Source organism: Pristiophorus japonicus, chromosome 3, assembly GCF_044704955.1.
Source record: "Pristiophorus japonicus isolate sPriJap1 chromosome 3, sPriJap1.hap1, whole genome shotgun sequence".
Classification (NCBI taxonomy): domain Eukaryota; kingdom Metazoa; phylum Chordata; class Chondrichthyes; family Pristiophoridae; genus Pristiophorus; species Pristiophorus japonicus.
Window position 1 is genome coordinate 41,476,336 of NC_091979.1, and position 72,089 is coordinate 41,548,424.

Genomic DNA, 72,089 nt, shown 5'->3' on the forward strand with positions numbered 1-72,089 from the left:
TGGCCAGGGGATCTTGCACTTTATCAAGGAGGCTTTGAGGGTGTCCTTGAAACGTTTCCTCTGCCCACCTGGGGCTCACTTGCCGTGTATGAGTTCCGAGTAGAGTGCTTGCTTTGGGAGTCCTGTGTCCGGCATGCAATGTGGCCTGCCCAATGGAGCTGGATGAGTGTGGTCAGTACTTTGATGCTGGGGATGTTGGCCTGATCGAGAACACTGACGTTGGTGCGTCTGTCCTCCCAGGTGATTTGCAGGATCTTGCGGAGACATGGAGTCAGAGCCAGACGGCAAGGAAGAACATAGCCTGGAGGGTACATGCAGAGTGCTGGATTATAGAGAAACATAGTGCTTGCGCTCCTGTGGACAGAGCTGGGCGATAAAGAGCAGAAACAGGGAGATCCTAGGTTTGATCCCCGTCTTATGCTGAATTATTTGATTTTAGCAAGGGAGGGGAAAAGGGGAGGGATTTGGTTTCAGTACTATAATTGTTCTTATATCTCTGAGATAGAGAAGGGAAAATCAGCCATAGTCCCCATTGCTGGTGATAGCTAGCCAACTACTTCAGCTGGAATTGTGTGTTTGTGGATGGCAAGTGAGGACTAAATAGCTTTTGAATGCTGAGACATGAGCAATGTAGTGGAGGGAGCCTGATGTTCATGAAACCCCACGACTGCAAGAGGTCAATGTGTTCAGGAGAGGAAGGGGGACAAGAAAATTGTTGGGAAAGAAAAGGGCAGAGTGTTTGGAGATTGTGGGCACAGAACTCGGTGATGTTATTATCAGCTCAGCTCAGATGGTAGCACTCTCACCTCAAAATCAGAAGCTTGTGGACTGAAGTCCTGCTCCAGGACTTGAGCACGTAATCTAGTACTGAGAATGCAAGATTTTCAGAAATGCTGCCTTTCAGATGAAACATGGACAGAAGAGTGAGCATAGGATCAGGATTAGTTGCAAACGCTTGTGGAAGCATATCCCAGCATGAATCAGAGCCTTCAGAAGAGATGGGAAGAAAAATTAAAAATTGAAAAAAATTAAATTATTTTATTTATATTCATTCACAGGATGTGGGTGTTACTGGCATTTATTGCCCATCCCTAATTGCCCTTAACTGAGTGGCTTTCTAGGCCGTTTCAGAGGGCTGTGAAGAGTCAACCATGTTGCTGTGAGTCTGGAGTCACATATAGGACAGCAGATTTCCTTCCCTAAAATAAATTAGTGTACCAGATGGGTTCTTGCAACAATCTGACAACCATGACTGATACTAGCATTTTATTCCAGATTTATTCATTAACTGAATTAAAATTTCCCAGCTGCTGAACTCACATCTCTGGATCATTAGTCCAATAACATAACCATTAAGCTACCATTCCTTTGCAGAAATGAGAAATAGTATTCAAATACAGTCCTTGTAGCTTCTACAGAGGTGCCCGAAGATGTAGGAGTGAACAGCTCAGCTATGCCGACCAAGAAGATCCCACATTTAATACCATTAATAGCAGATTAGGAAAAGGGGAGATGCAATGAGACCTGGGTGTCATGGTACATCAGTCAATGAAAGTTGGCATGCAGGTAAAGGAGGCGGCGAAGAAAGCAAATGGCATGTTGGCCTTCATAGCGAGAGGATTTGAGTATAAAAGCAGGGAGGTCTTACTGCAGTTGTACAGGGCCTTGGTGAGGTCACACCTTGAATATTGTGTACAGTTTTGGTCTCCTAATCTGAGGAAGGACATTCTTGCTATTGAGGGAGTGCAGCGAAGGTTCACCAGACTGATTCCCGGGATGGCAGGACTGACATATGAAGAAAGACTGGATCGACTAGGCTTATATTCACTGGTATTTAGAAGAATGAGAGGGGATCTCTTAGAAACATATAAAATTCTGATGGGATTGGACAGGTTAGATGCAGGAAGAATGTTCCCGATGTTGGGGAAGTCCAGAACCAGGGGTCACAGTCTAAAGGTAAGGGGTAAGCCATTTAGGACCGAGATGAGGAGAAACTTCTTCAGTCAGAGAATTGTGAACCTGTGGAATTCTCTACCACAGAAAGTTGTTGAGGCCAGTTTGTTAGATATATTCAAAAGGGAGTTAGATGTGACCCTTATGGCTAAAGGGATCAAGGGGTATGGAGAGAAAGCAGGAATGGGGTACTAAAGTTGCAAAAATGATCAGCCATAATCATATTGAATGGTGGTGCAGGCTCGAAGGGCCGAATGGCCTACTCCTGCACCTATTTTCTATGTTTCTAGCATTGAGTGAAGACTGGATTGGATGTGGCTCTAACTTTCCCAACCAGTTAGGCTCAAGGCTATCAAGACTCAGACAAGAATGGTTGATTGAACAAGGTATTGAACAATGCCTGGTGCCAACATGGCCATACACTTTCAGGGAGACGTAGGTATCGGAATAAAATTGGTTAAAAGGAGGAAAAATAAACATATTCCTTGTCTGAACTTGCAGTAGTCTATTATTAATATAAATAATTTTGTTTGAGTCTTAGTATTTAAAAAAAATCAAACTTTTAAGTTTCTTGCCTGTTATTAAATAAGAAATGTTTCTGAGATAGATGGATTACATCAAGTACTATGGGAGTGGTCACTCTCTGCTTTGAGTAAGCTTTCCTCACTCCCAACACAATAATTCAGCAAGTCACCTCCACACTGGTAGCAGGACCATCTTGGCACTGTTTTATCTGCTGAGGCACACTATCGAAAAGAGACAGAGGGCAGCTTTGCATTGCGATTTCATCACACAATGATTGGATTCAGGATATAAATGGATACTGTTCACTTTGGACATTTAGATTAACGTGCAGCATAAAATTACTTTGTTGCAAACGGCTGATTGAAACCTTCACAAAGCATCAGGTTGGGCTCCTTGATGATCATCCTTTTATTTCATTTTTACTTTTACCTAAATCCATCTTTGGGTAATAGTTAAATTATCTGTTATGAACCAGATGAGTACTGATAGTTTCTTAGTTAGCTAAGCTTAGTCAGAAACACAGTAGGGGCATTACAATTGGTTTCAGCATCCCTTTGCTACCGAGAACAAAGTACAAGATTGGGTATTTGCTCCTGATTGCTATCCAATGGCCTCTGCTGGAAAGTGCATGTGTGGGAATCAGGTAAACACAGAATTGGGCCAGCTGTGATGCTCTCCATGATTCACACTCTAACCTTACCTATGAAGAAAAACAGCTTGGGTGAGGTAGCAGATGACAGCATCTGTGAAACGGTTTCCCAGCAAAGGTTTGCTCCTTCATTAAAGAGTAATTGAAACAAGCAGAATGCTTGTGTGTAGTATACTATAGATAATGCACTTTTCTATTTAACACCAAAAATATTCTCAGGGTTTTCTAGTTTGGAAACACCGATGAAAATTGTAGACTAATGCTCTTTGAGGAACAGCAAAGGTGGAAAATCCTGATGGACAGGATAAATCTTCATTTGGAAAGACATGGATTAATCAAGGTCAGCATGGATTTGTTAAGGGAAGGTCGTGTCTGACTAACTTGATTGAATTTTTCGAGGAGGTAACCAGGAGGGTTGATGAGGGCAGTGTGTATGATGTAGTGTATATGGATTTTAGCAAAGCTTTTGATAAGGTCCCACATGGCAGACTGTTCACAAAAGTAATAGCCCATGAGATCCAGGACAAAATGGCAAGTTGGATCCAAAATTGGCCCAGAGGCAGGAAGCAAAAGGTATTCTATGTTCTTATGTTCTTATGTAATGATTGATGGGTGTTTTTGTGACTGGAAGGCTATATCCAGTGGGGTTCCGCAGGGCTCAGTGCTGGGTACCTTGCTTTTTGTGGTATATGTCAATGACTTGGACTTAAATGTTGGGAGTATGATTAAGAAGTTTACAGATGACACTAAAATAGGCTGTGTGGTTGATAAGAAGAAAGCTGAAGACTGCAGGAAGATATCAATGTACACGTCAGGTGGGTAGAACAGTGGCAAATGTAATTCAATCCAGATAAGTGTGAGGTAATGCATTTGGGGAGGTCTAACAAGGCAAGGGAATAAACATTAAATGGTACGACACTGAAAAATGTAGAGGAACAAAGGGACCTTGGATGGAGTAGATCCCTGAAGGTAGCAGGAATCTACTCAAATCCCTGAAGGTAGCAGGCCAGGTGGATAAGGTGGTTAAGAAGGCATATGGAATACTTACCTTTATTAGTTGACGCATGGAATACAAGAGCAAGGAGGTTATGCTTGAACTGTATAAAACACTGGTTAGGCTGCTCTGTGGGCAGTTCTGGTCACCACATTACAGGAAAATGTGATTGCACTGGAAAGAGTGCAGAGGAAATTTACAAGAATGTTGTCTGCACTGGAGAATTTTGGCTATGAGGAAAGATTGGAGATGCTGGATCTGTTTTCTTTGGAACAGAGGAGGCTAAGGTGATTGAGGTGTATACAATTATGAGGGGCCTGGATCGAGTGGCTAGGAAGGACCCGTTTCCCTTGGCAGAAAGGTCAACAACCCGGGGGCATAGATTTAAAGTAATTGGGGGGTTTAGAGAAGATATGAGGGGAAATGTCTTCACCGAGAGGGTAGTGGGGGTCTGGAACTCACTGCCTGAAAGGGTGGTTGAGGCAGGAAACCTGACCATATTTAAAAGTACTTGGATGTGCACTTAAAAGTACCTTTACCTACAGGGCTACGGACCAAGAGCTGGAAAGTGGGATTAGGCTGGATAGCTTTTGGTTGACCAGCGCGAACATGATGGGCCGAAATGGCCTCCTTCTGTGCTGTAAATTTCTATGATTCTATGAATAGCAAAAATGATGAAAGACGACGTCCACCATAATTCAACAATAATTTGCATTTGTATAGCACCTTTAACATAGATAAACATCTGAAGGTGCTTCAGGAAGTTGTGATCAGAAAAAAATAGCTGAGTCAAAGAAGCTATTAGGAGGCATGACCTTGATCAAATGGATGGGTTTTATGGAGCATTTTATTCATGCATTAAACATTATCCTGAATGGATTAAAAAACATGGCCTTCTCATAAACATGCCCATGTCATAAGCGATCCACTGGCACAGTAGAGGCATACCAACGTGTTGTGGAGCAGTACGAAGTTGGTTCACGATGTTGATTCCCCCACATTAGGTTCAAAATCTCAATGATTGGATTCAGGATCTAACAGAAATTATTAACTTTGGGCCAACTGGAAAGAGATGCTTCCTAAAGAGAGAGAAAGTCAATGGGCAAGTAACACGAAGATTCTCATACATATCCTAATACTCAATAGTCAACACCCGTTAACAAGTCACTTCCCCAACTTTCATCCATGGAATAATATATGAAAATCTCAAGAGGGAGGAAAATACTAAAAAAAAAGAGAACATTTAAAAATGCTTGTTAAGTGTAGCAGTTTAGGAAGACTTCATACATGTCATACAACAAACATTGTTGGCTTCCACTATGCGTAAGAACTTATAGCATGTGCATGTACTTGCTAAGTCTCTGAATTGACAGCACTTGGTTCTGATGTTTGATGCTTATTTTATATTCCTCCATGCCAACACTCTTTGGTGAGAAGGGTGAAAAGCAACCTGCTTTTTGTGGTTTATCTATGCCACTCTGTAAATGACTGAGAAGCTAAATGAATGACCCAGGATGCCTAACTTGCCAACCATTTGTGCCATGTAGCTCATATAAGCTTGCAGAAGTAGCCATTAGTAATGGTAGCAGTCCCTTCTGAAGTGATCAAATGTTACACATACTGTATAAAAAGATAAGCCAATTTGCAACTCGATACTCATGATAGTACTCCCCCTCCCAACAAATAGAAAAAAATGTTGGTTTAGGTCGAGATAAAAATAAAAGGCAAGTTGCAGCTTTTACATTTCTGGCATGCACAGAAAACAGAACGTACACGTGTTGTAATGTACGTTCTGTGCAAATCCAAACCACTCCTGTTGCATTTTTACATCGTTAAAAAAAATTGCAAGTACAGTACTTATAGGCAATTTGAATATAACTAACATTCATTTTCTACTGGTTTGCTGGGAAAGGTGTGTGATTAGTATTGTCAGTCACAAAGCACACACTGCTGAAGACCCCTGGAGCAGGGTATGTTCAGTGACTAATGACTAAGTGAACCAATCTGCCATTTAGAAAATGTTGAAATGGCAATTCTAATCTGGCAGTGGGAGCCTTAAAGCAGATCCGGCCCACGTCCAATATTGTTGTGTTTAACACAATTTATGCTCATCAGGCATAATTTTAAAACACTTTTGTTTGGGATAATCTTGAGGTTTTATTAAAGGAACTGTAATCCTCAATAATATTGTTTCTCATTTCACATTTGCTTTCAGTTTTATACAAGATTATCCTACTGAAATAAATGAAAATAAAATTAACAATGGAAACCTTATGGATTGCTCTATTTTAAATAATCATACTTGCAAATATTATTTAACAGCAACCCACAACCAGCTTTATCTGTCCTCTGCTTGGTAGTGTCATGGGCCTTCGTGGTCCTCTGTTACCTCACGTAAGAGGCTATTCTTCCTCTATGAATCTAGATAGTAAGCGTTGGATGACTTTTATCCATGAAAGTATTACAGTTCAGTACAACCCTGTCCTCACTTGATCGCCACACGTTTTCCCGCACAGGACACTGGATAACAATTAGGAGAGAGTGAACCCTGCGTACAGTTTTGGTCTCCGTATTTAAAGAAGGATATACTTGCATTGGAGGCTGTTCAGAGGTTCACTAGGTTGATTCCGGAGATGAGGGGGTTGACATTTGAAGATTGGTTGAGTAGGTTGGGCCTATACTCATTGGAGTTCAGAAGAATGAGAGGTGATCTCATCAGAACATAACAATGAGGGGGGGCTCAACAAGGTGGATGCAGAGAGAATATTTCCACTCATAGGGGAAACTAAATATAGGACGCATAATCTCAGAATAAGGGGCCGCCCATTTAAAACTGAGATGAGGAGGAATTTCTTCTGAGGGTTGTAAATCTATGGAATTCTCTGCCTATAGAGCTGTGGAGGCTGGGTCATTGAATATATTTAAGGTGGAGACAGATTTTTGAGCGATAAGAGAATAAAGGATTATGGGGAGCGGCCAGGGATGTGGAGCCGAGTTCATGATCTTATTAAATGGAGCCAGATGGCCTACTCCTGCTCCCATTTCTTATGTTCATATGATTTTAGGCTGGAAGTACAGTGGTGGTCTGTCCCTGATGCACTGTCTCTGAAAGTTTTTGTTCCATCTGCCAGGCATCACTTGGTGTTAACCTTGATCTTGAAGTTGCCAAAGCCACTCTGACTGGGCTGTCCTCTCAGACGAACCATGCTGCTTCTACTTAACTGGCACTTCCTTGAGCTCCAGCAAACCTCGGTAGCACTTTTGTAGAATGTCACCATTACATACACAATCACACTGAAAACATACATATAACAAAAATAAGCATGTATGTACGTGCGTACATGCGGGTGGTAAGTGAATGATTGTTTCAGTGGAGGGAAACAAAATCTTACTTGTGTAGTTTACTTTCACAAAGAACTACCACTAGCTTCTAATGCATCAGCTTTTAGTGTATAGAGCAGCATAAGATGTAGCAGCTTACCCTGTGAGAATAGTGGCTGAGTGACTGTTTACGCAGCAAACAAGGAGCACAGTGAGTCTTTTTATAACAGGATCTGCCAACACTAACTACCTGTGATTCTTTGCATTGTACTATACTAAATACAATACCAAAATGCTGTCATCTAGTGTGGATATTTGCATTCTCCATTGCTATTTATATTTAACTCGTACTCCTTGAACATATTATCCCAAGACGATGCAATTTGTCTAACAAGATAAGTAAAAAACTACACAACCCAAATAAAAAAAAGTTGTAAGACAGTGACATGTCAAGTATTTATATAAAAAAATGATACACCAAGTAAAAGACAGCCCCTCAATTAAACAGCAACTGAAAGCTAAAATACAGTGGGAAAAAAAAAGAGAGAGGACAAAATAGTAACTAGAGGTTATAAACTGTTTGACTATTCCAATGCTCTCCTGGCTGGCCTCCCACCTTTCACCCTCCGTAAACTTGAGTTCATCCAAAACTCAGCGGCCTGTATCCTAACTCGCACCAAGTCCTGTTCACCCATTACCCCAGTGCTTGCTGATCTACATTGGCTTCCAGTCCGGCAATGCCCCGATTTTAACTTTCTCATTCTTATTTACAAGTCCCTGTGCCTTACACTGCTTAGGCCCTAAAATTCTGCCTCTCATCCTCTCTCTTCTCCTTTTGGAAGCTCCTTAAACCCCACCTCTTCGACCAAGCTTTTAGTCATCTATGCTAATATCTCCTTATGTGGTGTGGTGTCAAATTGTGTTTGATAAATCGCTCTCGTGAAGCCTTGGGGATGTTTTACTGCATTAAAAGATGCTATATAAATGTAAGTTGCTGTTGCTATCCATGCTTTATGGCAACATATGTTGTATAAACTTGCTAGAAAAAATTTACTAGTTAAACAAGAGCGGGTAAATGGTTGCCCCTCCATTCCATATTGAGATTTCCTTAACTTTGTCTCTGTGCAGTATTCTCTATCCTCTGGTCTAGATTGGATCATCGGACATAATTTCCCTATTGTCAACACACTGGAAGTCTAAAAGAATGAAGATTTAGAGATTAACAACTTGTATTTATAGAGCACCTTTAACGTAGTTAAACATCCCAAGACGCTTCACAGGAGCAATGAACAAATTTTGCACCATGCCACATAACAACTTACATTTATATAGTGCATTTAACGTAGTAAAACGTCTCAAGGCGCTTAAACAAAAGTGGTATAATTACAATTAAAAAGAGAGATATTAGGACAGGTGACCAAAAGCTTGGTCAAAGAGTTAGGTTTTAAGTAGTGTCTTAAAGGAGAGGGAGCGAGACAGAGAGCTTTAGTGATGCAATTCCAGAGTTCTAAAGGCACAGATAATTTCATATCTAACTAGCATAAAACTAGTACAAAGTGTCACGGAAGTCCACCAGAGTAGCATTACGTTTCACTTGCATCGACAACATCTCAGATCCTCCGTTTTTATAGGCACTGTACACAGGACATTCCTAAAAGCAGACATGCCCCAAACAATTAATTTTCATGTGTCTGTAAAGCACAATTATAACTTGTTCTGCAAAGGCAGTACAGGAGCCGACTGGAATAACCAGTTTGGAATGTCTGTCCTCGGGTCTGCCCAGAACCAGGAATTTCTGGGCAATCTCACAGCATTAGGTCAGAACCATCATGAAAGCCCCAAATTAAGGCAAGGTTGTCAGATAAATTTAACGTGACTATTCCAAATTAAAAGGCTTAAAAATCAAGTTGCGCATTCTGATTAGTTTGAAAAATGCAGGAAAATTGAAGCCAGCTGGCAGGCTGTGTGAAGCAAAAGGAAATTAAGCTGAAAATCAACATCATCTCATTAAATACTAATTGGTGCTTCAGCAGCAATCCCAACCTTTTCTCTTCCTCAAGTAGACAATGAGCATTTTATCCAGGAAAGTACAAGAAAATCAGTTTAGATATACACAATTAAAATGACATATCCCTACAATATCTATCTACATCATAAACGTCTTTTGCATTCAGCACACACATCCTTAGAGTTGCCTACTTTCTGTCACACTTTGTTGGTTGTTTCACAGCAGAAAAGCAGCAAATCAGAACTGAAGGGGTAAAAAACATACGACTCACAAGCGAGAAGTGGCTAAAAAGTGCCAGTAAGAAGCCACTAAAAATTTATGAAAACAAACAATCCCAATTGTCCAATCAGTAGAAACAACCAATAAAATGAGGTGAACCAATGAAATCATTCAAAAAGCTTATTAGTAAAAAAAAATGTGTGGCTAATTTTTTTCCCTCAGTAACTGAAATTTATGACAAGGCTTTGAACAAAATCAAAATAAGGTTTCTGAAAAATAAAATCAAAAAAGTACAAAGTTCACAGGAACAATTAAACGTATTCATTGAATTGTTCTGTGTCCAATCAATAGAGGCCTGTCCAGATTCAAAATGCATAATGACCAGCATCAATGTTAAGTTACCATTTCCACAGTATCGTGCTGGGAAAGCCTATTCTACACCTGGGGATTGAAGGGAATTAATTCTTATTTGTACCCAGCCCCATCTTTTCCTCCCCACACTGCTTGTAGCAATCCTCCAGTCCTGTTCACCAATGACTTTCCTTCTCCTGCCCTTTCCCCATGCCCAACACTCGTGTTGTCCGAACTCTCCACTGCCAACCATCACCGTGCTTTGGTCAGCGGCACCTTGCAAATCCCTCCCTAAACTCTGCCACCACCATTACCATGGTGCTGCCACAATCCAGGACTCCACCCCGCACCCCCAAAACACCATGACCATTTCTACCAGATTCTGGAATTCTCTCCTAGTGCTGCCAAATATCAGGACTATTCATCCCAAATGAATCCCTCTTTCATAAGAATATAAGCAGGAGTAGGCCATTTGGCCCCTCGAGCCTGCTCCGGCATTCACTAAGATCATGGCTGATCTGATCTTGACCTCAAGTCCACTTCGCTGCCCGCTCCCCATAACCCTCGACTCCATTATCGTTGAAAGATCTGTCTATCTCCACCTTAAATATATTAAATGACCCAGCCTCCGCAGCACTCTGGGGTAGAGAATTCCAAAGATTCATGACCATCAGAGAAGAAATTCCGCCTCATTTCTATTTTAAAATGGGTGACCCCCCCTTAATCTGAACCTATGCCCCAGAGTTCTAGATTCCTGCACGAGGGGAAACATCCTCTCTGCATCTACCCTGTCAAACCCTCTCAAAATCTTTTGTTTCAATAACTTCAATGAGTATAGGCCCAACCTTTCTTCACAAGACAACCCCTTCATCTCAGGAATCAACCACGTGAATCTTACACAAGAACACAAGAAATAGGAGCAGGAGTAGGCCATACAGCCCCTCGAGCCTGCTCCGCCATTTAATACGATCATGGCTGATCCGATCATGGACTCAGGTCCACTTCCCTGCCTGTTCTCCATAACCCTTTATTCCCTTATCGTTTGAATAAATTTAAGACAGAAATACAGTTTCTTAATGTCCCAGCTTCCACAGCTCTCTGAGGCAGCAAATTCCACAGATCCACACCCTCAAAGAAATTTCTTCTCATCTCAATTTTAAATGGGCAGCCCCTTATTCTAAGATTATGTCCTCTAGTTCTAGTCTCCCCCATCAGTGGAAACAACCTCTCTGCATCCACCCTGTCAAGTCCCCTCATAATCTTATATGTTTCGATAAGATCACCTCTCATTCTTCTGAATTCCAATCAGTATAGGCCCAACCTACTCAACCTTTCCACATAAGTCAATCCCCTCATCTCTGGAACCAACCTAGTGAACCTTCTCTGAACTGCCTCCAAAGCAAGTATATCCTTTCGTAAATATGGAAACCAAAACTGCACACAGTATTCCAGGTGTGGCCTCACCAATACCCTGTACAACTGTAACAAGACTTCCCTGCTTTTATACTCCATCCCCTTTGCAATAAAGGCCAAGATTCCATTGGCCTTCCTGATCACTTCCTGTACCTGCATACTAACCTTTTTGTGTTTCATGCACAAGTACCCCCAGGTCCCGCTGTACTGCAACACTTTGCAATCTTTCGCCATTTAAATAATAATTTGCACTTTGATTTTTTCTGCCAAAGTGCATGACCTCACACTTTCCAACATTATACTCCATCTGCCAAATCTTTGCCCACTCACTTAGCCTGTCTATGTCCTTTTGCAGATTTTTTGTGCCCTCCTCATCCATTGCTTTTCCTCCCATCTTTGTATCGTCAGCAAACTTGGCTACGTTACACTCAGTCCCTTCTTCCAAGTCGTTTATAGATTGTAAATAGTTGGGGTCCCAATACTGATCCCTGCAGCACCCCACTGGTTACTGATTGGTTAATTCTCGGGTTGGCATTTATTCCTACTCTGAGTTTTCTGTTAGTTAGCCAATCCTCTATCCATGCTAATATATTACCCCCAACCCAGTGAACTTTTATCTTGTGCAGTAACCTTTTATGTGGCACCTTGTCAAATGCCTTCTGGAAGTCCAAATATACCACATCCACTGGTTCCCCTATATCCACCCTGTTCGTTACATCCTCAAAGAATTCCAGCAAATTTGACAAACATGACTTCCCCTTCATAAATCCATGCTGACTCTGCCTGACTGAATTATGTTTTTCCAAATGTTCTGCTACTGCTTCTTTAATAATGGACTCCAATATCTTCTCAGCCACAGATGTTAGGCTAACTGGTCTATAGTTTCCTGCTTTTTGTCTGCCACCTTTTTTTAAATAGGGATGTTACATTTGCAGTTTTCCAATCCAGAATCCAGAGAATTTTGGTAAATTACAACCAATTCATCCACAATCCCTGCCGCTACTTCTCTTAAGACCCTAGGATGCAAGCCATCAGATCCAGGGGATTTATCTGCCTTTAGTCCCATTATCTTACTGAGTTCCTTAGTGATTGTGATTGTGTTAAGTTCCTCCCCCACTATAGCCCCTTGACTATCCACTGTTGGAATATTGTTAGTGTCCTCTACCGTAAAGACTGGTACAAAATATTTGTTTCAGAATTTCTGCCATCTCCATGTTCCCCATTACTAATTCCCCAGTCTCGTCCTCTAAGGGACCAACATTTCCTCTAGCCACTCTTTTCGTTTTTATATACCTATAGAAACTCTTGCTATCTGTTTTTATATTTCGTGCTGGTTTACATTTGTAGTCTATCTTCTCTTTCTTAATTTTTTTTAGTCATTCTTTGTTGGCTTTTAAACGCTTCCCAATCTTCTGTCCTCCCACTAGTTTTGGCCACATTGTATGCCCTTGACTTTAAATTGAATACCGTCCTTTTATTTCTTTAGATAGCCACGGATGGCTATCTTTTCTCTTACGCCCTTTCCTCCTCACTGGAATATATTTTTCTTCAGTTGTGAAATATCTCCTTCAATGTACATCACTGTTTATCAACCGTCCTACACTTTAATCTATTTTTCCAGTCCACTTTAGCCAACTCAGCCCCAATACCTTCATAGTCTCCTTTATTTAAGCTTTGTACACTGGTTAGAGATCCAACTTTCTCACCTGCCATCTGAATTTGAAATTCAATCATGCTATGATCACTCATTCCAAGGAAATTCTTTACTAGGAGATTGCTTATTAATCCTGTCTCATTACACGAAACCAGATCTAAGATAGCCTGCTTCCTGGTTGGTTCCGTTACATACTGCTCAAGGAACCTGTCCCTTATGCACTCTATGAACTCGTCCTCAAGGATACCCTGACCAATTTGACCAACCTTCTCTGAACTGCCTCCAATGCAAGTATATCCTTCCTCAAAAGGAGGCCAAAACTGCACGCAGTTCTCCAGGTGTGGTCTCACCAACGCCCTGTACAATTGTAGCAGGAATTCCTTACTTTTATACTCCATCCTTCTTGCAATAAAGGCTAACATTCCATTTGTCTTCCTAATTACTTGCGGTACCTGCATGGTAACTTTTGGTGTTTCATGTACAAGGACCCCCTGGTCCCTCTGTGCTGCAGTATTTTGTAATCTCTCCCCATTTAAATAATAATTTGCTTTTTAAATTTTTCCTACCAGTGGATAACCTCACATTTTCCCACATTATAGTCCATCTGCCAAATGTTTGCTCACTCACTTAGCATATCTATATTCCTTTGCAGATTATTTGCGTCCTCCTCACAACTTGCTTTCTGTTCTCCCACACCCTTGTACCCTCTCCAAAATGTCCACTCTATAAACTCTGGTTTCAGAACCATCTTCCCTACCAGCCCACAAAGCTCTCCCCGTCCCCAGTAATGCTATGCACAGTTCCAGCAACCTATCTCCCATCTAAATGTAACTGGGAACATCCCCTCTCTCATTTTCCACATATCCTGGGGCTTTATAAAAGTGATATATAAAATGAATTACAATTAAACATTGAATAAATCAAGGTCAAGCAAATGTACACAAGTAGGGAATTTCAACCAGAAAATATCACTGACATCCGATACGATTCTCTGCAATAAAAACCCAATTGGTTTATTCAACCACTAAAATCAGTAGCCCTGGCAATATATTGTATGTTACGTAGCACGAAAGAGTTTATTTTTGATACACGGTATTGGTATATTAACATACAGAAACACAACCTTGAACACCTTTATGTTGCATTTATCACTGCACGAGTAGTTTGCTGTAATGTGTCATTGAATACTTTGACCCACTTTCTTTGGAAAAACTCAGTTTATAGTAATATCTTAAAACTTACTAGGGGTACAGTAGCATAGTGGTTATGTTACTCGAGCAGGCGCCAATGTTTGGAGCGAGGGCGTTGGCACGATGCCTTGGATTTGTTCCTCTGGCGGATTAAGGTGTTGGTGACGACGAGTTCATGTTCTAGACATTTTGTCAATAGGGTGCCGCTGGAGTTGGCTTTCCCTACCCCCTCTCTGCCAATCACACCTCCCCAGAGGTCTGTGTCCTTGCCGACCCTGGCGTTGAAGTCACCGAGGAGGATCAGTTTGTTGCCCGCGGGGACGCAGGACAAGGATTTTGAGGTTGGATTAAAAACCCTCTTTGGACTCATCTGTTGCAGTGAGTGTTGGGGCATATACACTGATGACTGGTGCATTGATTCCGGGACAGGGCAAGTCAAAGAGTCATGAGGCATTCGTTAACCCTGCAGGGGGACTCTGAGGCGGTTTGATGGTGAAGCAGACTCCCTGGACAGAGTTTGTCCTCTGGTTTCCCTTTCCAGAAGGTGGTGTAACCTCCACCTTGTTCCTTGAGCTGGCCTTCCCCTGCCCACCGTGTCTCGCTTAGGACGACAATGTTGATATCAAAGCATCTTAAGTTCCCGGTCAATCACTTCACAGTCGACAAGCTCCCCGCTGGAGTGGAGCTAAATACAGAACCAATGGGAACCTGTTCAACCTTCGCCGTCTCCAGGCCAGGTCCAAAACCACCCCAATCTCTGTCGTCGAGCTACAGTACGCGGACACGCCTGCATCTGTGCACATACTGAGGCTGAACTCCAGGACATAGTCGATGTATTTACTGAGGTGTACTAAAGCATGGGCCTTAGACTAAACATCAGCAAGACAAAGGTCCTCCACCAGCCTGTCCTCGCCACACAGCACTGCCCCCCAGTTATCAAGATCCACGGCGTGGCACTGGACAACGTGGACCACTTATCTTATCTCGGGAGCTTCCCATCAACAAGAGCAGGCATGGCTGACGAGATCCAACATTGCCTCCAGCGCAGCCTTCGGCCACCTGAGGAAAAGACTGTTTGAAGACCAGGCCCTCAAAACTGCCACCAAGCTCATGGTCTACAGAGCTGCAGTAATACTCGCCGTCCTGTATGGCTCAAACATGGACCATGTACAGTAGACACCTCAAGTCGCTGGAGAAATACCACCAACGATGTCTCCGCAAGATCCTACAAATCCCCTGGGAGGGCAGACGCACTAGCGTTAGCGTCCTCGTCCAGGCCAACATCCCCAGCATTGAAGCACTGACCACACGATCAGCTCTGCTGGGCAGGCCACACAGTTCGCATGCCAGACACGAGACTCCCAAAGCAAGCATTCTACTCGGAACTCCTTCACGACAAACGAGCCAAAGGAGGGCAGTGAAAACGTTACAAGGACACCCTCAAAGCCTCCCTCATAAAGTGCAACATCCCCACTGACACCTGGGAGTCCCTGGCCAAAGACCCCTCTAAGTGGAGGAAGTACACCCAGGAGGGCGCTGAGCACTTAGAGTCTTGTTGTCGAGAGCCTGCAGAAATCAAGCGCAGGTAGCGGAAAGAGCGTGTGGCAAACCAGTCCCACCCACCCCTTCCCTCGCGACTGTTTGTCTCACCTGTGATTCTCATATTGGACTGTACAGTCACCTAAGAATTTATGCTAAGAGTGGAACCAAGTCTTCCTAGATTCCGAGGAACTGCCTATGATGATGATGGTTATATTACTGGACTAGTAACCCAGACGCTGGACTAATAATCTGGAGACGCGAGTTCAAATCCTACCACAGCAGCGGGGGAATTTAAATTCAGTGAATTAAATAAAAAGATAGTATTAGTAATGGTGACCATGAACCTACAGCAATGTGGTTGACTCTTAAGTGCCCCTCTGAAATGGCCAAGCAAGCCACCCAGTTGTACCAAACCACTGCAACAAAGTCAGCATTGTGACATTCACCACATGGACTGCAGCGGTTCAAGGTGGCGGACCACCTTCAAGGGCAATTCGGTATGGGCAATAAACGTGATCTTGCCAGCAACACCCACATCCTGTCAACGAATAAAATATAAAATGAGACGTCAATATTTTGATTCAAATCAAAAGAACCAAAAAAACTTTACAGACTAATCTTCTGCCTATAATGCTGAATCTTGCACACATAAATTCAATTCTCTAGTTAAATATTAATTGTGCATCATTATTAAAATACTTTGTGTTTTAGAAATACTGAAAAGGAGGTAGTAGATTAAAAGGTAAATTCCACTAATGCCACTGAAACGGTGAGCAGGACAGAAACAACATTAAAGGCAGACAGTCATGTTTTACTCTGTCCTGAACCCAACCTCTTTGCAGAGTAATAAATGCCTGAATGAAGCTCAGCATAAAAATAGAATTTGTTCCAGGCCAGTTGGATTTTTCTCCCAGCCCTCATCACTTGCATACACTATAGTACCTGCAATTCGCTTTTAAAGTACATTAAACTCCAAAAGTAATCAGGCCATTTCCATATCAAAGTATGACGGGTACAGCTGTTAAATGTAGGCTGTTACGAAAATAGTGTGAAACATGGGTGCACACTCGGGTGCTGGAAAGTCTGACGAATGCATTAGTCATAGGGTTGTTAATAGAGTTTTGATTTTGAGCAGGTACTCAGAATTTCAAAAGATCCAAAATATAAAGTGGTGTCCAATGACCAAATTCTGCTGCACATGCCAATTATTGCATTGAGATTTTTGCAATACCAACATTTTCTTCTGATATTGAGGCTGAGAAAGGGAAGCCAGATTGATCTTTTTCCATCTTTCCACAAATCCTCTCTACTTTAATCACAGCCTTGACTTCCTGCCTTTTCCTTTATTCTGATTAAGGGCTACATCCGAAATGTTTGCCTATCTTTTCATTCATATGCTGACTGACTTGCTGCAAACTTGCAGCATCTTTGTATTTCATGCCTGTTACTGACATCATTCAGTATTCTTCACGCAAGTATGTAAATTAAACAAACGAGTTTATAACTTTCAAATGCCTATTTTAGGCAAAAATGTTTTATTCAAAACTGTTGAAATTAACTTGATTAAAATAATTTTTGAATGGCTAGAATACCATATTTTTTAAACTGACATTTTTTGAAATTATCACTATACAAAAGTAGTTAAGCTGAATTTTTGGGGGTAGACATGTTTAAACAACAACAAAACTATCAGTTGAACTTTTCACTTTTAAAACACATCAACAGACAGGTCATCAGGGCACCTTAAGAATTTTTTTTTTATAATTCATGTAAAAATTTGCCCCAACAAATCAACACAAACTGTACATTTCAGTACCACTCTCCACAAAAGAGGGCATCAATGATTGGCAATTACCAATATGCTGCAATGGCAACTAAATGTCTTTTTGGATTCCTCATTTACAAATTCTTCAAGTTTCATTTGCCCGGAATTTTTCTTTTAGTTTTCTTCAATTTGTTTGATTTTTTCACTTTTTCACCTAAAGACTTGGTTTTCTTTTCGGCAGTCTTTTCAGAGGGCGGTACCTTGAATGTGATTTCATCATCTGTATCACTGAGGACCTTTAAAGACTTGCGTCGTTTTAGAACGGTAGGTGTGCAGACAGGAGTTTGATCCTAAGGAAAATGGTTACAGTTACAGTTACAACTGGAATATATACTTTAGCATCAGATTAAAAAATACTTTGCATCCAACACACCAAGCTGAGGCGTTCAAATGCAAACATAATTCTGCTGTATACTTAGAACGATAAGACTTGGAAAGACGAGAGAATCTGAGATTGTTGCCCTGAGAGAAGATAAGGATAAGGAGGTGATGTGTTGGTAACCAGTAAACACAGATTTAAGATAATTGTCAAGAGGAGAGATGAGTCAACTTTTGGGGTGTGGGGGGGGGGGCGGTGGAAATCAGAGGTACAAATAGAAATCAGTTAAGAATCACACATTGTGTAACTAAACTACCTCTATTTTGTTATTTTTATACAATTAGCCGCATTTTGCTGCGCTGCAGGCAGCGGGTCCTATATCCTTATATCCTTCTGGGGATTTGCCAGGCCCCAGCTGTTGCACCTGAAATTTGGCAGATGGGCTTGCAGGATATACTATTTTTGGGGAGGAGCAGGAAGGAAGAGGAAACGACCAGAGTTTGTGGTTTACAAAAGCAATGGTGGGGGGTGCTCTGTTTTCAGTTTGGTGACCGAGTGAACCTCAAATATAAGGAAGAACATACTGCCATTGGAAGCTGTTCAGAGAAGGTTCACTAGGTTGATTCCAGAGATGAGGAGGTTGACTTGAGGATAGGTTGAGCCTCTACTCATTGGAGTTCAGAAGAATGAGAGGTGATCTTATTGAAACATAAAAGAGAATGAGGGGGCTCAACAAGATGGATGCAGAGAGAATATTTCCTGTCATAGAGGAAACTAAAACTAGGACACAGTCTCAGAATAAGGGGTCGCCCATTTAAAACTGAGATGAGGAGGAATTTCTTTGAGGGTTGTAAATCTGTGGAATTATCTGCCCCATAGAGCTGTGGAGGCTGGGTTATTGAATATATTTAAGGCTGAGATAGATAGATTTTTGAGATATAAGGGAATAAAGGGTTGTAGGGAGCAGGGAAGTGGAGCTGAGCCCATGATCAGATCAGTCATGATCTTATTGAATGGCGCAGCAGGCTCGAGGGGCCAAATGGCCTACTCCTGCTCCTATTTCTTATGTTCTCATGTAAAAGGGTGCCGATGAGGGATACTGTTCCAGAGAACAAGCTCAGCAATGTTATTGGTGTTCCAGCTGGGTCCTGGTATAAGGAAAGATGATGGAAGTCAGGTGCTGCCATTGCATTTTAGGAGCTGCTTTTTCTTGCTGTCGGCCTGTCTGAGCCTTTTCTGGTGACACATGGACTGAATGTTCCCAGTTGGCTTTTGAGAACCAAGCGTTTCTTTTTGAAAGAGTCGGTTGGAATTTGTGTGGAGAATGGTCAACCGAGGGCATGGACTCCAGATTTGTCAACTGGGTAGACAGAGGAGGGATCGCTAGCCTTTATATATTCACCACATTGTTCTGCAGGCCTTAAGGGAGCTTGGAGAAAGAGGATCCATGCCACTTAGTGGGCATCAAGTACTGGAATCTTCTGTGATTTTTTTTTTTTTCGAACAAAAAAAAACTATCACTACACCTGTGACTTCCATGACAATGGCATCTTTAATATGATATAATCCAACTAATCCCATCCATTACAAAGAAACAACCTCTTACTTCAAAGTTATACAAAAGTGTGCTATAGAATTATAGAGACACCAATTCCAGCAACTAGCTATATAGTTTTTGGATGAGCATTTCAGCTTACCTGACTGTTTACCGTATCATTCATTTTTGTAGACACTCGTTTTTTCTTTTGAGGCAACACTGCAGCCTGAAACACAAGAAATAGTGAAACCTTTCACACTCAATCTTCAATCTCCTGAACTAAATATTGCCCAGTAGATCAACAAGCACTGCAGTTTGAAGTTGCAATGCTGCTGACTATTTCTTTTTAAAATCATATTTCTCCATTGATGAGAGATCTTGGAAATTGGAAAATCATAATTATATATGCTATATAGATGATCACAACTGCAAACATTTTATGCTCAGATTATATATTCGAAGTCTGTACAAAAAACATCTTCCTTTCCTCCCCTCTAAAAAGTCACACAAAAATCCTCATTTTCTTAAGCAAACCACCACCAAAGACATTAGGTGCTTGAACCTCCACTTTTGTGCTTAGCACCCAAAAATGGGCGTTAAAAAAAAAAGGGTTTTCAGATCGCTGGCTTCTCGCCCACTCTCAAATCACCTAGTCTCCATTTTTGAAGATGGACATTACCGCGAGCGATATGAAATGGGCGGTAGCGTTAAATTTCTTTGACCTTCTGTCGTAAAGTGTGGCCGTCCTTAGCAACGCTCGATTCCCGCGATTCAAAAAGTCAAAGGGTCATCAGGACATGCGCAGGAGAGAGAGAGAGAGAGAGAGAGAGAGAGAGAGAGAGAGAGAGAGAGAGAGAGAGAGAGAGAGAGACTGAAGGCGTGTCTAGGTGTGGTGTGGCTGCTTTGGAGGAAGGAGGGAGACTTTAGAGCGTCACAGCAAGTAGGCAAACAAAAATTAGCTGTTACCAACCACATATTTGGCCAATTTTGGCCTATAAAATGGAGAGGAGGAGGAGGCGGCATCACAGCACGCTGTGGAGACTGACGCTGGAGAGAGCAGTGAGGTGGGAGAGGAGCACATTGGAGGGCGCAAAAGAGCCAGGAGGTTCTCAGACGAGGCAAATGCCTCCCTTCTGCAGATCATCAAGTCAGGCTGGGGTGATTTGACAGAGGGCGTGGGAAGCCCACCCCAAAGGCATACTAGAAGATATGGACCAAGGTAGCAGAGGTGGTCTCGTTGGCGACCAACAAGGTTCGAGAGGGCAACCAATGCCTCAAACGATGGAATGACCTTGTGGGATCTCCAAGAGCAAGTATTGCATTGATTTACATGTACTTATGTATTTATATAATTTGATTTGTAATAGTCATGAGTGACTGTCATCAGATGTGAGGTGTTTCACTTTTACCGGGAATGTTTTACTCAAAGCCTGCGGTCACAGTGTACATCTTTAGGTAAAGAATGATAGATGTAATCATGATTATGATGAAAATTTTCAGTTATGTGTTGCATCAGTGTCTGTGACAGTACCGAGCAATAATATCACACAATGATCTCATGCCATGTCATCCTGTCACCTTTTACAGAAGAAGCTATCGATGATGAGGTCCGTGCAGAGAAGAGCGAGTGAGGGGGGGGTACCAGTCCCCAGCAACATCACCGAGCTGGAGGAGCGGGTGCTCACATTCTTGGGGAAGCACCCCCGGACAGTGGACAGCCATGGACGCATCTGCAGACCCTGAAGTGATGCCACGTGAGCAAAGCTTACGTGACGTGAAGCAAAGCTTGATGTGAAGTCGATAGATGCCATACCCATTCATATGATATTGTCCTAATTGTCCTATAAATACTGAAGGGGAGGGGGAAGGAAAGTGAGGCAGGGGAAGGAAAGTGAGGTGCATGTCCACAGGTGATGTGTTATATCTCCATCTGGGTGTATGCAATTTGTTGTAATGGGGGCAGGGGACCATCCTCCTGCTTTGCCTTTGTATTCTGTGTTGTTGGACATGTTAAAACATTTGACTGATGTTAATGGTGGAAAAAGTGGGGTGTGGGCAGGGGTTGGGTGTTGTTACCTGTGATACTTATGATTTCAGACCAATGTTGGTATAACATTTTTGTTATTGAACATAACCTTGTTGCACACTGGCAATTCCTTAACATGAAAAGGGTTAAATACAACTTATCAATGTAAACTTTAACTGGCACCAAGGTGATGGGCACCACTGATTTCGGAGCTGTGCACACACAGCAGTGTGCCAGCGTTGTCACTCACATTAACGCTCTTTCAGACAAATCGTTCAGATGTCAGCTCCTCACGTAAGAGTCTTGCAGCTATGTAGCTACCATGGGCCCTTTCCTGTGATCTGGGGGGGGGGGGGGTCGTGTGCATGGTTGCATAGCCAGCCTGATTGTCTGGCCCTAGGTCAGCATCTAGCCCCTCGTCCTTCTCTTCCTCTCTCTCATGAGGTGGAGCATCAGTGCCTTCTGGAAATTCTTGGCCCCTCCTGATAGCCAGGTTGCGCAGCATCGAGCACGCGACCACGAATTTAGCTACTTGCTCAGGGTTGTATTGTAGCTCCCACTCTGAGTGGTCAAAACATCTGAAGCGCTGCTTAAGCACAGTTATTGTTTGGTGGCCCCATTGCATTGAAAGTATAATAGCGATTGATCAGAAGCAATGATTTCCTCACTAAAATACACCTGGAGTAAACCCCCAATAGTCCAGAGTCTGAAAATATGTCTGTTGAGATGTTCACTTCACCAGAGAACTCCAGAGTCAATGCAAACTCCCCCGAAGGTGAGGCAGCCTTTTGAATGAAGCGACCTGCGATTTTAAAAATGACAGCCACACCGCTGGCATTCGTTCAGATCAGTTCCACTTTTACTGGGTGGTTTTTTTGAGCGAACGATATTGTGGACGATGTGGTGAAAGTGACTTGGGCGATCTCCTGGGCTTTAGTTTCGCCAAATGTGCTCTTTACGACAAAAAAAGTTGCCGGGCGGTATTATTGAATCTTGCCGTTAATTCCATGAGGAAAGTAACGGTGGGCAATATTATGGGCGTTGATTTCGCCCATTCTGATGATCCCGCCCAAAAAAAGTGGCCGGGCGGTAATATTTTTTCCCGGCGTTAAGCACATGCGGAAAGTAACGCTTGCCGATAAGTTTCCTAAAAACGCCCGTCAGTTTCCATTTTGAGCCAAAATGGGTGATATATGGGGACGGAGTATAAAAGCAGGGAAGTCTTGCTACAGCTATACAAGGTTTTGGTGAGGCCACACCTGGAATACTGCGTGCAGTTTTGGTTTTCATATTTCCGAAAGGATACACTTGCTTTGGAGGCAGTTCAGAGAAGGTTCACTAGGTTGATTCCAGAGATGAGGGGGCTGACTTATGAGGAAAGGTTGAGTAAGTTGGGTCTCTACTCATTGGAATTCAGAAGAATGAGAGGTGATCTTATCGAAACATACAAGATTATGAGGGGGCTTGACAAGGTGGATGCAGAGAGGATGGTTCCACTGATGGGGGTGACTACAACTAGAGGGCACGATCTTAGAATAAGGGGCTGCCCATTTAAAACAGAGATGAGGAGAAATTTCTTCTCTCAGAGGGTTGTAAGTCTGTGGAATTCGCTGCCTCAGAGAGCTGTGGAAGCTGGGACATGGAATAAATTTAAGACCGAAAGAGACAGTTTCTTAAACATTAAGGGGATAAGGGGTTATGGGGAGCAGGCGGGGAAGTGGAGCTGAGTCCATGATCAGATCAGCCATGATCTTATTGAATGGCGGAGCAGGCTCGAGGGGCCGTATGGCTTCCTCCTGTTCCTATTTCTCATGTTCTTATATGGGCGTTATAAGTCATTCCAGCGGTAAAATGGGCGTTAAGCATGCAAAAAAAAGTGACGGTTCTAGCCAGATATCTTCTAAAAGGACATGCCATCACAGCCATACAGATAAATGAAATCCACTGAAAATCCTCAGCCTACAATAGGTTTATAAGTGATGGATAACATTATAATGAGAAGCTGCCAGACCAGGGACTTGTTCATTCCCAAATCGATCAAATTTAATGGATAAGTGAATAACAAATCAGATAAAAGATACTAGTATTCAGTGAATGGGAGCGGGGGAACCAGTTCTCTCATACCAAAGTTATAGGATTGGATTAAAATAAAATAAAACACAACGGACAAATCTGGCAGCTAACAATTTGTCTATTGCAATCCAATAATACAAAAATCAATAATCACATGGATGACCAACTACATTAAGAAAACTTACAAAACCAGGAAAGTCATAATCAATTCCTTTCTCAGCAAGCCTTTTTCGCAATCGCCCTTCTTTCTCGAGAAGTCTCTTTGACATTATACTCTGCTGTTTCAGGTTTCGTTTCTTGTTGTAACGGGCAACAGCTGGGTGGGTAGGCTTCTTAAACGTTGTGGCACTACCTTTAAAAAGCTGTGCGTGTACTTTTTCTGGTGGAAAAACCTGACCTAAACAGGGGGGAGGAAAAAAAAAAAGGACTAAATGTATTCACTGTATCCGTGGGTATGCAAATCTTCACATTTATATTACATTTTATGTAGACAAATGTCCCAAAGCAACACAAGTCATAATCAGAAATAAATATACTTTAATAACCTCTTTCAGGTTTCTACACACTACTGCTCAGCTGTAAGCAAAGACATGTGGCCTGATTCAGAGACACTTAACCCCGAGTGAAGGCAAGGTTAAAGACCAAAAACCACCACTTTCCTCAAGACCATAAATTCATTGTATGAGGAAATGGCAGATACAGGCATGCATCCTTCCCTTCAACAGCAAAATAATGGTGCTTTGATAAATCAAATATTTCAATATATCTACCTTTTGGTATGGTCTTGGTTATGTAGGCAAAACTTTTACCCAATCTATTCCACATGTGTACAGTTGCCAACTGCTCCTCAGGCAAAGACAGCATTGAGGTAAGGAACAATAAAAGTCTGCACCACTGAAGTGAACATGATTTTTCAGTCACTAGCAGCAACACAATTATTTTGATATCGGATGAATCAAAGTTCTTGCGGTGACTGATGGGGCAACTCTCCAGAACCCAGGAAAATTGAATCACACGATTTTAATATGTGCATGCTGCTGCTAACTCATCTTCCAGTCTGCCCACCTCCACCCTCTCTGCGGAAAATTGCTTTCAGTAGCCGAGCAGCAGGGAGCAAATCAGCTGGATCCTCAGCAGGTCCTCCCCAAATTTGCATCTCAACTCCAAAGGAATACAGCGGATTCAACCTGATCTGAGTTTACAGGCATAGCAAAGTAGGAATGGGATCAATGCTGCACTGATTTTAGAAGTTGGTTACATTATACTCCTGTACAATATATTGTCACGACAAATTTTGCATTTTAACACTCAGTGCCTACCTTTAAGGATTTCACCAAATGCAAATTCATTCAATCACATTTAATCAAAATTTAATTGAAGTTAATACATCAAAACTTCACTTTCTATAAAATTTAGCATTAAAACTTTAAAGATTTATGACTGAATCATACAACATGCATTTATATAGTACCTTTAACGTAGTAAAACATCCCAAAGCACTTCATTGGAGCGTTATCGAACAAAGTTTAACATCGAACCACATAAGGAGATGTTAACACAGATGACCAAAAGCATGATCAAAGAGGTAGGTTTTAAGGAGTGTCTTAAAAGGATGAGAGGTGGAGAGGTTTAGGGAGGGAATTCCAGAGCTTGGGCTCAGGCAGCTGAAGGCACAGCCACCAATAGTATGACAATGAAAACCGGGGATAATCAAGAGGCCAGAATTGGAGGAGCACAGAGATCTTGGAAGGTTGTAGGGGTGGAGGAGATTTCAGAGTTAGGGAAGTGTGAGGTCATGGAGGGTTTTGAAAACAAGAATGAGAATTTTGAAATTGAGGACCAAGAGTCAATGTAGGTCAAAGAGCACAAGCATGATACGTGAACGGGATTTGGTGAGAATTAGGATAGGGGCAGCAGAATTTTGGATGAGCTCAAGTTTACAGATGGGAGGCTGGCAAGGAGAGAATTGGAACAGTGAAGTCCAGAGGTAACAAAGGCATGGATGCGGGTTTCAGCACAATTCTCTGGGTGAAAATGTTTCTCCTCATCTCAGTCTTAGATGGTTACCCCTTATCCTTAGACTGTGACCCCTGGTTCTGGACTTCCCCAACATCGGGAACATACTTCCTGCATCTAACCTGTCCAATCCCGCCAGAATTTTATATTTTCTGAGATCCCCTCTCATCCTTCTAAATTCCAGTGAAAACAGGCCCAGTCAGTGCAGTCTCTCCTCATAGGTCAGTCCTGCCATTCTGGGAATCAGTCTGTTGAACCTTCGCTGCACTCCCTCAATAGCAAGAACATCCTTCCTCTGATTAGGAGACCAAAACTGAACACAATATTCCAGGTGAGGTCTCACCAAGGCCCTGTACATCTGCAGTAAGACCTCCCTGCTCCTATACTCAAATCCCCTAGCTATGAAGGCCAACATGCCATTTGCCTTCTTCACCACCTCCTGTACCTGCATGCCAACTTTCACTGACTGATGTACCATGACACCCAGGTCTTGTTGCATCTCCCCTTTTCCTAATCTGTCGTCATTCAGATAATATTCTGCCTTCACGTTTTTGCCACCAAAGTGAATAACCTCATTTTTATCCGCATTATATTGCATCTGCCATGCATTTGCCCACTCACCTAACCTGTCCAAGTCAGCTTGCAACCTCTTAGCATCCTCCTCACAGCTCACACAGCCACCCAGCTTAGTGTCATCTGCAAATTTGGAGGTATTACACTCAATTCCTTTATCTAAAATCATGGATGTATATTGTAAATAGCTGGGGCCCCAGCACTGAACCCTGCGGCACTCCACTAGTCACTGCCTGCCATTCTGAAAAGGACCAGTTTATCCAGACACTCTGCTTCCTGTCTGCCAACCAGTTCTCTATCCACATCAGTAGATTACCCCCAATACCATGTGCTTTGATTTTGCACACCAATCTCTTGTGTGGGACCTTGTCAAAAGCCTTTTGAAAGTCCAAATACACCACATCCACTGGTACTCCCTTGTCCACTCTATTAGTTACATCCTCAAAAAATTCTAGAAAATTTGTCAAGCAGGATTTCCCCTTCATAAATCCATGCTGACTTGGACCGATCCTGTCACTGCTTTCCAAATGCGCTGCTATTTCATCCTTAATGATTGATTCCAACATTTTTCCCCACTACTGATGTCAGGCTAACCGGTCTATAATTCTCCGTTTTCTCTCTCCCTCCTTTTTAAAAAAGTGGTGTTACATTAGCTACCCTCCAGTCCATAGGAACTGATCCAGAGTCAATAGACTGTTGGAAATAGATCACCAATGCATCCACTATTTCTAGGGCCACTTCCTTAAGTACGCTGGGATGCAGGCCATCGGCCTTCAATCCCATCAATTTCCCGAACACAATTTCCTGACTAATAAGGATATCCTTCAGTTCCTCCTTCTCGCTGGACCCTTGGCCCCCTAGTATTTCCGGAAGTTTTTGTGTCTTCCTTCGTGAAGACAAAACCAAAAGTATTTGTTCAATTGGTCTGCCATTTCTTTGTTCCCCATTACAAATTCACCTGATGCTGACTGCAAGGGACCTACGTTTGTCTTGACTAATCTTTTTCTCTTCACATATCTATAGGAGCTTTTGCAGGCAGTTTTTATGTTCCCTGCAAGCTTAATCTCATACTCTATTTTCCCCTTCCTAATTAAACCCTTAGTCCTTCTCTGCTGAATTCTAAATTTCTCCCAGTGCTCAGGTTTGCTGCTTTTTCTGGCCACTTTATATGCCTCTTCTTTGGATTTAACACTATCTCTAATTTCCCTTGTTAGCTACAGTTGAGTCACCTTCCCAGTTTTATTTTTATGCCAGACAGGGATGTACAATTGTTGTATAGTCCATCCATGTGATCTTTAAATGTCTGCCTTTGCCTATCCGCGACACCGTCTCAATAAGCCACTGGCAGGGGCCAGTTTGCAGGATGTGTACACAACTTCATGTTGAATTCTTTAGTGGCAAATACTCACATTTTAAGAGCCTTTCACCAAATAAGTAGTTGTTCATAGTTTCTGCAACAATTTTGGCAACTTCTTCACACTCGAACTCCACAAAAGCATATCCTTTGCTGCGTCCTGTCTAAAACACAGCACATTCAAATGGTAGCAGAACCACAAATTAAACACAGGCATATCATCTGTGGTAAGAATTAGAGCATCAGACGTTACCGTAAAATGATCCGATAGCATGTCAACAGCAAGGTTATAAATTAACAGATTACATTTCTCTTGCATTCAGAAAATTCCTAACCATAAATAATTTTAAAAGGGTTTTCTTTCTTAAAAAGGAAATCCCTTGTAAATCCTTACGTCAACCAATCCCAGGCAGCAAGCTTTAAAACCCAACTGAACTGAAATGACCATTTCCCAGATCTCCGTCACTGCCATTCCATAAATGGAAGATGCAACCCAAGTTGACTTTTGTGTTGAGAGCTAAGGATCTTATGCAAGTGATCCAGTAATTACTAAAAAACACAAAGAAATTTGATTCTAATGCCTGACAAGTTACAGTAGTGATATAAATAAATTAAAAAAACTGAGCACAATAAAAACAATGATCATTTTCTCCTGAATCCTGTATTGGCATCAACAATTGTAGAATATTTGTTTTAGACCTTCCAAATTAAATCATTGACATAAACAATACTCTCGTTTTCAGACTTCATATAGTTTGAATCCTAAAAGACAGAATATTGAAGTGCATTTACATGGATAAAAAAATGCTGCCACCTGCTGTTTTATTCAAACTTCTGCATGTACATAGAAACATAGAAAATAGGTGCAGGAGTAGGCCATTCGGCATTTCGAGCCTGCACCATCATTCTATAAGATCATGGCTGATCATTCCCTCAGTACCCCTTTCCTGCTTTCTCTCCATACTCCTTGATCCCTTTAGCCATAAGGGCCATATCTAACTCCCTCTTGAATATATCCAATGAACTGGAATCAAAATCTCTGCGGCAGGGAATTCCACAGATTAACAACTCTGAGTGAAGAAGTTTCTCCTCATCTCAGTCCTAAAAGGCCTACCCCTTATCCTAAGACTGTGTCCCCTGATTCTGGACTTCCCCAACATCGGGAACATTCTTCCCGCATCTAACCTGTCCAGTCCCGTCAGAATCTTATACATTTCTATGAGATCCCCTCTCATCCTTCTAAACTCCAGTGTATAAAGGCCCAGTTGATCTAGTCCCTCCTAAATATTCCAGGCGAGGCCTCACCAAGGCTCTGTACAACTGCAGTAAGACCTCCCTGCTGTTATATTCAAATCCCCGAGCTATGAAGGCCAACATGCCATTTGCCTTCTTCACCACCTGCTGTACCTGCATGCCAACTTTCAATGACTGATGAACCATGACACCCAGGTCTCGTTGCACCTCCCCTTTTCCGAATCTGCCGTCATTCAGATAATATTCTGCCTTCGTGTTTTTGCCACCAAAGTGGATAACCTCACATTTATCCACATTATACTGCATCTGCCATGCATTTGCCCACTCACCTAACCTGTCCAAATCACCGAGCAGCCTCTTAGCGTCCTCCTCACAGCTCACCTCGCCACCCAATTTAGTGTCATCCGCAAACTTGGAGATATTACATTCAATTCCTTCATCCAAATAATTGATGTATATTGTAAAGAGCTGGGGTCCCAGCCCTGAAGCACTCCACTAGTCACTGCCTCCTATTCCGAAAAGGACCAGTTTATCCAGACTCTCTGCTTCCTATCTGCCAATCAATTCTCTATCCACGCCAGTACATTACCCCCAATACCATGGGCTTTGATTTTGATTTTGCACATCAATCTCTTATGTGGGACCTTGTCAAAAGCCTTTTGAAAGTCCAAATACACCACATCCACTGGTTCTCCCTTGTCCACTCTACTAGTTACATCCTCAAAAAATTCTAGAAGATTTGTCAAGCATGATTTCCCTTTCATAAATCCATGCTGACTTGGACTGATCTGGTCACTGCTTTCCAAATGTGCTGGTATTTCATCCTTAATAATTGATTCCAACATTTTCCCCACTACTGATGTCAGGCTAACCGGTCTATAATTACCTGCTTTCTCTCTCCCTCCCTTTTTAAAAAGTAGTGTTACATTAGCTACCCTCCAGTCCATAGGAACTGATCCAGAGTCGATAGACTGTTGGAAAATGATCACCAATGTATCCACTATTTCTAGGGCCACTTCCTCAAGTACTCTGGGATGCAGACAATCAGGCCCCGGCGATTTATCGGCCTTCAATCCCATCAATTTCCACAACACCATTTCCTGCCTAATAAGGATATCCTTCAGTTCCTCCTTCTCACTAGACCCTCTGTCCCCTAGTACATCGGAAGGTTATTTGTGTCTTCCTTCGTGAAGACAGAATCAAAGTATTTGTTCAATTGGTCTGCAATTTCTTTGCTCCCCATTATAAATTCACCAGAGTCCAACTGCAAGGGACCTACGTTTATCTTCACTAATCTTTTTCTCTTCACATATCTATAGAAGCTTTTGCAGTCAGTTTTTATGTTCCCGGCAAGCTTCCTCTCGTATTCTATTTCCCCCCCACACCTAATTAAACCCTTTGTCCTCCTCTGCCGAATTCTAAATTTCTCCCAGTCCTCAGGTTTGCTGCTTTTTCTGGCCAATTTATATGCCTTGGATCGAACACTATCCTTAATTTCCCTGTTAGCCACGGTTGAGCCACTTTCCCCGTTTATTTTTACTCCAGACAGGGATGTACAATTGTTGAAGTTCATCCATGCGATCAATAAATGTTTGCCATTGCCTATCCACCGTCAACCCTTTAAGTATTGTTTACCAGTCTATTTTTGCCAATTCACACCTCATACCGGCGAAGTTAGCTTTCCTTAAGTTCAGGACCCTAGTTTCTGAATTAACTGTGTATAGATTTACCAGTCACTAGCAATGAGAACCACCCTGCTCTCCAACTGGATCCGTTTATTTTGTGAATGGCTGACAAAGGAATTGGACAGCAAATCGGCTTAGTTAATATATTAAGATTGTCAAAAAGGTATCCATAGGTAAATGATCAAAAATTCCTTTTTATAGCTTCAAAACCCGATGGAGGCTTATATGAAGTTGTAATGACAAAGAAAAAAAATTACATGGCATAGAACATGGCAAATTACATAGAATAAAATAGTAAATAGAGCAGTGGGGTGGACTTAAAAAAACGAGCATGGCAGCAGGAGGGGCAACTGAAGGTTATTATCATGGATAGAATAGTGGATATTGGATTGAGGGGGTCTGGGGAGCACAGTGAAAGGAAGTGCAACATTTACACAAGGTGACAACTAACAAACAGGTACCCTAACCCTAAATGCAAGGCAGATTGTAAAGAGGACTAACAGCACTAAAGAGCAAGTTTGATAACACTGACGACAACTCGTTCCATCACTTTGCTGATGATTGAGTGTATGCTGATAGGCCAACAACTGGCCGGATTGGATTTGTCCTGCCTTTTGTGGGCAGGATGTATCTGGGCAATTTTCCACATTGTCGGGTAGATGCCAGTGTTGTAGCTGTACTGGAACAGGTTAGTTAATGGTCCAACTAATTCTGGAGCTCAGGTATTTAATAAAAGCCAGGACGTTGTCAGAGCCCATAGCTTTTGCTGTATCCAGTGCACTCAGCCGTTTCTTGATATCCCGTGGAGTGAATTGATTTGGTTGAAAACTGGCGTCTGTGCTCGTCAGTACCGCAGAAGGCCTAGAAAGATCATCCACCTGGCATGCTGGCTGAAGTTTGCTGCAAATGCTTCAGCCTTATCTTTTGTACCCACAGGCTGGGCTCCTCCATCATTAAAGAGGGGATATGCTGGGCTCCTCTTGTTATACAGTGGATACAGGAGCTCATTCAATGGACTGCAATTTTTTTTCCTGATCACAAACCTTTCCTATGAAAATGATATCGAAACAACTGCTGACAGTATGGATAGGCCTCACAAATTCTGAACCTGCTGGATTTAATCATAAACTAAATTCAACACCTGTGGGTCAGAAGACAGAAGAGAAAAATGCCAGGATTCCTACTCCTCATCAATATTCAATGAGTCCTACTGAAAGTTTGCGTGCAGATGATGAGAGGACAGGACTGGGCTTGAATTGGACAGTCTACATAATCAATCAGTCTATCGATGCTTCTGTCCAGACTCAGATGAGGAATGACCATTTTGGAAAGGTACTAGAGGGTCTCCAGGGAATGGTGCATAGTAACAAGACTGGAGAAGGAAAGGGAAAAAAAAAATTGCAGAAAAACAGGGCAAAGAATCATGTTGCAAAGTTACATTTGAATGAATACAAAGTACTTTATCTGCCTGGAATTTTTCTGAAATTTCCCCTGTAAAGTAACCAGTCAAATTTTGCACTGACATTGTACATGTCTGTCTTTGTTCCATTCAATATTATGCATGATTATTATAAAATAACCTAATTTATGCAGTCATCTCATTTATACTTAAGGGTTGACTAGAGACATGTGCAGTTCCTTTTCAGTTTTGCACTTGAATATCTGCTGGAGGCTTTCATTCAAATCAATTCAGGAGCATATAGATAAATCTCTAATTCGGCATTTAATTTGTGGTCAAGATTTTGCACAATACTGTTGAGAACTGAATTAATTTATTGCGACACCTCTACTGATTTAAATATTAATAGGATATAATAACTACTGATTTGCTCATATTTAAACATGTTACGTTGACAATATTCAGCTATTAGTATCCAAATTAACACTTTAGGTGAAATATCTAGCTAAAATAACTATATTTGTAGCACTAACTCCATACTGCACAAATTATGTTTTCAAAATATTTATTTTAGAACACCCATATCCTGCCTCTTCTGAGATACAATCCCATGGCTGACAGCATTCCTCTGGTACTTTGCCAAAGTGGTCATTCTTATGGGAACCCAGACACCGAGTGCAAGTAAACAACTGGGCTGTGGAGATATTGCAAAGGTCAATCTTGCCCTGCTTGACATCCACACATGCAATTTCCTGTAGGCTCTCTGGATAGTTATTAAGAGCACCAACATGGTGATTTTTGGATTCCCTCATCCAGGCAGAGCCAGCTGTCGTGATCGGCCTCCAATGTTACCCCAACTGAGATTAGCTACCTCATAATTAACCAGATATTGAAGCTGGACCCTTCTTTTCATTAAATATGGAATGGTCTTATACCAGATCAGTGGATTTTTGCAAAGGACATCTGGTATCAGCATCAAGTATTGTACTGCCAAGTCAAGATACGACACAGTGAAAGGCAGAATAATGCCTCTCTACCTTATAATAGCTAAAACTAACTTGATGCACAGCCAAGTAATCAAAATAAGAATTCCTCCTGCCAAGTTCAGGTCAGGCTTCAAGTGTCCCCAGCTGAGCAGAATAATTCTGCAAAGTTACTTTCAGAGACTGGTTAAAATTTCGTAACTGAAAATCAAATAGCTTGTATATCGTCTCATAAGAAAATGTCCATTTTGAACCAAAAACCCTAAATGTTTGAACTAGGCTTTATTTCAAAAGATATGAATTCTGATAAACAGAAACCTAATTTTTCTACGCTTTATCCTTGGATCGGATTTCTAGATATTTCAGATAGCCTTTATACCATTACGCATTTAAAAATGATTTCACACCAATGTGAACAAAAGTAGAAATATGATTAGACGAACATCCTGTCTCTTGGTGACACTTACTAGTAGATATTCTAAAGACCGCTAGTTTAGAAATATTTTATGCTTCATGCAGGATTCTGCATAAAAAGGGGTGAAGGACATGTAGCTCAGAATATTGATATGTTTTCTACTGAACCTACTCATTACCTTTTTGCTGCGTGCAAGTCGAACTCTTAAAACTGTTCCAAATTGGGAGAAGTATTTCTTGATCTGAGGTTCAAAGAATCCAGTAGGGATGTGGCCCAAGTAAATTACACCTGATGTCAACGTTCCAAACTGAGCAAGAAAAAGTTTGATTAGGTCCACACAGCATTCACATTTATTTTCACGGCATTGTGATACATTCTAAAATATAGAATAAATCCATACATGCCGTTAAAAAACAGAAAAATAATTTCCATTACATTCATCGTTAACTGAACAAAAATGCCAGCAATCACAGGTGAATTGCAGCAGACAACCATCGGGGATGAGGAACATTTCAGTCTGGTGCACTAATAATCCATTAGCCAGACAGTACACACACAGAATGACAGAAGTAGTGTTGATTTAAATTACGGGAGCAGCTTCAGCATCTCCTTGCCAGCAAGATAATTTAAACTTCTAGTTTAAATTAATAAATTTAAGATAAACTTATTTTCCTCCACTAAAGGGAATAGAAAATACTCCCTCCATGTTTTCCATCCATTTTTAAGTAATGTATTTATAGCAGCAGTTAGTACTTAATTAATCCTCGTCACCAGGGATTGCAAATGCCAAAAGGGAATCTAAATGAAAAATCAGGTTCCAAAAACACGGCTTTCAGATCTGTCACTCTCACCTAGTTCTTTCCCTTCATTAATGCTGGTTACCTCACACTTTATGACACCATATTTGCAGTACTCAGCCTGCATTCAGCATGTCAACACAACACTTCAGACAGAGGTTGATTACTTGGTTTGCAATTCTCAAGTGCTGATCATAATTACTGAAGGGGAGGAACTAGCTAAAATTACCAGCACAGTACACTTTATAGCATTCTCAGCTCTGAATTAGAAGGCTGTGTGTAGGCTTAAGCTCGTCATCTATGTTGACAATTGCATGCGGTACAGAGGATATGCTGTATTGTTGGTAGTGCCATTCTCTGGGTGAGACATTACATGGAGGCCACATCTGTCTATTCTGCTGGATGTTAAAGACTCCATATCAATATTTGAAGAGCAAAGAGTTCTCATAGGGTTGTGGCCAAAATTCCTCCCTCAGTCAATACCAGCAGAAACAGATCAACTGGACATTTATCTTATTGCTATTTGTGGGATTGTGCCGAGTGAAAAATAAAATTATACTTCAAATAATTCACTGTATGTAAAGCCCTTTGAGAAATTTCAGAGGCATTATAAGGCAATATACAAACCCACATCTTTATCTGAAAGAATCTCATATTCTATCCATCAAGCCCACTTACTTCCAGCTCCATAACATTGCCCACCTGCACTCCTACATCAGCCCTCCGCTGCTAAAACCCTCTTGGTCAACAGATTCCAACAGTTTATAAATATATACACGCCTCCCATCCTCCATAAACTGAAATTTGTCCAAAACGCTACTGCATACATCACATCCGGTAAGAAGTCCCACTTGCATATCAAGCCTGCCCTTGTCGATCTGTACTGACTCCCCATCCTCCAATACAACAAATTTTAAATGCTAGTACTTATCTATAAATTCCTCGTGTCCTTACCCTGCCATAACTCTGCAATCCCTTCTAGCCCGACTCAAACATATATTTTATTCTTTTCTGGCTTACTGTAAATCCCCTCCCTCCCTTCCTTCACCTCATCATTGATAGAATCTTCAGCTGTGACCTTTTCTCTGGAATTCCCTCTCCCTTCAAAACCCTTCTATGATCTCCAAATCGCTCTCTTCCTACCTTAGGCCCCAAGTTTCGCACCGCGGCGAAAACGGCGCACCTCCGAGCTGGGCGCCTGTTTTTCGCGCCGAAAACTGCGCCTAAAAAAAGTCCGAAGAGCTCGATGTCTGCTTGGCGCGGAGTGCTCTTCGCAGCAGGGGGCGGAGCCTAACACCCACGCCAATTTTCTAAGTAGCAGGGGGCGGGTACAATTTAAATCAGCCTTCGTGGTGCCGGCAACCCTGCGCGTGCGCGTTGGAGCGTGCGCGCAGTCTCACACAAACATTGGCACTCGGCCATTTTTAAAAATACTGCAGAAAAAGTGAAGATTTGTTTCTTGGACCCCTGCAAAGGCTTGTAATTTAATTTTTTTTGATATTTGTGTGTGAGGGAGTGCTTTTAGCAGCACTGCTGAATAAATCACCTGCTGAAATCAGTGAGTTCAGCTTTTCACTGCTAAACTCGCAGAACCGGTGCTGCATTGGTGCATGCAAATTAAGGACTGTGTGTTTGGAGAAATAAGAGTGCCAATTCAACTTTGCAATAATACGTGATGTTGACAATGCAGCACCCATTCTGCAAATTTAAATATAAAACTGTCGATGTGGCTGCCTCTCCCTGTCCAAATGGCCTCAGTCCCCCTCACAGCTCGAAGGCTGCTGCTGTATCTTCGGCTGCTGGCCAGCCACTGACGCCACTGATATCCTATGGTCAAATGGCCTCACGTCCGTCCGCTGCTGATTCTTTGGCTGCCGGCCAGCCACTGACGCCGCCCCTAAAGCGTGGCCGAATGGCCTCAAGAACCTTAATGAGCTGCGTGTGTCCTGCGTTGATTCTTCGGCTGCCGGCCAGCCACTGACGCCGCTGCTATCTCATGGCCGAATGGCCTCGGGTCCGTCCGGTGCTGCTTCTTCGCGGCCACAAAGAGAATGAAGGCCTGCCTCAAGCACTGCAGCTCAGCTCAAAGCTTGCTGCCGCTGCCGTCGAGACACTGACGCCACACCACTGCCTGTCTCCAACATGAAAGGCCTGCCTGAAGCACTTTCACACAGGTAGGAACATGGTTTATTTAATCTTTTCTTTGCTTATAAATTTTTATTCAGGTTGGATTTATTTGTATAATATTTGTATAAGTATAACTAAGGATTTATTGTAGAATTTAATGACTTCCCTCCCCCCCCCCCCACCTCGTTCCCGACGCCTAATTTGTAACCTGCGCCTGATTTTTTAATGTGTAGACAAGGTTTTTTCAAGCGTACAAAAATCTTCACTTGCTCCATTCTAAGTTAGTTTGGAGTACGTTTTCACTGTGGAAACTTTCAAATCAGGCGTCAGTGGCCGGACTCGCCCCCTTTTGAAAAAAAAATTCTGTTCAAAAGTGAAACTGTTCTACCTGACTAGAACTGCAGAAAACGTAAATTTGGAGAATTCCGATTTCTAAGATACTCCGTTCTCCACCAGTTGCTCCTAAAAATCAGGAGCAAATCACGTGGAAACTTGGGGCCTAAATGTGGAGAATTCCGATTTCTAAGATACTCCGTTCTACACCAGTTGGTCCTTAAAATCAGGAGCAAATCATGTGGAAACTTGGGGCCTTAGTCTCCATTTCCCTTATGCTTATTTTTGAAGTGCCATGGGATGTTTCTTTACAATAAAAGGCATTACAGAAAGCAAGTTGGTGTTATTGTTGTGAATTGATTCTTTTAAAAGAAAATATAAAACAGATGACAGATGCACCACTTGGCAACTGTGCTTGCAATGCTATAAGCTGGATACTAAGCAAATACAATAATTTACTGAAACAAAAACCTCATTATTACAACATTTAATGTAGTCTAATAAGTTTCTGGAACCATAGATGTCATGGTTCATCAGTCACTGAAAGTGGGCATGCAGGTACAGCAGGCGGTGAAGGCGGCAAATGGTATGTTGGCCTTCATAGCTAGGGGATTTGAATACAGGAGCAGGGAGGTCTTACTGCAGTTGTACAGGGCCTTAGGTGAGGCCTCACCTGGAATATTGTGTTCAATTTTGGTCTCCTAATCGGAGGAAGGGCATTCTTGTTATTGAGGGAGTGCAGCGAAGGTTCACCAGACTGATTCCAGGGATGGCTGGACCGATATATGAGGAGATACTGGATCAACTGGGCCTTTATTCACTGGAGTTTAGAAGAATGAGAGGGGATCTCATAGAAACGTATAAGATTCTGATGGGACTGAACAGGTTAGATGCGGCAAGAATGTTCCCGATGTTGGGGAAGTCCAGAACCAGGGGACATAGTCTTAGGATAAGGGGTAGGCCATTCAGGACTGTGATGAGGAGAAACTTCTTCACTCAGAGAGTTGTTAACCTGTGGAATCCCCTGCCACAGAGCGTTGTTGATGCCAGTTCATTGGATATATTCAAGAGGGAGTTAGATATGGCCCTTACGGCTAAGGGGATCAAGGGGTATGGAGAGAAAGCAGGAAAGGGGTACTGAGGGAATGATCAGCCATGATCTTATTGAATGGCGGTGCAGGCTTGAAGGGCCGAATGGCCTACTCCTGCACCTTGTTTCTATGTTTTAGGCACTGGACATACACCACAGCTAATCCAGACCGACCTGCATCCGACATAAATAAAAGATATGGACCGTTTGAGTTTTGTGGCAAATTAAGACTTGGATTTATGTAGCGTCTTTCATGACCATCAGATGTCTCAAATCGCTTTACAGCCAATGAAGTACTTTTTGGAGTGTAGTCACTGTTGTAATGGGGGAAACACTCCCTCAGCATTGGAGTGTCAGCCTAGATTTTTGTGCTCAAGTCCCTGGACTGGGACTTCAACCCATAACCTTCTGTCTCAGAAGCAAGTGTGCTCTCACTGAGCCACAGCTGACACTCGAAATAACATTTTACTTTGAAGAAAACACTTGAACAGGCAACTAGAAATCAAACATCGATTTGAATTGAACACCACGTGAGTAAATAATGGTAACCATTGCGGATAGCAAAAATGGTTTAAAAAAAAGCTGCGTTGCAGTCAAATCCTGAAACTAAAATTTTTAATAGAGTAATAGTTTAATTATAACATTTGGCAGATCAAGCCATAGAGCTGCTGATCCCATGCTGTGGCTCAGTGGGTAGCACTCTTGCCTCAGAGTCAGAAGATTGTGCGTCCAAGTCCCACTCCAGGAACTGGAGCATAAAAATCTAGGCCAACACTCGAGTGCAGTACTGAGGGAGCGCTGCACTGTCAAAGGTGCCATTTTTCGGATGAGACCTTAAACCGAGGTCCCGACTGCTCTCAGGTGGATGTAAAAGATCCCATGGTGCTATTTTGAAGAAGAGCAGGGGAGTTATCCCCAGTGTCCTGGCCAATATTTATCCCTTAATCAATCAACATCTAAAAAAAGATTACCTGGTCATTATCACATTGCTGTTTGTGGGAGCTTGCTTGTGCACGAATTGGCTGCTGCGTTTCCTACATTAGAAACAGTGACTACACTTCAAAAAAGTACTTCATTGGCTGTAAAACACTTTGGGACTTCCGGTGGTCATGAAAGGCACTGCTGCAAAAGTTTTTGTTTTAAATAAAGAGTCGCGTTGCAGTCGAATCCTAAAACTTACATTTTTGAATGCAAGAAATCTAATTGTAACATTAGACAGACCAACCCATGAAGCTGCTGCTACAAAAGCAAAATACTGCAAATGCTGGGATCTGAAATACAAACAGAAAAAGCTGGGAATACTTAGCAGGTCATGCAGCATCTGAGGAGAGAGAAACAGAGTTAACGTCAGAAGTGGAAAAAGTTAAGATATGTAACAGGTTTTTAAGCAAGTGTAGGGGCAGGGAAAGATAGAACAAAAGGGAAGGTCTGTGATAGGGTGGAAGGCAGAAGAGATTCAGACAAAAGGGATGGTGGTGCAAGGCAAAAGGAGATGGGAATGGGACAAGTTAAGAAACAAAAAAGATGAGTCTAGATAGGGTGTAAATGGAGATGGCAGAATCATCAACAGCTGCCATGGAAAATAGAAAAAAAAGGGGGCAGAGGTCATGGTTTAGAATTGTTGAACTTGATGGGAGTCCAGAAGTCTGTAAAGTGCCTAAATGAAAGATGAGGTGCTGTTCCTCGAGCTTACGTTGAGCTTCATTGGAACAGTGCAAGAGGCTGAGGATGGAGCGAAGAATTAAATTGACAGGTGACTGGAAGCTCAGAGTCACACTTAAGGACTGAACGGAGGTGTTTTACAAAAGTGCTTAGTCTCCAATATAGAAACCACCACATCGTGAGCAGCAAATACAGTATACTAAATGGAAAATAGTACAAGTAAATTGCTGTTTCACCTGTAAGGAGTATTTGTGGCCCTGGACAGTAGGAAAGGAGGAGGTAAAAGGGCGGATGCTGCATCTCCTGCGCTTGCACAGGAAAATGCCGTGGGAAGGGGTGATTGAGGAGTGGACCAGTGTGTTGTGGAGGGGGTGGTCCCTTTGGAATGTTGAAAGAGGGGAAGGTGTGTTTGGTGATGGGGTCACGCTAGAAGCGAAGGATGATCCGTTGAACATGGAGGCTGGTGGGGTGAAAGGTGAGGACAAGGGGAACCCTATTGTGGTTCTGTGAGGGAGGGGAAGGGGTGAGAGCAGATATGCGGGAAATACAATGGACACGGTCGCGAGCCATGTCAACCACGATAGAGAGTAATTGATGAAAAAGGAAGACATATCAGAAACACTAATATGAAAAGGTGGCGTCGTCAGAAAATACACGACAGAGATGGAGAAACTGGCAGAATGGAATGGAGTCCTTATAGGAAGCAGGGGGAGAGGAAGCGTCGTTCAGGTAGCTGTGGGCTTACAGTAAATATTTGTCAATCGGTAGTGGGCAAAATGATGGAATCAATTATTAAGGATGTCATAGCAGCACATTTGGAAAGAGGTGACATGATAGGTCCAAGTCAGCATGGATTTGTGAAAGGGAAATCATGCTTGACAAATCTTCTGGAATTTTTTGAGGATGTTTCCAGTAGAGTAGACAAGGGAGAACCAGTTGATGTGGTGTATTTGGACTTTCAGAAAGCTTTCGACAAGGTCCCACACAAGAGATTAATGTGCAAAGTTAAAGCACATGGGATTGGGGGTAGTGTGCGGACGTGGATTGAGAACTGGTTGGCATACAGGAAGCAAAGAGTAGGAGTAAATGGGTACTTTTCAGAATGGCAGGCAGTGATTAGTGGGGTACCGCAAGGTTCTGTGCTGGAGCCCCAGCTGTTTACATTGTACATTAATGATTTAGACGAGGGGATTAAATGTAGTATCTCCAAATTTGCAGATGACACAAAGTTGGGTGGCAGTGTGAGCTGCGAGGAGGATGCTATGAGGCTGCAGAGTGACTTGGATAGTTTAGGTGAATGGGCAAATGCATGGCAGATGAAGTATAATGTGGATAAATGTGAGGTTATCCACTTTGGTGATAAAAACAGAGAGGCAGACTATTACCTGAATGGTGACAGATTAGGAAAAGGGGAGGTGCAACAAGATCTGGGTGTCATGGTACATCAGTCATTGAAGGTTGGCATGCAGGTACAGCAGGCGGTTAAGAAAGCAAATGGCATGTTGGCCTTAATAGCGAGGGGATTTGAGTACAGGGGCTGGGAGGTGTTAATACAGTTGTACAGGACCTTGGTGAGGCCACACCTGGAGTATTGTGTACAGTTTTGGTCTCCTAACTTGAGGAAGGACATTCTTGCTATTGAGGGAGTGCAGCAAAGGTTCACCAGACTGATTCCCAGGATGGCGGGACTGACATATCAAGAAAGACTGGATGAACTGGACTTGTATTCACTGGAGTTCAGAAGAATGAAAGGAGATCTCAGAAACGTTTAAAATTCTGACGGGTTTAGACAGGTTAGATGCAGGAAGAATGTTCCCAATGTTGGGGAAGTCCAGAACCAGGGGTCACAGTCTAAGGATAAGGGGTAAGCCATTTAGGACCGAGATGAGGAGAAACTTCTTCACCCAGAGAGTGGTGAACTTGTGGAATTCTCTACCACAGAAAGTTGTTGAGGCCAATTCACTAAATATATTCAAAAAGGAGTTAGATGTAGTCCTTACTACTAGGAGGATCAAGGGGTATGGCGAGAAAGCAGGAAGGGGTACTGAAGTTGCATGTTCAGCCATGAACCCATTGAATGGTGGTGCAGGCTCAAAGGGCTGAATGGCCTACTCCTGCACCTATTTTCTATGTTTTCTATGTTTCTATAGCCTATCTCTAGAAATGGAGACAGAGAAGTCAAGGAAGTGAAGAGTCGGAAGGTGGTGGTGGTGGATGTGGATTGGTTGGGCCTCTATTCAATGAAGAAACAGAGCGCCCTCAGGCCATCCTGGTGGGGATGAAAGTGTAGAGGGATTGGACGTCCATTGTGAAAAGATGGTTGGGGCCAGGAAACTGGGCAGGGCAGGCTAATGCAGTGCAGTCCTGTTTCAGGGCGAGAGCAGAAAACAGCATCAATAATCATCAATGTACAGGAAAAAGAGGTGAGGGAAAGGACTCAAGTAGAACTGGAACAAAGAATGTTCGTTCCACACGTCCCACAAAAATGCAGGCATACCTAGGACCCATGTGGGTTCCCATAACAACACCTTTAGTTTGAAGGAAGAGAGTGGAATTAAAGGAGAAGTTGTTCAATGTGAGAACAAGTTCAGCCAGACAGAGGAAGGTGGTGTTGGATGTGAATTGGTTGGGCCTCTGTTCAAGGAAGAAGCAGAGCACCCTCAGGCCGACCTGGTGGGGGGATGGAAATGTAGAGAGATTGGATGCCCATTGTGAAAAGGAAATGGTTGGGGCCAGGAAACTGTTAAAATGGCAGAGGGCATTGGAAGAGTCACAGTTGTCGGTGGGAAGAGATTGGATAAGGGGAGAAAAAAATAGTTGAGATAGGAAGAAATCAGTTCCGCGGGGCAAGAACAGACTGAAACGATGGGTCTACCAGGACAGTCCTGTTTGCGACTCTTGGAAAGGAGGTCGAAGCGGGCTGGTGAACGATGAGGTTGGCGGCCATGGAGGGTAGGTCTTCAGAGATGAAGTCAGTGACAGTCTGGAAAATGATAGCTTGATGTTCGGTAGCGAGGTCACGGCCCTGGGGGAGGCAGGAGGAGGTGTTAGAGAGTTGCCGTTCAGACTCCGCAAGGGAAAGGTCGGTTCGCCAAATAACAACAACGCCGTCCTTGCCAGTAGGATTAATGACAATGTTGGATTGGAGAGAGCAGAGTGCTTCAAGTTTAGAGGGAGGTAGGTTGTGTGTGAGGGGAGCAGAGAAATTAAGACGGTCGATGTCACGCTGGCAGTTGGCAATGAAAAGATCTAGAGAGAGTGTAAAAGGCCAGAGGGTCTCGGTAGAGCAAGAATTCTGACAACGGGGGAGAACATGTCAGCTGGGGACAGGGGTGGGAAGACACCTGGCCAAAGTAGGCACGGAGGCGAAAGAAAATGAGCTCGCCATCGTGCCGAGCTCGAAACGAATTGAGGCGGTCTAAGGATATGGGGTAAGCCATTTAGGACCGAGATGAGGAGAAACTTCACTCAGAAAGTTGTTAACCTGTGGAATTCCCTAATCGCAGAGAGTTGTTGATGCCAGTTCATTGGATATATTCAAGAGGGAGTTAGATATGGCCCTTACAGCTAAAGGGATCAAGGGATATGGAGAGAAAGCAGGAAAGGGGTACTGAAGTGAATGATCAGCCATGATCTTATTGAATGGTGGTGCAGGCTCGAAGGGCCGAATGGCCTGCTCCTGCACCTATTTTCTATGTTTCGATGTAAGCTCAGGCCTTTGCTGAGCACTGATCGTTCATGGGTCAGAGGGGATAGTGAAAACACAGCAGAGGGGTGAAATTGGAAGAAGGAATGGGATTAGAGGAAAGCGGGGGCGGGGGGGGGGGGGGAAAAGGGAGGTTCCAGAGGGTCGTTGGTCTCCAAAAGTTGTTAAAGCTTCCGGATCCTTGACACCTGAGGGAAGGAAAAAAGTTGTTGCTGCTGCCGCGAGGGGAGGGGTCGGCGGTCAGGTGACAGACCCCAGGCGATTGATTGACAGACTGAGCCCAGTGACCTCACACCGCAGCGCGAGGGGAATGTTCTGGCCGGGCCGCGCGCAATGAGAACGGTTAAATGCACGAGCGCGGCTCCAGCCCGTGAGTGTCGCAGAGCCCCGAGCTCGGCACATCCAACCCTTCCTTCCTCCCCCCCGCTCCTCACCTTCGGCTGCTGCTTCTTCATCCCCTGCAGCTTATGCTGGAACTCCTTCTGCAGCTTGGGGTCGAGCGATATGGACTGCTCGGCGCGGCTGCCAGCGGGCCTGCTTTTGGTCTCGCTCATGGTCTTCATTCCGCCCGAAACTCACGCGGCAAGCCGAGCTCGAGCCTTCCTCTCGGCAACCACGCTGAAAGAGGACGAGGAGGTTCCGGGCCGGAGCAAGAGGGTCCAGTCGTCAGCCGCTTGACATCGCCCTCTGCTGGCCTGGAGGAAGGCGCATTAAATAAGACGCTGCTGCCGTGCCGCCTAATTGAAATCGCTGACCAGTCGTACATGGGACGACAGTGACACTTTTTTTTCTTTTTAATTAACACTTTAAACAGTCAAATTAAAATTTGGTTGCCGGGGGTGATGATGCACTCCAGTCCATCTGGTGCACACCTCTCGCGGAAGGCCGCTAGCGTACTGGTGGACACCACGGGCTCCAGCTTTAGGGACAACCTGGCTCGAATGTACCCGCGGAAGAAAGGCAGGCAGTCGGGCTGAACCACGACACTGTTTTAGCCTCCTACTAATTTTAGTAGAAAACACCTTACATGCACTTATAAGGTGGACGAATTAACTGTGCAGATAGCAATTAACGGATATGATGTAATTGTCATCACGGAGACATGGCTCCACGGTGACCAAGGCTGGGAACTCGACATCCAGGGGTATTCAACATTTAGGAAGGATAGACAGAAAGGAAAAGGAGGTGACGTGGCGCTGCTGGTTAAAGAGGAAATTAATACAATAGTAAGGAAGGACATTAACATGGATGATATGGAATTGGTATGGTAGAGCTACGGAATACCAAAGGGCAGAAAACGCTAGTGGGAGTTGTGTACAGACCACCAAACAGTAGTAGTGAGGTTGGGGACAGCATCAAACAAGAAATTAGGGATGCGTGCAATAAAGGTACAGCAGTTATCATGGGTGACTTTAATCTAAATATTGATTGGGCTAACCAAACTGGTAGCAATGCGGTGGAGGAGGATTTCCTGGAGTGTATTCGGGATGGTTTTCTCGACCAATATGTCGAGGAACCAACTAGAGGGTTGGCCATCCTAGACTGGGTGATATGTAATGAGAAAGGACTAATTAACAATCTTGTTGTGTGAGGCGTCTTGGGGAAGAGTGACCATAATATGATAGAATTCTTTATTAAGATGGAGAGTGACACAGTTAATTCAGAGACTAGGGTCCTGAACTTAAGGAAAGGTAACTTCGATGGTATGAGATGCGAATTGGCTAGAATAGACTGGCGTGTGATACTTAAAGGGTTGACGGTGGATAGGCAATGGCAAACATTTAAAGGTCACATGGATGAACTTCAACAATTGTATATCCCTGTCTGGAGTAAAAATAAAACAGGGAAGGTGGCTCAACCGTGGCCAACAAGGGAAATTAAGGATAGTGTTAACCCCAAGAAAGAGGCATATAAATTGTCCAGAACAAGCAGCAAACATGAGGACTGGGAGAATTTTGTAATATAGCAGAGAAGGACAAAGGGTTTAATTAGGAGGGGGAAAATAGAGTATGAGAGGAAGCTTGCTGGGAACATAAAAACTGACTGCAAAAGCTTCTATAGATACGTGAAGAGAAAAAGATTAGTAAAAACAAACGTAGGTCCCTTGCAGTCAGATTCAGGTGAATTTATAATGGGGAACAAAGAAATGGCGGACCAGTTAAACAAATACTTTGGTTCTGTCTTCATGAAGGAAGATTCAAATAACCTTCCGGAAATACTCGGGGACCGAGGGTATAGTGAGAAGGAGGAGCTGAAGAAAATCCTTATTAGGCGGGAAATTGTGTTGGGGAAATTGATGGGATTGAAGGCCGATAAATCCCCGGGGCCTGATAGTCTGCATCCCAGAGTACTTAAGGAGGTGGCCCTAGAAATATTGGATGCATTGGTGATCATTTTCCAACAGTCTTAACGACTCCCGATCGGTTCCTATGGACTGGAGGGTAGCTAACGTAACACCACTTTTTATAAAGGAGGGAGAGAGAAAGCGGGTAATTATAGACTGGTTCGCCTGACATCAGTAGTAGGGAAAATGTTGGAATCAATTATTAAGATGAAATAGCAGCACATTTGGAAAGCAGTGACAGGATCGGTCCAAGTCAGCATGGATTTATGAAAGGGAAATCCTGCTTGACAAATCTTCTAGAATTTTTTGAGGATGTAACTGGTAGAGTGGACAAGGGAGAACCAGTGGATGTGGTGTATTTGGACTTTCAAAAGGCTTTTGACAAGTTCCCACACAAGAGATTAGTGTGTAAAATTAAAGCACGTGGTATTGGGGGTAACGTACTGACGTGGATAGAGAACTGGTTGGCAGACAGGAAGCAGAGAGTCGGGATAAACGGGTCCTTTTCAGAATGGCAGGCAGTGATTAATGGGGTACCGCAGGGCTCAGTGCTGGGACCCCAACTATTTACAATATACATTCATGATTTGGATGAGGGAATTGAGTGTAATATCTCCAAGTTTGCAGATGACACTAAGCTGGGTGGCGGTGTCAGCTGTGAGGAGGACGCTAAAAGGCTGCAGGGTGACGTGGACAGGTTAGGTGAGTGGGCAAACGCGTGGCAGATGCAGTATAATGTGGATAAATATGAGGTTATCCACTTTGGTGGCAAAAACACGAAGGCAGAATATTATCTGAATGGCGGCAGATTAGGAAAAGTCGAGGTGCAGCGAGACCTGGGTGTCATGGTACATCAGTCATTGAAAGTTCTCATGCAGGTTCAGCAGGTGGTGAAGAAGGCAAATGGTATGTTGGCCCTCATAGCTAGGGGATTTGAGTATAGGAGCAGGGAGGTCTTACTGCAGTTGTACAGGGCCTTAGTGAGGCCTCACCTGGAATATTGTGTTCAGTTTTGGTCTCCTAATCTGAGGAAGGACGTTCTTGCTGCTGAGGAAGTGCAGCATAGGTTCACCAGACTGATTCCAGGGATGGAAGGACTGACATATGGATCGACTAGGCCTGTATTCACTAGAGTTTAGAAGGATGAGAGGGGATCTCATAGAAACATATAAAATTCTGACGGGAATGGACAGGTTAGATGCAGGAAGAATGTTCCCGATGTTGGGGAAGTCCAGAACCAGGGGACATAGTCTAAGGATAAGGGGTAAGCCATTTAGGACTGAGATGAGGAGAAACTTCTTCACCCAGAGAGTTGTTAAACTGGAATTCCCTGCAGCAGAGAGTTGTAAATGCCAGTTCATTGGATATATTCAAGAGGGAGTTAGATATGGCCCTTACGGCTAAAGGGATCAAGGGGTATGGAGAGAAAGCAGGAAAGGGGTACTGAGGTGAATGATGAGCCATGATTTTATTGCATGGTGGTGCAGGCTCGAAGGGCCGAATGGCCGACTCTTGCACCTATTTTCTATGTTTCTATGTTTCATGCAATACAGGATAGCTGCTGGTGATATCTACCACCTCGAAGCGCAATGGCTGCAGGCGCATGGCGACGCCATCATCTGCAAGTTCCCCTCCAAGTTACATACCATCCTGACTTGAAAATATGTCGCCGTTCCTTTATCACTGAGTCTAAAACTTGGAACTTCCTCTCTAATTGCACTGTGGGAGTACCATCACCACAAGGACTGCAGTGGTTCATGAAGGCGGCTCACCACCATCTTCTGAAGGTCAATTAGGGAAGGGCAATAAATGCGAGCCGCGCCAGCAACGCCCATATCCCAGGAACAAATTTTTAAAAACTTAACAATCATCTAATACCATTATGTAACCAAGGAAGTTAAGCACTCACAACCATCAAAAAACATTTGCACACTTTTTTTTTACCATTTTACCAACAAATACACAAAAAAGTTAAAGCACACACCCATACACAAAAATGATTATTAAGATCACATGCCCAACCAGGGTGTCTATTAAATAAATGTATTTATTAATCAGAAATGCAATTTTCCACATCAAGACTCCTAAATTGCAACTTGTGGCTAAGGTATTGGACAACACTGCTGTAATCTCTGTGTTATCCTGTGTTATTTTTCATGTTGACTGCTAACAGATTTTATATCTGTGCTAGTCAATGCCATGAATCAGTGAATGTTCATCAATCAACTCGACTTGTACATGTTGTACAATAGGGCTTCCTGCGTGCACATTTGTTCTCTACAGGGACAACCCTCCCCACTCCTGGCCCGGGTCAGCTTTATCTTGGCAATAATGCGTATTCCAAGTTGGGAATGATGACCGTAAAAACTTAGGAAGTGCTGTACTGTTGGAGGTGCCATCTTTCGGATGAGACATTCAACCGAAGTGCTGTTTCCCTTCTCAAGTGGGCATAAATGATCCTGTAGCACTATTCAAAGAAGAGCAGGGGAGTTCTCCTGATGTTCAGCAACCAATATCACAAAATCAGTTTAATTTTACACGACATTGCTTCATAGACAGTGAAAAAAGGAAGAGAACTAATGTGTGAGAATATTACTTTAGCACAACAGTTGTAAACTATTATAAATAAAAACAGAAAATGCTGGAAACACTCAGCAGGTCAGACAGTATCTGTGGAGCGAGGAACAGAGTTAACATTTCAGGTCAATGACCTTTCATCAGAACTGGAAAATATTAAAGATGTAACAAGTTTTTAATTGAGTACAGTGGTGGATGGGAGGAAAGAACAAAGGGGAAAGTCTATGATGCAGGAGAGATTGAATGACAAAAGGGATGATGGTACAAGGTAAAAGGGTAATGGGACAAGTAAAGAAACATAAGATGGATCCATAGAGGTGTAAATGAGAATAGCAGAACCATCAACATCAGCTGTCTGAAAAAATGGGGGCAGAGGTTATGATCTGAAATTGTTGAACTCAATGTTGAGTCCGGAAGGCTGCAAAGTTGTTGTAAACGAATAGTTGTAAACTATTTATCATGTTATGCTACATGTGGTGATAGCTAAGCTCAACAACTATTGCAAACAATTATATTGTATCATTGCTACAATTCACTTGTTCCATTACTATTGAATAATTTCAGCAATTAAAGTCTGAATCAAAGTCTAGTGCCATGTTCCCTGTTCAATCCCTGGGCATGCTATGAATTTACCCAGCTATCTGGGTGTGAAAATACTCTACAGAACATGGGGAGCTAAGGCTTTTCCATGAGAGTGATTTGTGTTGTGGAATCCAAAAAACACTTGGAGTTTAAAAGGGTAAAGAATGTCAAAAAGATAAAAAGGAGATCCAGAGCTCGGACCTAGATGGTTGAAAGCTCTGCTACCAAGTAAGAAATGCCAGTGTGTGTGGGGGTGGTGGGGGAGTTGGCACAATAATCTAGAATTGGAGTACTGAAACATATAGCTGGAGGAAGTTGCAGAGGTCATGAAGGCATTTGTGAACTGGGATAATGATTTTGAACTCAGCACATTGGGAGTCAGAGGAGGGCAAGGAGGACAGTAATGATGGGCGTAAAAACAGAAAATGCTGGAAATCTCAGCAGGTCAGGCAGCATCTGTGGAGAGGAAGCAGAGTTAACGTTTTGGTCGGTGACCCTTCGTATCGACTGGAAACTTTAAACTCTGCTTCCTCTCTACAGATGCTGCCTGACCTGCTGAGATTTCCAGCATTTTCTGTTTTTATTCCAGATTCCAGCATCCGCAGTATTTTGCTATTGTGGTAATGATGGGCGACTGGGACTTCGTGTAGAACAGGATGGGATGGTGGAAGCTTGGATGAGTTAGCTCTTGTGTTGGGAGGAGCTTGGTAAAGCAATCAGTTTTACTAACGTGTAGTTGAATGTCTTGTGAAACTGAACAATTTGCTCTGAGGAAAGCTGCAGACTTTTGTCCGGCAAAATCATTGGCTCAGACTTACAGCATTTAGGAACAGGAGAGGAATAAGCCTTGTCTATATGCTCTGAATACTGTACATCGAAACAATTCGTCCAAGGTTCTTTTTTTAAACGTTCAGATTTTCGTAAACCATGTTCTTTGTGGTCTGCATTAAGTATTAATTACGATCTCAGAAAAAAAATGCTCGTTTTCCCAATCAATGTCCAATGGATGGATGGCTGAATTTCGAGGTGTTTAGGACGGAAGTGCAAATTCTGTCACAACTCCCCGCGCAGATCTGTAAAGTCTAAGTGAGGCATGAGGGTCAGATCTTGCGGCGGTTGTTGTCAAAATGAACGGAATGTAAATCTGTGCAAAATGTAAACATACATCACCTTATTCGTTTCAATATGTTGCCAATCTGTGAACAGATTTCCTTCATAAAGTTACATTTTTGAAAAACCAGATCTGACATGTGGCAGTAGCTGGATGACTTAAGTGCATGACAAGGTGTAGTAACAGTTGGGGACAATGTGCTCAGTTTGCCTGCTGCAGGCGAGCCTCGAACATCTCGTTCATTACCGTTCTGTGAGAAGCTAAAACCTTTCAGGAAAACCACCGATGAGTACACTAGGTGACGCTGTGCAAACAAACTTGCAGCGGCTCTGGCGGGAAGCCACAGCAAAATAAAGCAATTTGAACGGTCCTCAACACCTCAGAATCCAGCCATTCGTCTACTGGACATTGATTGAGAAAATAGGCATGTTTTTCTTCGAACATAATTAAAATACAACGAGTAGAAAGAACCGATCTTGCTTTAGCTATCATTCGACTTACTAAGTTTCACACCTTTGTTCAATATTTATTTCTTCCACGAACTGTAACTTCAAATGAAGTTATGCGCGATAAATTTAGCGAAAGAAATTGGCGCTTGGGATGCAGGTAAAACGAGCTTTCCCTCACACGTTACCTGATCCGCACTATACCAAGTCAGAATCACGTGTTAGTTAAGTTCATCCCTCTTTGACTCTTATGTCCTTAAATTCTAGGTATTCACTCGGGGCTTTTGGAGGAGACGTTGAACCGAGACCCTGTCTGCCCTCTCTGGTGGACGAGTGGAAAATCCCATGGCACTATTCATAGAATCATAGAATGGTTACAGCACAGAAGGAGCCAGTGCCGACTTTCTGCAAAAGCAATTCAGCCAGTCCCACTCCCCCGTCCTTTCCGCATAGTCCTGCAAATTTCTCTCCTTCAGGTACTTATCCAACTCCCTTTTGAAAGCAATGATTGAGTCTGCCTCCACCACCCCTTCAGGCAGTGCATTCCAGATCCTAACCACTTGTGTAAAAAAGTTTTTTCTCATGTCGCCTTTGGTTCTTTTGCCAATCACCTTAAATCTGTGTCCTCTGGTTCCCAACCCTTCTGTCAACAGGAACACTTTCTCTCTATCGACTCTGTCCAGACCCCTCATGATTTTGAACACCTCTATTAAATCTCCTCTCAACCTTCTCTGCTCTAAGGAGAACAACCCCAGCTTCTCCTGTTTATCCACGTAACTGAAGTCCCTCATCCCTGGAATCATTCTCGTAAATTTTTTCTGCATCCTCTCTAAGGCCTTCACATCCTTCCTAAAGTGCAGTGCCCAGAATTGGTCACAATACTCCAGTTGACGCCGAACCAGTATTTTATACAGGTTCATCATAATTTTCAGCTTTTGTACTCTATGCATGAAGCTGAGGATCCCGTAAGCTTTTTTAACTGCTTTCTCAACCTGCCTTGCCACCTTCAACGATTTGTGCAAATATACCTCTAGGTCTCCCCCTTTAGTTCATGCACCCCCTTTAGTTTATATTTCCTCTCCTCATTCTTTCCACCAAAATGTATCACGTCACACTTTTCGGCATTAAATTTCATCTGCCACGTCCCACCATTCTATGTCCTCTTGAAATCTATTACTATCCTCATCACTGTTCACATACTCCCAAGTTGTGTGTCATCTGCAAATTTTGAAATTGTGCCCTGTACACCCACATTAATATATATCAAAAAAAGCAGTGGTCTCTGGTCACGTTAAATAATCAGGTTCGAGTGCGAACTAATATGGTGGATATATTGTGTTTAATTTGAGTTTAAGATGGAATATAACACCTTAGTTATACAATAAAAACATACGACTGTAACAATAGTTGAAATCGATCCGATCGGACAGACGGTTGACACGTGAGCAATTCTGTTCTTCCTTTCGTCTACGGCTTTCTTCACTCTCCCTCTCTCTCTTTCTACCTCCCTCTCTCTTTCTTCCGTCTGTGTGCCTCCTCTTTCTCTGCTTCTTCTGTCTGTGACTACAAACTTCCAGGAGGTCACTTTTAACCCATTTTTAGGGGTTCAATGATGGATGGTAATACCAAGAATGTCCCTTACGGGGGTTAAAAGAGCATTGATGGATGTCAGTTTAAATCCTTCAGTTTCCCAAATCTCTTGACCACTATGGTTTTCCTGGGACTGGTCGTACAAATCATACAATTGATTTGCAAAGGCCATGGGGTGTTCGTTAGCCTCTTGCTGGGCATTCCCAGCTGCGCGGGTAAAATTGACTGATTTCATGCCCAAACGGTTACAAATTTCATCCACCAACCCTTACTGTTATCATAGATTTCTCGTGGGAGTGATGCCTTGAGTTGCCATGAAGCACTTGCCAATAGAATTTATTTTAAGTCTTTAAATTCTAACTCGGGGTGACAGCAACAGAAATCACCCCAGTCACTTGTTAGCGCAACTGGGTTCGCCCCCCAGTTTATTTGCCGCAAGTTTTCGGCCAGTGCTTTGCACTCCGACGGGGTCAAACTTCTACCGGTAGTAGATATTTCCTCATTTGGAGGTAGGTTGTAGGCTACAGAAGAGGTATTATCAGATTCATTGTCTGAAAATGTAGGTTCGCCAAATCATGTGGTAGTTAGTAGTGATTATATTAATCTGCTTTGTTTCTACCGGGGCAGTGGGTATAATGACTATATCCTGCTTGGTTTCTACCAGGGCAGTTCATCCTGGATAGGGAGGGGATGCGCAGAGATTGAGGGACTATTTTGGAAGATGGGGTTATTATTGCACTGGGCTTTTCTTGTTAGATCGTCCCAATTAATAATAGGATTCCCGGTCTAAGGCAACTGATGGCTGCAACAGCTGCCGTTTGTCTCCCCAGTTTTCCCTTCAGTCCCATGATTTGTAATTTGCATTGAGTATGGTCGGCGCTTGCCAAAGGGGATTTCTCGAGTAAATCTCTCAGGGCCCTCTTGGCGTCCTCAAGTTGTGAGATCAGAATTCATTTTTAATTTCTAAAGCCATGTTATCTTCATAGACCTGATGGTGGCGTCTTGAAGCATGTCATGCTTCATCTGCTGAGGTTTCCTCTTGACGTAAAAGCGCACAGGTTGTGACGTGTCCTGCCAGTCATGTAATCCCCTTTCAAGTTGTACATTTCTCTCTTTCAGGAGTACAACTTTGCCTCCCAAGTGAGTGGCACATAAGTGAGCCGTGTATGCCAGCCGATTTCTTGCTTCCTTAACTTTACATTTCTTCGCATTTACCTGGCAACGCTGTCTCGCCCCAAATCTCAGAGTAACTCTTCTCGCTCTTCTCATCACCCTGCACTATCTCGATTACCACTTGGGCCCCCGGGGCCCCTAACTTATCCGAGAGACCATTCGCAACTGTGTCTCCAAAATACACAGCCGCCATCCCGTTAACAATGCCTAGTATTTCTATATACCGAAACCATCCTCAACTCTTTTCAACCACAATAATCTTTTTACACTCTTGGCTCAGCTCGACACTGTTAGAAATTGCCTCTGTACGACTGTCTCTGATCCCGTTAAATAATCAGGTTCGAGTGCAAACCAATATGGTGGATATATTGTGTTCAATCAGAGTTTAAGATGGAATATAACACATTAGTTACACAGTAAAAACATACGACCTTAACAATAGTTGAAATCGATCCGATCAGAGAGAGAGTTGACACACGTGAGCAATTCTGTTCTTCCTATCGTCCAGGGCTTCCTTCACTCTCTCTTTCTTCTTCCCTCTCTCTCTCTCTTTCTTTCCATTTGTATGCCTCTTTCTCTTTCACTGTTTCTTCTGTCTATGATTACAAACTTCCAGGAGGTCACTTTTAACCTATTTTTAGGGGTGAGCCTGAAGCTGAATATTGATGACCTTTTGACCTATAAAGGTTTCCCAAGAAACTTAATATCCAATAAGGCTTCTAGTTCTTTGTCTCGATTCTTGTTTCAAGAACCCACTGTAAGGTTCGAAAATCCACGACCGCATTTTATTGAAACACCATAAGGACAAGAAAACTAACATGGGATCATTCTATTCATTTTAAATTAACATCTTTTGGCCACCAAACCCTCAGACCAGGCAGGCTGGGAAACGTGTGGGTGGATACAGACATTGTGGAGTCTGGCTCTCAAGCGAGACAGAGGTACTGGCCAATGGGAGAAAAGTGCATTCTGGCAGGCCAATCAGGGTTCGAGTCGGATCTGAAGCGGGGAAATCCTCAACCAATAGGGACTACCCGGCCCAATTTGAAAATATGACTCACCCCTAATGAATGTGGACCATCATCTACCTAATTAATATGGACAGTGGACAATCGCTGCAGTAATGGCCCATCAAAGGGGAGGCCCAAACCAATGGACTCCCAGGACTGTAACAAAGGACCAGCAGACTTTTAGGCACCAATGTGCACTGAAACAATACCCCTGTCCTCACACCTATCTGTACCTGTGACATCTTCTGATTAAATATTCAAAGCTATCTCCCCGCCCAAACTTACACAATGGACCACCAACTGAGCTTGAGCACGAAAAGGCAGAACTAAATTGGTTATAGGACCTACAGAATGTGGAAAGTATTTTTATCTAAGCTGATACCATACGGTATTTGTGTGCCTTTTGATTAAAATGGAGTCCTGGCCCTTCCAGAACTTTCTGCATTTTAGCAGTCAGCTTGCATAAACAGCTAAACCTGCTGTTAGATGGCTGATGGCCATCAGACAGCTAGGAGACAAGTCATGCTGAGACAAGTAACCCCCCATGGTGCTCTCCTATTGTCTACACTACAGGAGTTCCATGTCACCCCACCCTTATCTTCTAGCCATTATCTCTTTCCGAGACCTCATCCATTTGATGCAAACAGATAAACTGACCAGGAAATTGAAACAATCCTGACACAATACAAGACAGGTGATAGCCCATTACCTATGACTCATGGAGTAATGGCCATTTGGCTTTCTGATAACCCTGACAAAAGGAAATATCTGGACACCATGTCAGGACCAGGATATAGTAATTAACTCTTTATCTGTATTCACTGACTGTGAGACAGAGCAATACACAGGGAGAGGCCAGAACTTTGGTTTTACTGTATAAATATCTTGTTAAACTGAACCATTTCGGAGGTGTTCATTTAGCCCTTGACTGAGTGAAATCTACCCCTTGCGAGCAAGTAAATTAAAAAGGAAACTTCTACCGGAGCTGTAAGTGTCGGAGTCATTCTTTTCGGAGGTCGAGATTTCGACAGTTATTGGAGGTTCCACCGAGATGCATACTCTCTGTTCTGTGAGTAAAACGGATACAGGCATAGTGCCTCTCCAGTGAAAGGCTTCGGTGGCCAAACAAGGTGAGCCTTTGCTCACAAGAGGTTTCTTCACTGTTGAATCGCAGATGTAATCTGTTGTCCACAGCTGAGGTACTGCATCTACAAGACTCGGCATTTAAAAGTTAAAGGTATTTTTTTTATAACCATTTCTTTCTCAGCTCGCCAGCAGAAGAGAACAGGTTCTGGAAAAAACCTCGAGACAGCCCGGGGAAGGTTTCAGTAGGTAAGGGAGCGCTAGTCGATCGAAAAGGGTTCCAGGTTCTTATGTGATAAGATTTTTATTGTTTTTAATTCGGAAGGGGTTCTTATGTGATAAGACTATTAAAAAAAAAAAGAAAAAAGAAAGCGCTAATCGATCGAAGGTTCTTATGTGATAAGATTTTTATTGTTTTTAATTCGGAAGGGGTTCTTATGTGATAAGACTATAAAAAAAAAGAGCGCAATCGATCAAAGAGTTTGGGTACGGAACCTTAAGTTTTATCAGCTGTTATTAGGATAAGTTAAGGACTCGGTCTGTAGTGGCGTATAACGCAGACTGAGAATTTGTTTAGAGGTTATGATTTGTGTACACACGGGAATATTGTTTGTTGTCCTTGTATTACTGTTGGGTGCAATACCTTTGTGAGTCATTGCCATTAGAGAAACGGGAAGAGTCACTAGGGAAAGTTGTGATTCGAAAAAAAAAAACACAAGGATTGATTAGGAAAAGAAACAGTAACTGATTGATCAACTACGATTGGTTCGTGCCAACATATCTCACACACCCAGACTGAGCCCGAATTAAGAGCCTTTTCAGGCCACGTAACGGCCAGGAGAAGTGGGCGTAGAGAACTCGGTTGGCCGAAAGGATTGTGAGATCAGAAACTGTGGGAAAATCTTAATCATCCAGAATGGGTGCCGGAGCAAGTTAAAACACCAAAAGGCACACCAGCCTATGTCATGCTCCAGAATTGTGGTCAGTCTTCAATTGACCAAAGAAACAAAAACGGTAAAGTGGACTAAGGGTGAAAACAGGCCATTTCCACCCGATGGTTCATTTAATTTAGAGAGAACAACTTGTCTCCAGGAGTGTCTTATAAACAGAGATCCAGGTAGAAAAAAAAAAGGAAAGTAATAGAAAAGGCCTGGGTTCCGATTCTTCAAGTCCATGTAAAATTAACAGAGGAAGTAAATCAAATGTAAAAAAAAAGAGAACCTGATAGTGACTTATGGATTCAAAAAAAAAAATGAAGCTAGCAAAAGAAAAAGCTTTATTGAATGGAGAGAGACTTGTGAATGTCTTGTCTTTCAATGAGAGTGCGTGAATGTCTTGTCTTTGAATGAGAGTGCTTCTGTCTTTTTTCCTTGTGTCTGGAAACCTGTTTGGAAAGGTTGTGGAACTGCCTGTTTGTTTTAGCTCCACCCACTTTTTCAAACAAAGTGAAGTTCTTTTTAACCCTTCATAGTGTTGTCCTGTATGTGGGAAGTTTAAGACATTTTAAGTTAGAAGCGCAGGTGTGGATTTATTCGGATGAGAGGTTACGGAGCTAGGAAATGCACAAAGGATAGGTTTGTTGAGACATGGTCCCGGTGGTTAAAAGTTGTGATGCCTTTTTTTTTAAAAGCCTTTGTGGGTCTCTCGAGGTGCAGGCTGGGGGAGTACACTCTCATTGTCCTTGGTGTAAATTCTTGGTACAAAAGCTTCTAGCTCAGTAAGAGGATTTTCTTTTGATAAAGAGTGACAGTACAATAGTTGAATTGGGATTTTGAGATATTTCAGGTGATCTCTTGATCAACATTTTGGGTGTATTGGAAAAATCTTGGGTTTGGAAGCCTTTTAATAAAATTAGAAAACAAGTACTTTACATTCTGTGATCTGTGAATCACCATAAGCATAAATGAGAAGTCCGTGTAACACACAGATTTGTCCAGTTCAGAAGCCCACACAAATGGAGGTTTGTCCATGACCTACGAGCTGTGAATGAATCTACTATATTCTCACAATGCCTAAAGAGGGATCTGGAAGATGTAATTTTACCAGCAGGTTCTACACTTGTGCAGTATGTTGACGACTTATTGCTCGCCTCATCCTCCAAATTGGCCTGCGAAACGGACTCCCTTGTGTTATTAAAAGCTCTGGCCTCGAAAGGACACAAGGTGTCAAAGGCAAAGTTACAATTTGTCTCAGAAAAGGTTCGGTATCTAGGGCACGAATTGGTCAGAGATACGAGACAATTGACACAAGACCGAGTAAAAGCAATCTGCTCTGCCCCACTACCAGTAACCAAGAGAGAAATGAAACACCTCCTCGGCATGACAGGATACTGCCGGCAATGGGTTACGAGTTATTCCGAGATTGTTAGACCACTGTTAGACATGTCCATGCCCACACTACCAGAGAAGTTGATTTGGAATGAGGTATCCCGGAATGCTTTTCAGAACCTTAAACAGTCCCTCACTTCAGCACCCGCCTTGGGATTACCAGATTACACTAAGCTATTCAACTTATTTGTGCATCACAAGTCGGGTTTTGCACAATCTGTTTTGACTCAGTTACATGGGGACAGGCAGCGACCGGTAGCATATTTCAGCACCTAACTAGACCCAGTGGCACGCGGACTACCAGGATGTCTTCCTTCGTTGGCAGCAGCTTATTATGCTATGCAACAGGCTCAGACAATCAAAAATGCAGAACAAGTGGAAAATCTCCTGCGAGCCATTCAATGCCCTTTGAAACTTGCCATTATCAAATGCCAAGCACATACAGGCCAGTCGAATGAGGTGGCACTTGGGAATGCCAGAGCTGATAATGCAGCTAAGTCAGCAGCTCTGTCGAAAGGGGGGATGCAGGTGTCATTGTTCCCACTAAGGAAAAATAATTGCTCAGACCCGCCACCCACTATTAATGACGTGCTGGTCTTTCAGACACAGGCCAGTACGGAGGAGGTGGTGACCTGGACGAAGGATCAATGTTATAAAATCCAGAAGGAATATGGGTTCACCATGACGGCCGCGTGGTGGCCCCTAGATCCTTACTTCCATGGATTGCCCGATGTGTTCATACATTCACACATGCAGGCAAAGGGGGATTGGCAGATTATATTTTGGCAACTTGGTATGCACCAGGTATTTCGGCAATTGCAAAACAAATCTGCGAAAATTGTGTTACCTGTCAGACAATGAATCCGGGTAAGACGGAAAAAGTAGAATCTGCCTCCCACCCAAATCCAGTCGGGCCTTTTGTACATTTACAAATGGATTTTATTGAATTACCTATGTGTATGGGATTCAAGTATGTATTAGTTATTGTAGATGTGTTCTCTAGATGGTTTGAAGCCTTTCCATGTAAAAAGGCCGATGCCACTACTGTTGCTAAATGTTTGTTAAAAGAAATTGTACCGCGCTTCGGAATCCCTGCTAAGCTTTCTAGTGCTAACGGGTCACATTTCACGGGAACTGTTATAAGAAAAATGTGTAAAGCTTTACAGATTAATCAACGTTTTCATTGCAGTTATCATCCACAATCAGCTGGACTTGTTGAAAGATATAATGGAATGCTTAAAAATAAGCTGGCAAAACTATGCAATGACACTGGACTGAAATGGACAGAACTGCTGCCCTTAGCTTTGATGGTAATGCGATCTGCAACCAACAGAACAACAGGCCTGTCACCGCATGAGATAGTTATGGGACGTCCCCAACGACTACCTTTTACAGCACCATTTACTGCAAAACAGATGGACATCCACAAAATGGAGGAAAATATGTTGAATTATTGTATTGCACTAACCAAATGTATTTCCAGCTTTCATTCACAGGTAAAGGAAGCCCAAGTCAAGCCAGCGGAAGGGAAGTGTCATAACCTGGAGCCAGGGGAATTCATTTACATCAAGATTTTTAAAAGGAAAAGCAGTCTACAGCCAAGATTCGAAGGACCATACCAGGTCTTGCTGGCGACCAATACTGCAATCAAGGTAAAGGAAAGACCAACATGGATCCACGCATCCCATTGCAAACGGGCACCCGACCAGGAGGAAGGGACGAAGGAATCAGAGGAACAGAAAAAGGAAGACTGAATAAGGAACTGTATGGACTATGGGGACTGATGGTGCTGGGCTTGACAGGGTTTTACTTCACATTATTGATTACACCAGGGGTACAGACCCACTACCGAAGGGAATTGCACGTAAACGTATTTATGGCACTGAGTCATAGGTATGCTCAAGAAAGAAACTTGTCGAGTTGTTGGATATGTTCCCATGTACCTGTCCACTCCAGGGGGGTATTCCCCTGAGATCTGTCCCCTTTAACGAATCAGAAATGGTAGAATGGTTGACAGTGCAAAACAGGACAAAACTAACTAAGGGGCCAGAAACGAAGGAGCAAACAGAATGGAGGTTGGCAGGGTATAAACTTACAGCCTTCCAGGGATGGTACCAGCCCAATTATGATAATAACCATCAGCCTCCCTTCCTAAGCATTACTCCCAGAATAAGAAATCCTAAAGGTATAATATGCCTAGTGAGTAATGAAACTAAAGAAAATGGAAATGGAGAGACTGTACAAGATCAGAATGGATTGAGTTGTCCTTGTGAAGGACAAAATGGGGGAATGTGGAAAGTATTTTTATCTAAGCTGATACCATACGGTATTTGTGTGCCTTTTGATTAAAATGGAGTCCTGGCCCTTCCAGAACTTTCTGCATTTTAGCAGTCAGCTTGCATAAACAGCTAAACCTGCTGTTAGATGGCTGATGGCCATCAGACAGCTAGGAGACAAGTCATGCTGAGACAAGTAACCCCCCATGGTGCTCTCCTATTGTCTACACTACAGGAGTTCCATGTCACCCCACCCTTATCTTCTAGCCATTATCTCTTTCCGAGACCTCATCCATTTGATGCAAACAGATAAACTGACCAGGAAATTGAAACAATCCTGACACAATACAAGACAGGTGATAGCCCATTACCTATGACTCATGGAGTAATGGCCATTTGGCTTTCTGATAACCCTGACAAAAGGAAATATCTGGACACCATGTCAGGACCAGGATATAGTAATTAACTCTTTATCTGTATTCACTGACTGTGAGACAGAGCAATACACAGGGAGAGGCCAGAACTTTGGTTTTACTGTATAAATATCTTGTTAAACTGAACCATTTCGGAGGTGTTCATTTAGCCCTTGACTGAGTGAAACCTACCCCTTGCGAGCAAGTAAATTAAAAAGGAAACTTCTACCGGAGCTGTAAGTGTCGGAGTCATTCTTTTCGGAGGTCGAGATTTCGACAAGAACCACCGGGGGTGTAGAAGCAGCAGGGTGTGGAAGCAGCTGGAGAGGTTGGAGGTTTTGGAAGGTGGGGGAGGTTTTGGAAGTTGGAGAGCTTGGAGCTTGGAGCTTGCAGCTTGCAGCTTGTATCTAGAGAGAGCTCTCTCTCCCTCTCACTCTCACTCCACCAGAGGAAGAAGCAGCAGTTCTGCAGACGAAGCCACCGAGACTGAAAACCAGCAGGCAGTGGCAGTGACTTCCCACAGCTGAGCTGAGCAAGGAAACCAACCCGAGGTTGGAGGTTGGAGCCAGCTTTTGGGAGTTGAGTCAGCTTTTCACAGGGCCCTCGCTCTGGGGAAGGTGTGCTTAACTCCAGCAGATTTTTGCTTAGGAGCCAACCGAAAGGCAAAGAGAAGAAACCGACGCAACATCGAGGAGGAAAACCGAACCGACCAACAACGTAAAACCCACCCCAGAGGGACCCCGAGCTGAAATAAGTGCCCCCAGAACCCCGGAGTTGATAGGACTGTGAGTATAGCCCAAACCCCCTCACTGACTCAATTTAGGATAGGAATTGGTAAGAAGGATGGAAGTGGGAGGTGAGGTTGTGTGTGAGTGGAATGTTTTAGCATCTTATTTTCCCCTTCCCTGTTGCGAGATTTTTCGTGTTGTTGAGGGAGATTGTGCCATTACTGCTATTTATGACCTCTTCCTATGCCCTCTATCTTGGTGTTTACTATTCTAAATAAACAACATTAGCCATTTTGTACTCTTACCCACTGTGTCTGGTGCCTCATTACTCACCCATCCTCATAAATCGCACGTATCGAACCCCAGGGGAGTGTGGATTCGAACCCACACCCCAAGCTCCCCTTACACCACCTTAAAGAAATCTTACGATTTTGGTCACATGTCATCGTTTACAGCTTCTTGAAGTCGCTTTTCCTTGGAATTTCTTTGCTCTCTCTCTGTCTCTATTCTCTTGGGTACAATCAATACAAAGCCTAGTCCCCTATCCTTTGAACTATGAGGCCCAAACCAGAGCTTTGTCACCTCAACTGTTCTTTATGACATAGCAAACTGCCTGTGTTTACGTTAATTCCGACAAACTTCCTTTGATTCTAAGCCTTTTCTATACAGATTCTCTTAAAGATACATAAACAAACTGAAGCTTTAACTTGAAAACCACAGATAATTCACATTTTTAAGCATTCCCTATCATTCTAAGGAGACACCTCGTTTCCAGTCCAAAACAATGATTTAAAACACAGTTTTATACATTCATATCCATTTTATACATTTTTAGGCATCCTTAGTTTCTAACAGGGAACACCTTCCTCCAGTCTAAAAAACAACCATTCACTACTACTCTCTGTTTCCTGTCACTTAGCCAATTTCTTATCCACGCTGCCCCCATTCCTTTTATTCCATAGGCTTCAATTTTGCTGGCAAGCCTATTATGTGGCACTTTGTCGAAAAACTTTTGGAAATCCATGTGCACCATGTCAACTGCATTGCCCTCATCAATCCTCTCTGTTACCTCATCAAAAAACTCGATCAAGTTGGTTAAACATGATTTGCTTTTAACAAGTTTGTGCTGGCTTTCCTTAATTAATCCACACTTGTCCAAGTGACTGTTAATTTTGTCCCTGATTATTGTTTCTAAAAGCATCCCCACTACCGATGTTAAACTGACCGGCCTATAGTTGCTGGGTTTATCTTTACACCCATTTGGAACAATGGAGTAACATTTGCAATTCTCCAGTCCTCTGGCACCACCCCCATTTCTAAGGAGGATTTAAAGATTACAGCCAGTATCTCCGCCATTTCTTCCTTCACTTCCCTCAGCGTCCTAGGATGCATCCCATCTGGTCCTAGTGAATTATCTACTTTAAGTACAGCCAGTCTTTCTAGTATCTCATTTTTATCAATTCTTATCCCATCCATTATCTCCTCTACATCCTCCTTTACTATGTCTATGGCAGCATCTTCTTCCTGGGTGAAGGCAGATGCAAAGTACTCATTTAGTACCTCAGCCATACCCTCTGCCTCCATGCGTAGCTCTCCATTTTGGTCCCGAATCGGTTCCTCCCCTCCTCTTACTACCCATTTACTATTTATATGCCTATAGAAGACTTTTGGATTACCTTTTATGTTAGCTGCCATTCTACTCTCATACCCCTCTCTTTGACCCCTTATTTTCTTTTTCACTTCTCCTCTGAACTTTTTATATTTAGCCTGATTCTTAATTGTATTCTGGACCTGACATCTGTCATACGCACTCTTTTTTTTGCTTCATCTTACTCGCTATCTCTTTCTTTATTCAGGGAACTCTGACTTTAGTTGCTCTACCTTTCCCCCGAGTGGGAATGTACCTCGACTGTACCTGAACTATTTCTTCTTTAAAGGCAGCCCATTGTTCCACTACAGTTTTGCCTGCCTATCTTTGATTCCAATTTACCCGGGTCAGATCCGTTCCCTTCCCACTGAAATTTGCCTTCCTCCAATTAAGTACTTTTACTCTAGATTGCTCCCTGTCCATTTCCTTAGCTAATCTAAACCTTATGGTTTTATGATCACTATTCCCCAAATGTTCACCCACTGACACTTGCTCCACTTGACCTACCTCATTTCCCAGAACCAGATCCAGCAATGCCACTGTTATTATCCCAATCTATATCAGGATTTTGAAGTCCCCCATTATCATTACTCTATAATTCTTGCATCTCTCTGCAATTTCTCTAAAATTTGCTCCTCCATATTTGTCCCACTATTTGGTGGCCTATAGAATATACCCAGCAGTGTAATGGCTCCTCTATTATTTCTAAACTCTAACCAAATAGATTCTGTCAGTGACCCCTCCAGGGTCAATTGACATCCTCTCTGTCCAGCACTGTAACATTTTCTTAACCAATACTGTCACACCACCTCCTATCTTTTCTTCTCTATCTTTCCTGAACATGAAATATACAGGAATATTTAATACCCAATCTTGCCCTTTTTTCATCATATTCCCATGTGGCTATTTGTGCCTGCAGCTCACCAGCCTTGTTTACTATGCTTCGTGCGTTCACGTACATACACTGTAAACCTATCTTAAAAGTATTCTCTCTGAGCACATCATTGAGCACTGCCCTCAGAAGAAATTTGCAGGCAGCCTACAAGATATCCATGCTGTTACACTGGAAGCTTTGGCCTGGATATCCAACTTGGATATTGATTTGCTTTGCTACTACCATACGAAAGAAACATAGAAACATAGAAAATAGGTGCAGGAATAGGCCATTCGGTCTTCGAGCCTGCACCACCATTCAATAAGATCATGGCTGATCATTCCCTCAGTATCCCTTTCCTGCTTTCTCTCCATACCCTTTGATCTCTTTAGCCGTAAGGGCCATATCTAACTCCCTCTTGAATACATCCAATGAACTGGCATCAACAACAACAGGTTAACAACTCTCTGAGTGAAGAAGTTTCTCCTCATCTCAGTCCTAAATGGCTTACCTCTTATCCTTGGACTATGTCCCCTGGTTCTGGACTTCCCCAACATCGGGAACATTCTTCCTGCATCTAACCTGTCCAGTCCCGTCAGAATTCTATATGTTTCTATGATATCCCCTCTCATCCTTCTAAACTCCAGTGAATACAGGCCCGGTCGATCCAGTCTCTCCTAATATGTCAGTCCTGTCATCCCGGGAATCAGTCTGGTGAACCTTCACTGCACTCGCTCTGTAATGTCCTTACACACTACTATAAATTCACACGAGGCACATTCTGCAGACAAGGTCACTCTGTGACCTGAACCTTTATTCACAGGACCAAGAAGTGATGACCCTGCATGGGACCTCCCTTTATATACCTGGATGACCAGGTGAGGAGTGTCTCCCACAAGTTCACCCCCTGTGGTCAAGGTGTGCATTTCTTAGGTGTATACAGTATGCAGTGTTGTTATGAAAGTTACAGTTACATGAAGGTTACATACATGACATCACCGCCCCCCCCAACATCTTATGGGGTCAAAGATTAAGTCTTTCAGGCGGTTGACGCTCTCTCGTGGAGTGCCGCAGTTGGGGCTCTGGTTGTTGAGCCTTGGCATGCGTCTCTGTCATCTGTGGTGATTCCGGCTTGTCCGGGCTGGCCGCAGGGACTGTGCATGCTGCTGAATGTTCTTGTTGCTTGTTCACTGATGGTGGTGTGGGCAACATCTCATGATCTTCCTCAGGTTCCTTAGTGTCCATGCTGAACCTTTTTTTCACTTGGTCCAGATGCTTGCGGCATATCTGTCCATTGTTAAGTCTGACCACTATGACCCTATTCCCCTCTTTGCCGATTACAGTACCCTCAAAGCACTTGGGCCCCAAAGCCTGATTAAGAATAAATACAGGGTCATCAATTTCTATACATCTCCCCTTTGAGTTACAGCCATGGCACCCATTTTGGGACTGGCGCTTGCCCTCAACAATGTCTGACAGGACAGGATGAATGAGGGACAGCCGAGTTTAAAGTGTACGTTTCATGAGTAGTTCCGCGGGCGGGACTCCCGTGAGCGAATGCGGTCGGGACCTATAGGCCAGCAGGAGGCGCGATAGGCGGCATTGAAGGGCGGGTCCTTGAATCCGGAACATGCCCTGTTTTATGATTTGGACCGCACGTTCCACCTGGCCATTGGAAGCCGGCTTGAACGGTGCCGTCCTGACATGTTTGATGCCATTACCCGACATGAACTCCCGGAATTCATAGCTAGTGAAACACGGGCCGTTGTCGCTAACCAGGATGTCCAGCAAACCGTGGGTCGCAAAGACCGCACGCAGACTCTCCACAGTGGTGGATGGCATGCACGAATTCAATATGATGCACTCGATCCATTTCGAGTACGCATCAACAACAATGAGGAACATTTTTCCCATGAACGGGCCTGCGTCGTCTACGTGAATGCGTGACCATGGCCTGGTGGGCCAGGGGCTGAGTGGGGCCTCCCTGGGGGCATTGCCCAGCTGGGCACACGTCGTGCACCTGCGAACACAGTGTTCCAGGTCTGAGTCAATTCCTGGCCACCATACATGTGACCGGGCAATGGCCTTCATTAGCACAATGCCTGGGTGCTCGCTGTGGAGTTCCCTGATGAATGCTTCCCTTCCCTTCTGGGGCATGACTACCCGGCTGCACCATAGTAGGCTGTCGGCTTGGATGGAGAGCTCATCCATCCGTCTGTGGAACGGTCTGACCTCCTCGGGGCATGCTCCATGGGCAGGCGCCCAATCTCCAGTCAGAACACATTTCTTAATCAAGGCTAGGAGGGGATCTCTGTTGGTCCAGATTTAGATCTGGCGGGCTGTGATGGGGGAGCCTGCGCTGTCAAAGGCTTCAACGGCCATGACCATCTCAGTGGTGGCCAGTGGAAGCCTGCTGAGCGCGTCAGCGCAATGTTTGGTGCCCAGCTGGTGCCGTATGGTGTAGTCATACACAGCCAGTGTGAGAGCCCATCGCTGTATGCGAGCTGACGCATTGGCATTGACAGCTTTGCTGTCTGACAACAGGGATGTTAACAGCTTGTGGTCCGTTTCTAACTCGAACCTTCTGCCAAAAAGGTACTGGTGCATCTTTTTCACCCCGTAGACACATGCGAGTGCTTCCTTTTCAACCATCCCATATCCCTGTTCTGCTTGGGAGAGCAACCTGGAGGCATAAGCCACAGGTTGGAGTTGGCCCTCATCATTACTCTGCTGCAACACGCACCCAACCCCATAGGATGATGCATCACATGTCAAAACCAATTTCTTACAGGGGTTGTACAGAGTCAACAGCTTATTAGAACAAAGCAGGTTCCGCGCCCGATTGAAAGCCCGTTCCTGACAGTCCCCCCAAAACCCATCGCAACCCTTACGCAGGAGCACATGTAGTGGCTCCAACAATGTGCTTAAGTTCGGCAGAAAGTTCCTGAAATAGTTCAAGAGTCCCAAAAATGAACGCAACTCCAACGTGTTGCCGGGCCGGGCGCATAACGATTCGCCTCCGTTTTGGATTTGGTAGGCCGGATCCAGTCTGCGGCAACCCTCCTGCCCAAAAACTCGACTTCTGGGGCCAAAAACACACACTTGGACTTCTTTCGTCGCAGGCCTACCCGGTCCAGTCGGCGTAGCATCTCCTCCAGGTTGTGGAGGTGTTCCTTGGTGTCTCGACCCATGATAAGGATGTCGTCCTAAAATACGATTGTTCCAGGGATGGATTTGAGCAGGCTTTCCATATTCCTTTGAAAGATAGCGGCCGCTAATTGAATGCCAAATGGACACCTGTTGTCGACAAACAGCCCCTTGTGCGTGGTGATGGTGGTCAGTAGCTTGAATTCTTCTGCCAGTTCCTGGGTTATGTAGGCTGAAGCGAGGTCCAACTTGGTGAACAGCTTGCTGCCTGCCAGCGTGGCAAAAAGATCCTCTGCTCTCGGAAGCGGGTATTGGTCTTGTAGTGACACTCGGTTGATAGTGGCCTTGTAGTCATCACAGATCCTGACCAAGCCATCCGTTTTTAGGACAGTGATGATGGGGCTTGCCCAGTCGCTGAATTCAATGGGTGAAATTATGCCCTCTCTTAGCAACCTGTCCAACTCACTCTCAATTTTCTCCCGCATCACATACGGCACAGCTCTGGCTTTGTGGTGCACTGGTCTGGCATCCGGGGTGATGTGTATCACGACTTTGGTACCTTTGAAAGTCCCGACACCAGGTTGAAATAATGACTCAAATTTCTGTAGGACCTGTGAGCATGAACTTTGCTCCACAGATGAAATGGCGTGCACATCCCCCCATTTCCAGTTCATCTCGGCTAGCCAGCTCCTTCCCAAAAGTGCAGGACTATTTCCCGGGACAATCCAGAGTGGCAACCGGTTCTCTGATCCATTATGTGTGACCACCAACATTGCACTGCCTAGCACTGGGATGATCTCTTTGGTGTACGTCCGTAATTGCGTGTCAAAATGCGTTCTAGTTTGAGTCTGCTAGCTCTGAGTGGCCACAGTTTCTCGAATTGTTTCACACTCATAAGTGACTGGCTGGCCCCTGTGTCCAGCTCCATGCGTATCGGGATGCCGTTTAATAGGACTTTCATCATCATAGGTAGCGTTTTGGTATATGAGCTGTGGATGTTTACCACATGAACCCGCTGAACTTCAGCGTCCATTGCTTTGTCCCAAGCATCAACCTGACTTGCAGACCTCTCTTCTGGTTCATCTGCCTTGTAAATTAGCCTCGCTGCGGGCTTCCTGCACATTCTGGCTAAATGTCCACTGAAGTTACAATTTCTACAGATGAATTGTTGAAACAGGTTTTTGCAGCATATCTGCCCCCGCACCTATAGCCTGAGCTGAGATCGTTGTGAACAATAGGGCTGTTACCAGGCCTTCCTCTCTGATTGTCTCTTTGATTACTCTTGAGCACTCTGTTAATGGGTGTCAATGGCCCCATCCCGGGACGTATTGTCCACCGTGATAGCGTACATGTCCGTTCAACCTGCTATTGTCTCTGTTGAGGACCCACTCTAGAGTCTGTTGCTGCCTGGGTGGTGTCGAATTGCCCTTGCCTGCCTGTGGGGTTCTGAATCGCGTTTACAATGTTAACTCCCTGATCCATCACCACGTTGGAAGCAGAGTTGTGCACGTATATTATCTTGGTTTCCTCCTCCCCCGCCATGAAGGTCTGAGCCATCAACGCCGCCGCTTCCAAGGTCAAGTCCTTGGTCTCAATTAGCTTTCTGAAAATCCCGGCATGATCAATGCCCTCAATAAAGAAATCCGTTAACATCTCCCCACTACAGGCGTCTGTGAACTTATAGAGGCTGGCCAAGTGCCGAAGGTCCACAATAAAGTCCGGTATACTCTGTCCTTCCCGACGTCGGTGTGTATAGAATCGGTGTCGGGCCATGTGTATACTGCTCGCTGGTTTGAGGTGCTCACCGATCAGTTTGCTGAGCTCTTCAAAGGTTTTGTCCGCCGGCTTCTCGGGTGCAAGCAGGTCTTTCATCAACGCGTACGTCTTAGGTCCACAGCTGGTCAGTAGATGCGCCCTTCGCTTGTCAGCCGCTGCATCTCCCAGCCAGTCCTTCGTGACAAAGCTCTGCTGGAGCCTCTCAATGAAATTGTCCCAGTCCTCACCAACACAGTACCGTTCCTCTGTGCTACCGGTGGCCATTCTCGTGAGTTGTTGATTCCCGTTTTTCGGCGCCAAATGTAGTGTTCTTACACACTACTATAAATTCACACGAGACACATTCTGCAGACAAGGTCACTCTGTGACCTGAACCTTTATTCACAGGACCAAGAAGTGATGACCCTGCATGGGACCTCCCTTTGTATACCTGGATGACCAGGTGAGGAGTGTCTCCCACAAGTTCACCCCCTGTGGTCAAGGTGTGCATTTCTTAGGTGTATACAGTATGCAGTGTTGTTATGAAGGTTACAGTTACATGAAGGTTACATATATGACACCCTCAATAACAAGAACGTCCTTCCTCAAATTAGGAAACCAAAACTCAATACAATATTCCAGGTGAGGCCTCACTAAGGCCCTGTACAACTGCAGTAAGACCTCCCTGCTCCTAAACTCAAATCCCCAGCTATGAAGGCCAACATACCTTTTGCCTTCTTCACCGCCTGCTGTACCTGCATACCAACTTTCAATGACTGATGTACAATGACACCCAGGTCTCGTTGCACCTCCCCTTTTCCTAATCTGCCACCATTCAGATAATATTCTGCCTTCGTGTTTTTGCCACAAAAGTGGATGACCTCACATTTATTCACATTATACTTCATCTGCCACGCGCTGGCCCACTCACCTAACCTGTCCAAGTCACCCTGCAGCATTTTAGCGTCCTCCTCACAGCTCACACCACCACCAGCTTAGAAGAGACTGCAAGACTTTCTTTTTATTGACAGCAACATTCAGCAGGCACTGTCCCAACCACAATAATGTCCAATAGACAGTTTCCCAAGAACCATAATGTCATTGCATAACACTTTCATATAATTCTAACATTCACTATCTGTTGCCCCAACCACACTAACATCCAATGGACATTATGCACTCTCACAGGGATATTAATATTCCACACACACAAGCAAGTTGCCAGCTACATAACCATGCAATGCACACCAAATGCTGTCCCAGCTATTGTAACAACAAGCAACACACCATGCGCTCCCCCAGCCTATCCATTCTTTGCTGATAGCTAAAATTCTCCAGTCCGGGCAACATCCTCACAAATCTCCCCTATACACTCGCTAGTGCAATCACATCTTTCCTGTAATGTGTTGACCAGAACTGTACACAGAACTCTCATCATCAGCATAGGCAGTCCCTTGGAATTGAGGAAGAATTGCTTCCACTTCTGAAATGAGTTCTTTGGTGGCTGAACAGTCCAATACGAGAGCCACAGACTCTGTCACAGGTGGGACAGATAGTTGTTGAGGGAAGCGGTGGGTGGAACTGGATTACCGTACGCTGTTTCCGCTGCCTGCGCTTGATTTCTGCACGCTCTCGGCGACGAGACTCGAGGAGCTCAGCGCCCTCCCAGATGCACTCTCTCCACTTTGGGCGGTCTTTGGCCGGGACTACCAGGTGTCAGTGGTGATGTCGCACTTTATCAGGGAGGCTTTGAGGGTGTCCTTGTAACGTTTCCGCTGCCCACCTTTGACTCGTTTGCCGTGAAGGAGCTCCGCATAGAGCACTTGCTTTGGGAGTCTCGTGTCTGGCATGCGAACTTTGTGGCCTGCCGACTGAAGCTGATCGAGTATGATCAATGCTTCAATGCTGGGGATGTTAGCCTGGATGAGGACACTGATGTTGGTGCGCCTGTCCTCCCAGGGGATTTGTATGATCTTACGGAGACATCGTTGGTGATATATCTCCAGCGACTTGAGGTGTCTTCTGTACATCGTCCATGTCTCTGGAGGGCGGGTTTTACTACAGCCCTGTAGACCATGAGCTTGGTGGTAGATTTGAGGGCCTGGTCTTTGAACACTCTTTTCCTCATGCGGCCGAAGGCTGCACTGGTACACTGGAGGCGGTATTGAATCTCCGTATCAATGTCTGCCTTTGTTGATAAGAGGCTCCCGAGGTATGGGAAATTTCCACGTCATCGAGGGCCATGCCATGGATCTTGATGACTGGGGGGCAGTGCCTAGTTGTGGCCTAACTAGTGTTTTATACAGTTCAAACATAACCTCCCTGTTCTTATAGTCTATGCCTCAACTAATAAAGGAAAGTATCCTGTATGCCTTCATAACCTCCTTATCTACCTGTCCTGCTACCTTCAGGGGTCTGTGGATATGCACTTCAAGGTCCCTCTGTTCCTCTACATGTTTCAGTATCCTACCATTTATTGTATATTCCCTTGCCTTGTTAGGACCCCCGCCCCCCCCAACCCCACCAAATGCATTACCCCACACCTCTCTGGATTGAATTCCATTTGCCACTTTTCTGCCCACCTGACCAGTCCATTGCTATCTTCCTGCAGTCTACAGCTTTCTTCCTCACTATCAACCACACAGCCTATTTTTGTATAATCTGAAAACTTCTTATTGCCCCAGACATTGAAGTCTAAATCATTGATATATACGCCAAAAAGCAAGGCACCTAATACTGAGCCTTGCGGAACCCCACTGGAAGCAGCATTCCAGTTACAAAACACCCGTTGACCTTTGCTTCCTGCCACTGAGCCAATTTTGGATCCAATTTGTCACTTTCCCTTGGATTCCATGGGCTTTTACATTTTCTGACTAGTCTGCCATGTGGGACCTTGTCAAAAGCTTTGTTAAAATCCATGTAGACTACATCAAACATGCTACTCTCATTGACCCTCATTGTTACCACCTCAAAAAATTCAATCAAGTTAGTCAGACATGATCTTCCCAGAACAAATCCATGCTGACTGTCCTTGAGACCTTAAACAATTATTTTGCTTCGGTCTTCACAGTGGAAGACGCAAAAACCATGTCAAAAATTGCTGGTCACAGGAATGTGGGAAGGGAGGACCTTGAGACAATCACTATCACTAGGGGGGTAGTGCTGGACAGGCTAATGGGACTCAAGGTTGACAAGTCCTTTGGTCCTGATGAAATGCATCCCAGGGTATTAAAAGAGATGGCGGAAGTTATAGCAGATGCATTCGTTATAATCTACCAAAATTCTCTGGACTCTGGGGAGGTACCAGCGGATTGGAAAGCAGCTAATGTAACATAGAAACATAGAAACATAGAAAATAGGTGCAGGAGCAGGCCATTCAGCCCTTCTAGCCTGCACCGCCATTCAATGAGTTCATGGCTGAACATGAAACTTCAGTACCCCCTTCCTGCTTTCTCGCCATACCCCTTGATCCCCCGAGTAGTAAGGACTTCATCTAACTCCCTTTTGAACATATTTAGTGAACCGGCCCCAACCACTTTCTGTGGCAGAGAATTCCACAGGCTTACCACTCTCTGGATGAAGAAGTCTCTCCTCATCTCGGTCCTAAATGGCTTACCCCTTATCCTTAGACTGTGACCCCTGGTTCTGGACTTCCCCAACATTGGGAACACTCTTCCTGCATCTAACCTGTCTAAACCCATCAGAATTTTAAACGTTTCTATGAGGTCCCCTCTCATTCTTCTGAACTCCAGTGAATACAAGCCCAGTTGATCCAGTCTTTCTTGATAGGTCAGTCCCACCATCCCAGGAATCAGTCTGGTGAATCTTTGCTGCACTCCCTCAATAGCAAGAATGTCCTTCCTCAAGTTAGGAGACCAAAATTGTACACAATACTCCAGGTGTAGCCTCACCAAGGTCCTGAACAACTGTAGTAACACCTCCCTGCCCCTGTACTCAAATCCCCTTGCTATAAAGGCCAACATGCCATTTGCTTTCTTAACCGCCTGCTGTA

At 43.7% G+C, this 72,089-nt stretch overlaps 1 protein-coding gene across 1 annotated transcript; it reads right to left on the reverse strand.

Annotated features, from left to right (window-relative positions):
- Nucleotides 1-17,369: 17,369 nt before the first annotated feature.
- Nucleotides 17,370-43,641, reverse strand: nifk (nucleolar protein interacting with the FHA domain of MKI67). Its single transcript, XM_070874386.1, has 6 exons — nt 43,428-43,641; nt 33,457-33,585; nt 27,598-27,706; nt 23,785-23,996; nt 19,661-19,726; nt 17,370-17,934 (listed from the first exon to the last, which is right to left on the reverse strand). The coding sequence occupies exons 1-6, from the start codon at nt 43,554-43,556 to the stop codon at nt 17,737-17,739; spliced, it is 843 nt and encodes a 280-aa protein (XP_070730487.1). The 5' UTR covers nt 43,557-43,641; the 3' UTR covers nt 17,370-17,736.
- Nucleotides 43,642-72,089: the final 28,448 nt, after the last annotated feature.

What these genes read in the sequence shown, in the direction of transcription:
- nifk (XM_070874386.1), bottom strand. Translation starts at nt 43,556, where the DNA reads ATGAAGACCATGAGCGAGACCAAAAGCAGGCCCGCTGGCAGCCGCGCC. An exon ending in ATTATGACTTTCCTGGTTTT is followed by an intron (nt 19,727 to 23,784) that starts GTAAGTTTTCTT and finishes CTTGTGTTTCAG; the next exon opens with GCTGCAGTGTTGCCTCAAAA. An exon ending in ATGATACGGTAAACAGTCAG is followed by an intron (nt 17,935 to 19,660) that starts GTAAGCTGAAAT and finishes CATTTTCCTTAG; the next exon opens with GATCAAACTCCTGTCTGCAC.